At 36.8% G+C, this 72,089-nt stretch overlaps 3 protein-coding genes across 9 annotated transcripts in view; 1 reads left to right on the forward strand and 2 right to left on the reverse strand.

Moving 5' to 3' along the window:
- Window positions 1–3,307, reverse strand: part of LOC115209353 (organic cation transporter-like protein) — a 51,469-nt gene extending 48,162 nt beyond the window's left edge. For 2 of the 6 annotated variants that reach the window (XM_036501629.1, XM_029777721.2), the window contains exon 1: window positions 852–1,007. The gene's annotated coding sequence lies outside the window, so the exon portion shown is untranslated. Of the gene's footprint in view, window positions 1–851; window positions 1,008–1,902; window positions 2,191–3,284 lie in introns of those variants that run through there. The other 4 variants (XM_036501626.1, XM_036501625.1, XM_036501624.1 and 1 more) reach the window with 4 other exon arrangements.
- Window positions 3,308–5,661: 2,354 nt separating this feature from the next.
- On the forward strand, window positions 5,662–46,198 carry LOC115209233 (asparagine--tRNA ligase, cytoplasmic). Its single transcript, XM_029777507.2, has 18 exons — window positions 5,662–5,819; window positions 15,640–15,725; window positions 19,038–19,103; window positions 21,448–21,540; window positions 22,485–22,574; window positions 23,865–23,943; window positions 26,737–26,807; window positions 28,114–28,200; window positions 29,063–29,149; window positions 31,699–31,755; window positions 34,088–34,165; window positions 36,290–36,367; window positions 37,277–37,398; window positions 38,612–38,747; window positions 39,276–39,389; window positions 42,454–42,585; window positions 42,714–42,845; window positions 43,976–46,198. The coding sequence occupies exons 1-18, from the start codon at window positions 5,810–5,812 to the stop codon at window positions 44,105–44,107; spliced, it is 1,650 nt and encodes a 549-aa protein (XP_029633367.1). The 5' UTR covers window positions 5,662–5,809; the 3' UTR covers window positions 44,108–46,198.
- Window positions 46,199–55,677: 9,479 nt separating this feature from the next.
- LOC115209333 (lysine-specific histone demethylase 1B) overlaps window positions 55,678–72,089 on the reverse strand; it is a 46,765-nt gene continuing 30,353 nt past the window's right edge. For both annotated transcript variants that reach the window (XM_029777695.2, XM_036501631.1), the window contains exons 13-20: window positions 71,114–71,172; window positions 64,538–64,738; window positions 63,352–63,426; window positions 62,067–62,183; window positions 61,361–61,489; window positions 60,795–60,926; window positions 57,200–57,352; window positions 55,678–56,010 (exon numbers count right to left, since the gene is read on the reverse strand). In XM_029777695.2, coding sequence (XP_029633555.1) covers window positions 55,918–56,010; window positions 57,200–57,352; window positions 60,795–60,926; window positions 61,361–61,489; window positions 62,067–62,183; window positions 63,352–63,426; window positions 64,538–64,738; window positions 71,114–71,172 — 959 coding nt within the window. In that variant the 3' untranslated portion in view covers window positions 55,678–55,917. The remainder of the gene's footprint in view (window positions 56,011–57,199; window positions 57,353–60,794; window positions 60,927–61,360; window positions 61,490–62,066; window positions 62,184–63,351; window positions 63,427–64,537; window positions 64,739–71,113; window positions 71,173–72,089) is intronic.

Raw genomic sequence — 72,089 nt, forward strand, 5'->3', positions numbered from 1 at the left:
ATATTATATAGAGGGCATTATTACATATAAATGCCTCACGCTAAGAGGGACATAAGTCATTTCTACCAAAAATTTTACTAATCATACCCAATGGCGGTGCCCCAGCATGGCCACAGCTCATAAGCTGAAACTAGAATCAATCAATCAATCAATGCAGTTTTTCAAAGCAAGACATTTAAAAAATGAATTTAGTCTTATTTTTTTTATGTCTTGCTTTGAAAAACTGCATTGGGTATGATTAGTAAAATTTTTGGTAGAAATGACTTATGTCCCTCTTAGCGTGAGGCATTTATGTGTAATAATGCCCTCTATATATAAATTAATATGTTCAATAAGAAAGAATTATTTTCGAAATTTTTCTCTTATGAGGTTTTTCACGCTATCTGCCTGATAATTTCTTGTTAAGATTCCTTATTAAGAAGTTATCCTTAATTGTTAAATATATATATATATATTGGTAAAAACGGTAAGATAACAAAAGAAAGAAAGAGACCTCAATATTATGTAAATAGAGGAAATTTATCTATATATATAGGTAACACAGTAAGCAACTTAAACAGTCGACGCTAACAAACACGTGAATCCAGCGAGAAACTTTCTATAAAAGAGAGTGCGTGATTTACACATGCCGTAGTCCGAAAACAGGAAGCACACATCGGAGACTACAGCCCTTAATACACAAAAAAAGATACGTTCAAGGATGAAACACCTTTGACCAAAGAGGTATTTAATTAGCGTTACACTAAGGTTAAACAACTACAGTGTACATACACACAATTATTAGACAGGAGAAAAATCCTGATCTGGTACATAAACCCAAGATTCTAAACATTGATGAATGGTGAAATTACCTCAGACAGACGTGGACGAATTACACGTGACGGAACTGAAATGTTTTAAAAAGCTGATTGCAGTCGGAGCCGCTGATTAAGACTTCGTGCAAAATCTAGCCCTGGCCGGGTGCGTGCGCAGAAACTGCGGCAAACGAAGCAACAGACTACTATTGACACTTCTTATCTAAGTACTTTTCTTTTTTTTTTTTATTGACAAAGGGTCTTCGGGTTTCTTTGCCAAGTTTTATCAGTGAACAGGTCGCGGTTTCAAAGCGACGAAAATATTTTGACACAAATGAAAATTGCGTGTTGAAGTAAAACTAACGGCTTTTGCGTGTTCTTGCAAATATCTTCCACGCTGCAGTTGTTTTTGTTTCAGCACACGATCTCACATCAAGTCACTTGCTATGCAAGTACATCTCTGTAATTATTTTTTTCTTTTAATCAGAATCTGATAAAGATTACAGGATTTAAGATTGCAGTAACTATCTGTAATCATATATTTTGTTTACCTTTGAAGAATATAGGTATATTTAGTCTACATCTTTTAGCATTAGTTGTTTTACTTTCTGAAAATTTTAAATGCTGTTAGTTTCAGATTCTGAATCTGATGTTCAAAACGAAAAGAGAAAGAAAGAAATCAAGGCTGTAAAAAAATGCGTAAAAAGATTAGCATGGCCAAATATAATCAGGTGGGTTTGATAAATCAGGGCCTCAATTAAAGGCTGTTAACCATCCCCGTTAGTTTCCCTGTGCGTGACATGAAATATTATCACTAATACCGATTTTTCGACGTTGATTTCGTTTTCTTCTTGGATTTTACATCCACAGATGTAGGAAGGAACCCTGGCCGCCTCCACACATGCACAAAAATGCAAAAATACATACATAACTCGCACTTTATAAATATGCAAGGCTTTTCTCAAGTTTAAAGTGTGACAATCTACATTCTACAAAAGGCTGTATTAGTAATAATATTTCATGTGTTTATAGTCGACAACAGGGAAACGAACGAACGAACGAATCTTGACAAGTTTCAGACTTATTCAGATTGATTGCCCAAACATACTGTATGAAAGATTACATTATCCAGTGTCTTTCTTCAGAACAATAAGTTTTGATTTGATGTAGATTTGGGTATTATTCTTAAAGGACTCGAGTAACAACATAAAGGTACCCTCATTGACTCGATTGTTGTTTATCACATACCAGCTCTGATCAAGTAGACCCATATTCAAAGATATTTCAGCCGTGACCGTCAATAGAATAATTCGCAAGTGTTATAGATTAGTTAACCGTGAGAAAAGAAACATTTTTCGAGCACTACCCTTCGTCGGAGCGATTGAGAGAAGAGAGAGAGAGAGCAATGAAGGAATAGAGGAAACGGAATCACACAGCAGAGGGGAGATCATCAAGAATTTCTCTCGCAGAACTACGAAGAACAGGAATAGGCAACATGGGAATGGTTATTGATGAGTATGCCCTCAAATTTAGAAGCAGAAAGCCAATTTTGAGGAGCGAGTGAGATCACGAGAACACTAGAATCTACTAGAAGAATACACTTGTGTTTTTCTCCGTCACAACGTATGAATGAGAAAGGAAGGGGTGATGGCGAACTACTAGTGGGAGCATTTCAACTGTGTGTGTGTGTAAAAGGGAGATGTGTGAATGTTCGTATGTGTGAACTCGCACTATTTCAGGAACAAACGATGGTTGATGTCACATCTCAAAAGACAACCACTGGATGACATTGACAAGTGTATTAATTTGATTTACCATCCATATTTATATATAAAATACTACACTTAGCTGTCATATAAAATACTACAATTAGCCAGCTATATATAGTTAATCCAAACATGAAAACACAACAACGTGAGGACGTAGAACAAATATAGTATTATTGGAGGCTCAGGAAGGAAGGGAAGAAGGAGGGTTTAACGTTTCGAGCGGAGCTCTTCGTCAGAAACATAGGAAAAGGAAAGATCCAGAGAAGGGAAGACGGAGGAAAAAAAATCGCCAACGGTACACACGCGGTCACATATATATATATATATATATATATATATATATATATATATATATAATCAGCTATTTGGCTTTATGTCACAAAAAAAGGACACTCGGTAAGAGTGAAACAGCAGTAATATATCGTCGAACAGTATATTACTGGTTATGGCAAAATATTACTGCCAGTTTCACACCAACTATTGCTCCTAGGCAATATTGCCAACTCTTTAGACATGCTGGTTGGAAATGTGTAGCGTCTTCTACTCATCTATCTATCTCTGTGTGTATGTGTGTGTTCCCACACAGGGACGATGCCTTGGCATTTTCAAGAGGGGGAAACAGCCATGCCCTCGACAGGCACAGGAAGGACCTAACCTATACCCTCAAATTCCTCAGGCTCAAAATTACAACAGAGACAAACTTTAAAATAATAGGCCTCACCGAGGAAATGACTAGTGACCGAGACCTTTGGTAGTATGCTGTGCGTGAGAAGACCCGGCAGGACAAGTGAGACCATAACCCGTAGCCTCTACCTGGGATGTAGCCAGTCCACTTATGGATACCTTTCCTTCTTGGGACACAAAACTCTACTTGTGAAGACCTGTTGAGGCAAGTGAAAATCGAAATTGATCAACATCAATGGAAATTGTGGATCTTTTCTGTTTGATGGACGGAATTTTCTAGTTAACTAAACAATTTGAAACTTCGTATACTTGTAGAATGTGTCAAAAGAAAACATTATTGTAAACAAAATTGTAATTCGTAACTTGAACGTAGTTTAATTCTACGAATTTTAACCAATGAAATCGCAGCATTCGAGCTAAAATTATTTGCTGCGTCTAAAATCTCACACGCACTAGTCTTATTCATCATTTCTCTCTCTTCTGTCTTCTACATGTGCTAGAAATAACAGCTATATCTATTAAATCGATGAATTTCGTCGCCCAATAAAAATATTAACGATATTTTTTGAATATTTTCTTTATTTTTTTTTTACCGAAAAGGCTTCTCCCATGGTTTTGAAGGGCCAGAAACAACAAAAACAAAACAATAATATGCCTAAATCGGTCTAGAGTTTTTCGCGTGGAGTGTGAGTCGTATTATTTTTATTTTTTATTTTATCTAGTTTCAGCTCACGAGCTGTGGCCATGCTGGGGCACCGCCATTTGTAAAAATTTTCGAAATATTTTTTCATAAAAGATGCCCCAGCTTGTCGGAAACTGTGATATAAATTGGGGAAAAAATCCTCGACACCAGTGCGTAATTGGTACTTAATTTATCGACCCCGAAACGATGAAACATTGAGCCCCCCCCCCCCCCACTTCTGGTTTATTTACCTTTTGTGTAAATCTGTTACGGCAAGGGGCAACTCACGAACGTGTATGTATGCTTGTGTGCGTATGTGTGTGTATGTATATCTCCGTTTGTATGTGTGTGTACGCTTATATATTAATTACTATGTGCTTGTGCAAATGTGCGTGTGTGTGTGTGTGTCGTGCATCTGCTATGTTTATCAATATCGATAACGCAGCAATGCTGGGATTTCATTGGTTAAAATTCGAAGATGCTGGGATTTCATTGGTTAAAATTCGTAAAATTAAACTACGTTTAAGTTACAAATTACAATTTTGTTTTCAATAATGTTTTCTTTTGACACATTCTACCAGTTTACGAAGTTTCAAATTGTTTAGTTAACTAGAAAATTCCGTCCATCAAACAGAAAACTATTTTCAGATATCAAGCTAGTATAAATAAAACTATCGGCGGAATTCTGATTGAAACACCCCATATAACCCCTCATCCAATTGTATTTTTTGGAGTTTTCAAAAAATTCTTGCGGATTTGAGTTCTACACACACTGATTCAAACAATTATGGGGAAAATTATTTTTTGTGTGTAATTTAAAGGCGATTTAACTGAGCATATTTCACGACTACTTAATACCTTCCTCGTTTCGTTGTCACTCGGACATGTATTAATGTTTTTCAATATTTTTCTCCCCAGTAACACATTTAATGGAATGACGATGCACCCAAGGGTGGTCAATTGCTAGGATTTAAGCAAAAAATTCAGACTTGCCGGATTTTAAACTTGGATTAAAATAAAAAATTCGAAAAAGAATGGAAGTTTTAGGATTTGGTGTGGGAAGGGTTTTAAAAATTTAAAAAAAAAGTGTTTTCTCTTCTTAATTGTATGAATTCCCTCAAAACTTTTTCTGAAAATCTCCAAAGGTAAAAAAAAAAAGTTATATGGGATGCTTAAATCCGAATTCCCCCAAGCAATCTCCTCAAACATCAACTTATCCTTGGCGGCCCATGGATCTTTCAATCCATCTTAGTAAATGCTGATTTCAAATTTTTGGCTCCATTGAATCCAGGACTCAACTGCTACTTATTTCATTGAAGGCGGCGAGCTGGCAGAAACGTTAGCGCGCCGGGCGAAATGCTTAGCGGTATTTCGTCTGCGTTACGTTGTGAGTTCAAATTCCGCCGAGGTCGACTTTGCCTTTCATCCTTTCGGGGTCGATAAATTAAGTACCAGTTACGCACTGGGGTCGATGTAATCGACTTAATACCCATGTCTGTCCTTGTTTGTCCCCTCTATGTTTAGCCCCTTGTGGGTAATAAAGAAATAGGTACTTATTTCATTGACCTTGAAAGGATGACTTCGGCGGAATTTGAACTCGGAACGTAAAGACGGACAAAATTCTGCTAGCTTATCGCCGCTATGTATTTACATAGCGGCGGCTATGTATTTACATAGCGGCGATAAGCTAGCAGAATTTTGTCCGGACCACTATTTGTAGTGTTCACAATAAAACGGGCACCGTGCTTGTGTATATTTCCTGTCGAGCGAAATCTGGTGGCTTGTTGCATCATCCTTTTGGTATAAAAGTGTATTTCTTGCACTTTCTGTTTCATTAATCTTTTCCTTCGATTGACTGGTCACGGAATTCGGTGCTCAACATGTCCAGCGGTGAGAAATGCCATTATTTTTCATTTTTATTCTGTAATTGACGTTTAATGAAGGAACTTGTGCCAACGTGTCTGCAGAACCGGTAATTCTCAGCAGAACCGAGTCAGGCAGAGCTTTCCATTACTGAGACTCTTGTGAAAGAAAACGGTTTTGAAAGCTAAAAATATACAAAAGCATTAATTATTATTATTTATAATTCCTTCTAATTTTGGCACAAGACCTGCAATTTTAAAGAAAGGGGTTAGTCGATTACCCAAGCGGTCCTTATTTGACCATCCCCGAAAGGATGATAAACAAAGTCGACCTCGGCGTAATCCCAGCATAATAATAATAATAATAATAAATGCCCCGATGCAGTACCAGGCAGTGGCTCTAGTGGCTTCTGATCTTAACTGATTGGAAGTGTTATCATGTACATTGTTTTGTCTTGGTATAAAAGATGGGCTACGGCAAATATTCTGCTCAACACCACAGATTTGCTTGTCAGTTGTTTGACCTTAACCAGTTGAGCATGTCCCTTAGTGGCTGACGATATGTGCATCTCTGATCACGAGTAGAAGTAGTGGGGGAGCATCATAGCTGTGTGTTGAAAGGAATTCTTAGAGGTTTGGATAATTCACCTTAAGAAACACGGTTGTTTCGTTCAACATCCTTAAACAACCCTTATTCAGGGACCTTTTGAGCGAGATGGGCTACTTGACCTGAAGAAAATGCTAACTGGAGCCCCACCTGTAAGGTCTTGCGCTGTTTATCTTGATATGAGATCACTATGTCGCGCACATATGGTTGTGATGCATGTGCCTGGTGTACCCTTATCAGACGGGTAGTGATGATGGGTATACTGGGCCTCGTATATTTTACCCCAGTGTCACTTTGATGGCATGCACTGCTCTCTCACTCAATAATAATAATAATGAACGCCCTAATTATGACGAAGGAAGGAAATAACCGGGTCTTGAAAAAGCTAAACAAAGCTCATGTATCTTGTTTGGTATGTCAGTGCTCCTACTCAAATCTAGCTAGCCTGACTTTTACATTTATTTCCGTGAAACTCCGTAAAAGTACCTGCATTATCCCAAAGTAAGGTGATCCTTGATTATGGCTGTCTACTTTTACTCTTTCTAACTGCGAAAATCTGCGCAATGCTTTTATTCGAAGAAAAATAAAATGCAAAAATAAATATTTACTTTCTTAGTCCCAGATCGCCAAGCAAAACGACAAAATGATTATCGCTGTTTGACGAAGTCAAAGTAGATCGGGTCAAACTCCGATGTTTGATCCGAGCAAAAAAAAAAAAAATAGTGCAATAGGTGTAAAACGTATATCAAAAAAAAAAATGCGCGCCGGTAGGGGAGAGGACTCGGAAAATTCTCATCGGGAATGTTCCGAGTTCTGTCACCACTTTCCCGTTCGTCGGCGAAATTTTCTTTTCTTCGTATTCATTTACTACACGTTATTTTACACAATTTTTTTCAATTTTTGTGACGGTGGGCGGATGGGGTTCGGACTCGGATAATTCACACGATCCAGTAACCCCACTTCGACACCTGGTCACAAAAATGAAAAAAAAACCCACTGTTAATCGCTATATTCAAGGATCACCTTAATATTCTAATGTACTCTTCCATGAATTCCTATCTTGTCAAACCAGTAACTCAGTAGATGGGGAAAAAATCTTGTTTCTTTGTACAATGAAATAGAAAAACGTCAGCAAAATCTTATACTAGTTACTTCATAGCACAATCTACATATTTTTATTCCGCTATTTCTGCAACGTATAGTTACGTACCATTTACATTAACCATTTTCACTTCACATATGCTTTTATTTTCATGATCATATTATAGTATTAATCAGACACTCGGTTTTACGCAAGGAGTTTGGTGAGGCATACCTGCTTAGCATATTTGTATCAGGGAGTAGTCAGTGTAGAATTGGCATAACTTCAAGTTAAATGTCTTGAAGTAATAGAGGATTCAAGGATCAGAGAGTATGTAGTTGGATAGTTGAAGTATGTTGTCTTGATTAGGCAGTGATCAGTCTATCTGGCAGGACCAAAGATAGTGGTGGTTAGGTGAAGGCTAGGCCTGAAGGTAAAAAAAGGAGATTTGTTCACAGGAAAGTTGTTTTATTGTCTCCTAGTGTTAGACAGTTCAGAATAGTTCAAGGGAGTGGAAAAACAAGTGCTTAAATGTTTCTAGTTTATCTTCCTGGTTGTTATAGATTTACACACACACACACACACACACACACACACACACACACATATATATATATATATATAAGCATGTATATATATATATGAATTCTCTGAGCAACTTTATGTATAAGTTAGGCATGATTCATTGTGTTTCTTATGTGTAAATATTTTAGCTTTCATTTTGTGCAAGTTTTATATGTTTATAGCTTTTCATTTGTATTGAAGGTGAGAGACTGATGAAATAATATCCACCTGTATGTCATTACCCTTCCTGCTTTTTCTCATTGCACATGTCCCACTTCTGTTTAGGTGCACGATTCATTTATACCTGTTATCAGGTCGGCCTTAATTGACCTGGGTTAGATAAGATTTTTATCTCTTGTATGATGACATACATGACTGCCATTATGAAACACATTACAAAATCAGAGAACTAATTATAACTAGCAGAGGTACCTGGTGTTGCTCAGGGTGTGAATGCTTCCTTATTCTAAGAACACTTATTTTCTAGTCTAATGACCAGCACTGCCGAAGCTTTTTCGAAAAACGTACAGAATTCCATGCCAAAACATACAAAATATTTTTGAAATATGTCACAACTGCAAAAATAGAGAAAAATACTGGTTTTTCTTAGAAGAATTGAAATTGATGAAAATACATATAAAACAGAAACAATATTCAAATTTAAAATCTCTAAAACGTACAATACAGTCAATTTTTTGGTAAAAACATACAAAGCTGTACCAACGTACCAACTTTGGCAGCAGTAGACAGAACTTACAAATTATATATATATAATAGGGCAATAAGAAAATCAAGGTGATCATTAACTTTTAGACATATATAAAATATATATCATCATCATCGTTTAACGTCCGCTTTCCATGCTAGCATGTGTTGGACGATTTGACTGAGGACTGCCAAAACAGATGGTTGCACCAGGCTCTAATCTGATCTGGCAGAGTTTCTACAGCTGGATGCCCTTCCTAACACCAACCACTCTGAGAGTGTAGTGGGTGCTTTTATGTGCTACCAGCACGAGGGCCAGTTAGGCAACAGCCATGCTTAAATGGTGTTTTTTACGTGCCACCTGCACAGGAGCCAGACCAGGGTCACTGACAACAACCTCGCTCGAATGTTTTTTTACGTGCCACCAGCACAAGTGCCAGTAAGGCGTCGCTGGTAATGATCACACTCAAATGGTGGTTTTTATGAACCACCGGCACGGAAGCCAGTTTGCTGTTCCGGCAATGATCATGCTCGGATGGTGCTCTTAGTGCTCCACTAGCATGGATACCAGTCATTGATTTTGATTTCGATTTCACTTACCTCAACAGGTCTTCACAAACAGAGTTTAGTGTCCAATGAAGGAAAGGTATGCATAAGTGGGCTGGTTACGCTCCTGGCATAGGCCACAGGTTATGGTCTCATTTGGCTTGCCGGGTCTTCTCAAGCACAGCATATTTCCAAAGGTCTCGGTCACTAGTCATTGCCTCGGTGAGGCCTAATGTTTGAAGGTCATGCTTCAACACCTCATCCCAGGTCTTCCTGGATCTACCTCTTAGGGTCCTGGGTTTACCACTAGGGTGTGGCACTTTTTCACACAGCTATCCTCATCCATTCTTGCCACATGACCATACCAGCGCAGTCGTCTCTCTTGCACAACACATCTGATGCTTCTTAGGTCCAACTTTTCTCTCAAGGTACTTACATATATATAAATATATATATATATATATATATATATAACATATATATATAAAACACACACACACACACACACACACATATATATATATATATATATAAAACGTTCTTTGTCTATCTTTTTATCCTCTTGGTGATTTTGAGTAAAATTATGTGTCCTTCTAATTTAATTAAATTCTGTACACAACTGAAGATTGCTCTACATTTTAAATTGATGTAATAAAATGATTGCATTGTTCAATTAAATGGAGTCGCATGAAACGATCGTACTGCATTACCTCTGGATATCCTTGTTGCTTATTTTGAAATTGTATGGATAATACCATACTAAATTCTGGTGCCTCAACTTAAGTACCATATTCATCTGAATCTAAATTTTTTACTGAACTCATCTACCATACCTAGAGTATATTTCTGGTACTTAATTTTCAGCAGGATGGAAAAGGTAAATATAGAATTTTCTCAGAAGGACATCCCCTTACATAGTAAAGACACCTCTATGTGGCTACTAATCCATAGAACAAATGAATTTATTCGACAAGTAAGGTGGATTGCTTACCATCATGATACTAAAAAGAAAAATGAATCTCTCGAAACACATAAGAATAATTATTATAAAAAGATATTCAAAAGCAGAAAAAATCCACCACCACCAAATCCACTACTAGAAAATTTTGAAAAATATTTATTTGAGCTTATTACTAATGTCAAATTCAAGGAACACCCGCTTAGAAATAACTTACACCTGAGGAAACTAAAGGAATCTATAAAGTCATTGCATAACAAACCAGGCATTCTGGTCCCAGCAGATAAAACCAGAAACTTACATAGGTTTGACTTATAGTAAACTTGCAATGAAGGAACTCAACACGAAATAGATTCAAAAACGAATCTATTAGATTTCAGTTTGAAAATCAAGGAAGTTATGATGGAATATGACTTGTCAGACCGAACAGAGCCACTAACGTCAAGCGAACCTAGAATTAACCTGAAGGACCACAAGGAGAACTTCCAGGATAACCCTACTGTGAGACTTATATGCCCAACCAAGTTGGATATTGGCTGGCTTAGCAAGTCTATTCTTGATAATTAGATCTAGACATATAAACACTAAATTATACGTTTTTAATTTTAAATTTTTTAGTTCATAAAAATATCTTTGAAAAAATAAGTATACATTTTATTTAAGAAATAATGTGAAATTTATATGATTATTGATTTTAAAAATATATATTTCTAATCTTTTTATTTGTTAATTATAATTTAAGATATGTACATTTATTTAATTATTCTTATTATTATAATTATTATAGTGAACTAAAATCTAAAAGTATTATTTATGGTTGTTTTGTGAAATAGTTTGTAACGTAAAATATTATAGTGTAGGGTAAAGTTGTTTTTTTCTTTATATGAATTTAATAATAAAAATAAATACTTTGTTTATTCTATCAATGAGCAAAATTTTAGTTCTAGACAATTTAATTATATAATAAGTTTAAATTATTTGTGAGTATATTTTTGAAATATATACAAAATACTATTGCAGGATTATGGCTGCAGCATTGTTGATATAAGATATATTATAAGTCTACACATGTTTGTATAGGGTTTAGTACATAGTTAGAATTGGATCAAATTAGATGTCTATTTAATTAACAAATAAATATATAATTTAATTAATTAATGAATATAGATTAAATTATAGTAATCTAGCTTAACTTAAGTATATGATTTATTTTAAGTATTTTTATTTTAATTAATTGGACTCATATTTTTCCAGTAAACATATACTATTCTCAAAGCTAAAATATATCTTCACAGATAAAATACATATTTTTATCTATTTACTCTATTTTTTTACGTTAGGTTTTTAATGTGATAAATTTATCATAAACACTTGGTCCTAACTTAATGGAATTTCTTCTATAAGAAGAATCATGTTTTTATTTCTTTAAGAAATATTGTTTAATTCTTTCTTTAAGAAATATTCTTTAATTCTATTTGATTATTTATTAAAAATATGTATTTATTTAACTATTATTGTTATTATTGTTGACCTGAGGAGTGACTATACTTTTAAATTGAATTGTTTTTGGATCGATTAAATCTAAATGTAATTCGAATTGAAGATATAGCCATGAAATGTACGTAGTCTATTTATTAATTATATACTGTTTATTATTATGTACTTTATTGTGATCTAGGTAAATGTTTTATCATTTTATTTTTTCTATATGGTATGATTTACGTCTATCATTGTTTGAATTACATAATAGTGGTTGTTCTCTAATTTATATATATATATATAATATAAATATAAATAGGCGTAGGAGTGTCTGTGTGGTAAGTAGCTTGCTTACGAACCACATAGTTCTGGGTTCAGTCCAACTGCGTGGTACCTTGGGCAAGTGTCTTCTACTGTTGCCTCAGGCCAACAAAAGCCTTGTGAATGGATTTGGTAGACAGAAACTGAAAGAAGCCCATCATATATATGTATATATAAGTATGTGTGTATATATGTTTGTGTGTCTGTATTTGTCCCCCCAACATCGCTTGACAACCAATACTGGTGTGTTTACATCCCTGATTCTATCGGTCTCAAAAGAGACCAATAGAATAAGTATTAGGCTTACAAAGAATAAGTCCTGGGGTTGATTTGTTCGACTAAAGGCATTGCTCCAGCATGGTCACAGTGAAATGACTGAAACAAGTAAAAGAGTAAACGAGTATATATATATATATATATGCTAGCATGGAAAGCGGACGTTAAATGATGATGATGATATATATATATATATGATATAAATATGTGTGTGTGTGTGTATATATATATATATATATATATATATATATATATATGATATAAATATGTGTGTGTGTGTGTGTATATATATATATATATATATATATATATATACGATATAGTGTATATTTAAACACATAGAGAATCCACTTATAGGAATTCTACACGCTAGAAAGAATAGCTAAGTTCTATGACCACAAAAAATTTGGGATAAAATTCGACAGGGGTAAGTTTGGAAATGAAAAACGTTTACCATCTAGTTTCCTGGACCAATTGGTTTCTAATCATCTTTTAGCGAGTCATGGAGGACTCACAAGGTTTGATTTTCTTCAGCAGGTCCAACCTAGTGCTAAACATATCCACACGAGACAAACAAGGCTACCTGTCTCGTGTTTATATGAACTAACTTTTCAACTTTACTGTGCAGACGCAGTCCTTCGTTGGCTACAATAAAAACCGCCAACTTATTAACCGAAAATTATCCAAAAACTTACATTATTTAATCATATCAAAGGGAAATGGAACTTAATTTTAATTAAATTCCATTCCCCTTTGATATGATTTTGGCACCTGTGTCGGTGGCACATAAAAACACCATCCGAAGACCCGGCAAGACTAGTCAGGCCATAACCCGTGGCCCCTACCTGGGACGTAGTCAGTCCACCTGTGCATACCTTCCTTCCTTCTTATGACACTTGTGAAGACCTGTTGAGGCAAGTGAAAATCAAATCAAATCAAAAGAAATCAAAATAGATGAACATCAATGGAATTTGTATCTTTGTGGTACCAGTGCCGGTGGCACACAAGAAAACCATCCGAACGTGGCCGTAGCCAGTACCGCATCGACTGGCCTCCGTGCTGTGGGCACGTAACAAACACCATCCGATCGTGGCCATTCGCCAGCCTCGTCTGGCACCTGTTTCGGTGGCACATAAAAACACCATCCGAAGACCCGGCAAGACTAGTCAGGCCATAACCCGTGGCCCCTACCTGGGACATAGTCAGTCCACCTGTGCATACCTTCCTTCTTGTGACACTTGTGAAGACCTGTTGAGGCAAGTGAAAATCAAAAGAAATCAAAATAGATGAACATCAATGGAATTTGTATCTTTGTGGTACCAGTGCCGGTGGCACACAAGAAAACCATCCGAACGTGGCCGTAGCCAGTACCGCATCGACTGGCCTCCGTGCTGTGGGCACGTAACAAACACCATCCGATCGTGGCCGTTCGCCAGCCTCATCTGGCACCTGTGTCGGTGGCACATAAAAACACCATCCGAGCATGGCCGTCTGCCAGCCTCGTCTGGCACCTGTGTCGGTGGCACATAAAAAACACCATCCGAGCGTGGCTGTTCGCCAGCCTCGTCTGGCACCTGTGTCGGTGGCACATAAAATCACCCACTACACTCTCGGAGTGGTTGGCGTTAGGAAGGGCATCCAGCTGTAGAAACACTGCTATATCTGACTGGCCTGGTGCAGCCTTCGGGCTCCCCAGACCCCAGTTGAACCGTCCAACCCATGCTAGCATGGAAAACGGACGCTAAATGATGATGATGATGATGATGATATATATATATATATATATTATAGAGCTATGCTAGAAAGACACTGAAAAATACTATTCATATATGTGTGTGTGTGTGTATGATATATATATGTGTGTGTGTATATGATGTATATATATATATATATTTGTTTTGGTCATGTGAGAGAGGCCATCCTAGAGCACCGCCTTTAGTCAAAGAAATCGACCCCATGATTTATTCTTTGTAAGCCTAGTACTTATTCTATCAGGATGTCTTCGCAAACAGCTAAGTTGTGGGGACATAAACACAGTAATACTGGTTGTCAAACAACGGTGGGAGTAGAAACACAGTCACACACACATATACAACAGTTTTTATTCAGTTTCCATGTACAAAGTACACTCAGAAACCTTTGGTTGGCCTAAGGCTCTAATGTATAGGCTTACAAAGAATAAATCCTGGTATCGATCTCTTTGACTTAGGATGGCCTCTTCCACTTAACCAAAACAAGTCAAACAATAAAAAACTATGCTGGGTATCTCTGCTAGTCTAGAATGAAGTGTTTGGCAATGCAAAACATCATTTTGTTACATTTAATCTTGAGAGCCATGAGTACGTGGTGGACTTGACCATATCTGCTTGCAGGTTGATACCAGGTTCATGCCAGGGAGACAAATGAAACAATGTTCGGTATTCAGTGCTGCCATCACTTCTCAATGCCAGCAACTCATTCGGACAGGTGCAGGGCACATCCTGGCTGCAATGATGGGGTCAGTCATGACAGGTATCAAGGCTGAGACTGTGATGTTTATGCCATCCCAGCAGCTGACATTTATTGGTCAGCATGCACAGGGTCACCACACCCTTCTAGTTTGGTGACCCTTGGTAACTGTTACAATAATGACAACACTGGTACCAAGTTGTATCGGCCTTTACTTTGCTTTTTCTTTGGTCAACATTTGTAGCTTAGACAGAAAAGATATGCATACGGGGCAGCAGCTGGTCTTCCACAAAATCAACTTTGCAGAGGCCTGTACACACAGGGGCCGATACATTGGTTACCCTGACCAATATAGGCGCAGGAGTGGCTGTGTGGTAAGTAGCTTGCTAACCAACCACATGGTTCCGGGTTCAGTCCCACTGCGTGGCATCTTGGGCAAGTGTCTTCTGCTATAGCCCCGGGCCGACCAATGCCTTGTGAGTGGATTTGGTAGACGGAAACTGAAAGAAGCCTGTCGTATATATATATATACATATATATATATATATGTATGTGTGTGTGTTTGTGTGTCTGTGTTTGTCCCCCCTGGCATTGCTTGACAACCGATGCTGGTGTGTTTACGTCCCCGTCACTTAGCGGTTTAGCAGAAGAGACCGATAGAATAAGTACTAGGCTTACAAAGAATAAGTCCCGGGGTCGATTTGCTTGACTAAAGGCGGTGCTCCAGCATGGCCGCAGTCAAATGACTGAAACAAGTAAAGGGGTTAAGGAATAGGCATCAAGTATTTGAAGGTGGGGAATATTGAGGCATTAGCTTCTACAATTCGTGCAAATAATATATTTTCTCTCATTTTCTATTTCAGGACCAATCGTTTACACATCAAAGTTGCATGGGTCAGATGAAAAAGGTGATGGTAGTGAAGAGAATCCCTTTGCCACAATCCTCCAGGTTAAGTTTTAACCATTTTATGTATTTTTTTTTTTACCTAAGACCAACCCTTGTGTCTGAAGAAGAAAGCTAATAGCTATGGGTGGGGCATTGTAGTTTTATCACAGAATCAATGCTATAGGAAGTGGTACTGGTGTCTTTAATAGAATCAAAACATTTTGAACTTAAAGAATTTCGATAGTACTATAAATACAGAGAATTACTGGAACCAGTCAGTTGTTTTATATATATATATGTATATAATAATAAATATTAGGGAATAAATCCAAATTTACAGGGAAAATCAGATTTAGGATTGAATCCAATTTTATAGTAAAATATAATAAAATATTAATTAGAGACAAAACCACTATTATGCAAATCAAACAAAGAAAGACTTAATCCAATACATAAAAAATTTTATATAAATTAAATAAAATTAAGTGATGAATGTCCTTAGAAATAACAGGAAACAATTGTAGTGGATAACTTAATTTTATTTAATTTATATAAAAATTTTTATGTATTGGATTAAGTCTTTCTTTGTTTGATTTGCATAATAGTGGTTTTGTCTCTAATTAATATTTTATTATATATGTATATATATATGTGTGTGTGTGTGTGTGTGTGTGTGTGTGTGTGTGTGAATGTTTATCACATAAACTTCATCACTGTTACATGAAGACTTTGTCTCTGAATTTGCTTGTTCCACATTTCTGACAAATAAGCTCAGATCATTCTCTTTATCTCTTTAACTGGCCATATCCAGCCCAAATATTCTATCTGGTTTTTTTTTCTTTTCTTTTTTGTTTTAACCAGACAGATGCTGCCTATTGCACCTACACTTCAATGCCATTCTAAAAATATGCAATCACATTGTCAAGATTTCGAAACTACAAAATAATGCATTGTTCATTAAAAGCAATTTGACTGAAAAAGCATCAGATTTGACCGAATGAAATGAATGCTAAATGGTTAAGCTTCTTTAAATTACTCGGCTTGTAAAGTAAAACAGTTGCTAGAACATGACTGTGTTAGTGAGAGTAACAACTGTAATCAAATGCTTCGATTGATTTGCGAAAGTTGAAAAGAATATTAAAAACTAGCTTAAAAGCCGCTCTCTGTGCAAACTTTTTCGATGGCTCCTGCAGAGGAGGACTAAACTGAAGAGAGCAATAGTAATAAAACGTTTATTGGTATCCTAGCATCTAAGATTTATATTACAGAGTATCACGTTTGGAGAATTTTGTAACATTATGACATATGGAGATCACTGTAAAGCAGCCAGATGAACAACATTCTTGGTTGACAGACAGAATGTTGCATTTATTGTATGTGACAAAATTAACTGTCACAAAGTTTTGCTATCAAATTCAAAAGGTTTTCGTCAGTTTTCTGACACAGAATGTCATGTTTATTATTATAGCTAAGGAAGGTTCGTTTGAAACCTCCCATGGTTGTTTTACCTGCTAGAAATAGCAACCCAAATGCTCTTACACCAGATCCCAATGTTGAATGTTCAAGAACTGAATGAAGGTCAGATTTTCAATCCTAGGTCATCCTGATTTCAAAGAGATATTATATGTCTATGTAAAGTAAATGTAGACTCAGATGGACAGAGACCGACAGAATTTCACTTTTATTTATATAGATATATATATGCAAGGCAGTGAGTAGGCAGAATTATTAGTGTTGGGCAAAATGCCTTGCAGTATTCCTTTTTGTCACTTTATATTCTCTGCTCAAATCCTACACAACTCAACTTTACTTAATCCCATCTCCTTAACCCTTTAGCATTTTGATATCTGTCAAATGTAATGCTTATCTATTCACATTGATTTGAATTAATCATGCATTACCTCATAGTTCTGAGAGTTTGATGATGTAACTGCTTATTTTTAGAATGACATTGCAGGGTAGGTGTGAGAGGCTGGATCTGGCTAGTTTGAACATAATACTTGTAGAATATTTGGGCTGAATATGACTGGTTTAAAAGCTAAAGGGTTACATTTCAGACCCTGTGCCTTTGTTAGAAACAATTATTATGTAAGGTGATGAATTTCCAGAATTTTTAAAGCATCATAAGAAATGCTTTGTGGTATTTCTTCTGACTGTCTGCATTCTAAATTCAAATTCTACCAAGGTCAACTTTGTCACTCTTTGGGATAGAGAAAACAGAGTACTCATCAAATACTAGGATTGATGTATTTGACGAACTCCTTCCTTTCAAAATTGCTGGTCTTCTGCCTTGATACTACTGAGACATTTATGTTGTCATATATGTCTCGGTACTATCAAGTTGTAGTCAAATTTTATATTCTCATTACTTCTGTGAGTGATTATCTCAAAGTAGCAGTATTTTTTGTCAACTAAGTAGAGAGAGAATATTAGAAATTCCCAAGTCAACTAGTTTAGTAAGTTTAGGATTATGGACACAAGTAATAACACTTTCTATTCCTGATACCCTCTTAAACTTCTACAATTGTTATTGTTTACCTAAAGATTAGCCTTTAAGTTGTTTAATTCAGCTTTCATTAAAGGTATTCCAACCACCACTATCCAGTGCTTTTTTCAGGTATAGTGTGTTTAGAACTACATTATCCTGTGTGTCCTACCTCAGAATGATATGGTGCGATTTTTAACTGTTCAAGAAATTGCAAAGATGCTTTATTTTTAATTCAGCTGCCAGTGTTGTCATTGTTTAAACACTGATAAATTTGTATGAAGTAACTTTCAATCAGATATTCCATTACTATTCAATATTAAGGCATCGTGTATTTACATTATCCAATCTGTCCTTCCTTCTTTGATATAGGAGAGTATGATTTGAAAGAGATATGACTGCTATTCCTAGAAAATTGATTTAGGGACTCCTTCATTGTTTCCAGCATATATTGTGTTCAACAAAGATAGCTAAATTAATTATTTGTACTCCTAGACTAATTCTATTCCAGTGGACCTTTGGCATGCAGCAAGTAAATCTAACCACTGAGACCCACAGATCTATTGTAATTAACTAGGACATGATGGACTTCACTGTCCAGTCTTTCTAGACATATGTAGATTCTGGTGGTGGCCACAGTAGATTCAGTCAGAATATGACAATTGTTTAGTCTTAGAACATGGTTGGAGTTTAAAGTAGAAATTGTAGATCTCAGATCAACAGTGATAATTTTTGTCAGTCATAACAACATGAAGAATAGTGTTGCTGCAAGAGGATAGTATGCTTGATATTAATTGTAATAAATTTTACTAGCCAATTGTATTTGTCCCTTATATAGCAAGCAGTAAGTTTTCATATTTTCTGTATCTGTTTCTTTCCCTATTTTCCAGGCTCTGCGCTCTTGTTCTATTACACCACCTCCAGTCATCAAGGTAGATTCAGCGTCTGCTGACAAGGTAAGTAACTTTGTTAGACTCTCTACATGCACATGCATTCGCATCAACTTACACCCACACAAACACAGAATTTAACAACAAACATTAAGAAACTCACTGTTGTGCTGCAGTTTTCTTCCCCATCTTTCTTCTTCTTCTTCTGAGAGAGTTAGTTTCTATTGAGATCAAATTAAATGGTAATTTCCATTATTTTCAATCTTTTACCAATCCAACTTTTATGTTGACATACTTTGGATGATAACTGGCATAGTTTTACTTTACCTTGGATGTTTTCACTGGTAAGTAAGTATTGTCTATTTGGCAACCAAACACTAAACTTGTATGTCTTAGGCGACCAAGCCATCAAAATGTTAAAGCACAAACCTATGAACCATTAGTTTCACTGCAGCCATATCACACCTACCTTTTGTTGTCAATCTGGTGTTTCCCTCTCTCTCTCTTTCGGAGAGGCACTGAGCAGCTATACGCACACATACACACACGGCAGTAATTTCCACCTACCGAATTCAATCACAAAGCTCCGGTCGGCTCGGGGCTATAGTGGAAGACACTTACCCAAAGTACCACGCAGTGGGACTAAACCCGAAACCATGTAGCTATGAAGCAAGCTCCCTAACCACACAGCCATGCCCATGGACATCTCAAAAGTAAATAGATACCTTATTTCTTTTGTTTTTTGAAAGATTTTATTTCTAGAAACCAAATGTCATTTGATGCATTTAAACAATTAATTAGTAGACATGTCTTGTGCAGTTTTAATGATTTAACCCATTTCAGCATCGTACTAATTAGTGCCTACACAAATTAAACCGGTATATTGAGGGGTGTCTGTTTACTTTTGAGGTGTCTGTGTATGGCTGAAGAAACAAAGTTGTCTTGAATAATACTTGAATCATCAGATCAATGTAACAGTATTGGTCTGCCTGCCATTGTTGTTTTTTTTTAGTAAGTCCTCTATTTAGTTGCTTCCATTATTTTTTACAATTCTGTGGAGATGGAGAATTGTTTGATTTGTCAGACAGAATACCTAGTGGTATTTGTTCCGATTCTCTGCAGTGTGAATTTAAATCCTATTGGATAAATTTTGCTTTTCATTTTTTTAAAGTTGATTAAAAAAAACAAAAAATGATTCAGGGTAATGAATTTGCAAAACAGTAACAGTAACAAATACCTTGTGGTATTTGCTCTGAGTCTTTACATTCTGAGTTCAAATTCCACAATGGCCTTCTTGGATGGTAGACTTAATCCATTGCCTGATTCAATGCCACCATCTGACATTTAGGCAAGATCTCTTGTTTGAGGATACATTCTACCCTCCCACCAGTCTAGCAGGCACCTGGTAAAGAGTCTTGGGCACTTTCTTCCCTCCTGACTAAAAGATAAAATTTAAAAAAAAGCTTATTAACACTCTTTCCACATGTAAATTTAAATTAAAATTTTATACACCTGTGTTTGTTTTCATCAACCCACGAAGGGAGGCAGAAATAAATGAGCTGAGACTGGCTGCTCATTAAATGCATCAACAAGGTTTGTAGCAGAGATGGCTGCACTGGTATGAACAATGTGCTCTCATTAAAAAGTATCATATTGTCTGTACCCATTAGAAAATGTCTGAAAAAGATTTGAGGTGGGATCACAAATAATTATAGGAGAAAAAACATGATTACCAAAACTTTCAACAATCCAGTCCACTAAATTGCAAGTAGATACCTCAATGTTTTATAATTCACTGAATTGTCTCTGTGATAGACATTTAACCCATGTGTCAACTGGCATTGTGGCAATCAGTTGAAGCAAGAATCAACAGGGGAAGAAAACATCTAACCTATGTGGACAATTTGCTCCTGGACAGTGGAATGGCAAATGTTGATGAATTAAAAAGATGCATGGGAGACTGCGATGGATCGTGTGCTTGCGTGAAATCATTGAAGTATCCAGAAGGACGACTACACTAAACTAACTTATGTCTCAGTAGTTTATTCATGTAATTGCAAGTTGGTATCAGAGGGTAGAAATAGCTAATTGTTACAGGAATTAGCAGTGTGGAGTTCAATTTAGATTTTTCTATGGGTTTCAGTCCCTGGTGAAAGTGTTGATAGTATGGCTATGTTTTTATTTTCTTACCATCTTAAAAATGAGATCAAAGAAACTAAAATTGAAAGACTAACATTCTACGTAAAATTCTTCCTCAAATCTTGTATTTTTTTGTTTTTGCATTGGAAATGAAGTATTTAATTAGTTTATTCTTTTTCTAGTTTTTAAATGTCTTTCCTTCTTGTATTTAAACTTATTTTAAAATACATAAATATGTTCAATTTTTTTTTCATTGTGAAACTCTTTGCAGAAGTGGGAGGACGCTGCTAAGAGCCAAGTAAAAAAGCAAATGAAACAATATGAAAGAGAACAGATGAAGTCGAAAGAAGCTGAAAGAAAAGAAGTAAGTTTTTTTTCCTGAAAAAGCTTTAACAAATTTTCTTTTTTCTTTTCTTTCTCCTTACTACTCCTTCCCTCATCTTTATGTTATTGTTTATACCTATTTTCCATGTTATTACAAATGTGATAGACCCTGTGAATGAGTATGTTTACATTGTTGTTGAAAGACCTAGCTCAGTGGTTCTCAACCAGGGTCCATGTGACCCCTGGGGGTTCACACTTTTGGGGATCCACATAGGCAAAGAAAAAATTTTGCAAGAAACAGCTAGGTTTCTTTCTCTAACATTTTACATAATCCAGCCTCCACAAGTGAATGTGTGAAAAACAAAATGGGAATTTTGAAAGAAGTATCTATAAAATTAGTTTATAAGCATCAAATGACTATGGGGGTGGGGTCTACCAGAGTAAAATAATAACCGAAGGGGTTCATAGGTAAAAAAAAATATGGTTGAGAATCACTGATCTAGATAATTAGTGATATGCTTTATATCAGACCTGATTAACTCATGCCAGCTTGTTAAAATGGGCCCTAAAGCACTCATGATTATGAAAGTAATAATAGCATTGGAACGACTAGTTTTACTTATTGATGTCCTTCCACTCAATTAAGAAGTAGGGATGGATTGTATTTAGGGGCACAGCACAATGATTTGTTAGGTTTGAATTCATGGTTGTTTTTTCATCCAGCAATTTAATCTTGTGCTCATTGTACTGTGGCACCATTGGAGGCATCATTACTCGATCTGTGCTTGCTTCGGTCTCCTCTTATTTTGTAGTCCAATGGTCAGCTATAAATCTACTTGCTCCAATACATCAAATGCAAATCTACAATTTTTAACAAAAGAAAATTTTGTCCAACAGTGATAACAAAAGAAGTTATAACATACAAACACACATACATAAATAGAGATATATAATTTTATACAATTTTCATCTCTGTAATTTCAGGCTGAAGATCAAGAAAGACGAGAGAAGAACCTTGAAGAAGCTAAATCAATCATTATCACCCAGGATCCCAGTCTTCCTGAAGGAAAAAAGGTTTTGTTTAATGAGCTTATTTATCTCTTCTCTGACCCCTAATTTCTTAAATATAAGTCCTCAACTGTTAGATTTATCACAATATCATTGTGTAAGTTCTCAATGATGTATTGGAAATGTATCCTTCCCTTGCAACTAACTCCCATATTAGACTCTTCTTTTCACTGGCTGCTTTGTCTTACATCAGTTCTCCCACTCAGTTCACACATCTGCATCTCTCCAGAATAATACTACAATACTAATAAAAAAAATACCATCCCTTTTATTTCATCCATACATATCTACAATACCCCATATCACCACTACATAACAATCCTAACAACTCTATTCCTGCCTAATAGGCCAGGCAAATATAAAATGCTTACACACAAAAATAGCCGCTGTATCAATAGCCTCGTCAGCTCCAAAGAAAGCACAGCATCAATGGTAAGTGCAGGGGAACTATAATTGTTTCACTCTGATAGAATCTAATTTGTTTACTTCTCGTTTAAGCACAACCAGGAGGTAGATGTGTATGGATGAAGTATAGGAACAAACTGGGCTCTGGAGGAAAAGCCCAGCTTTCATATGATATGCAGCGTGGTCCTCAAGTAGGCAGGACCTAGATATATTAGGAGCAATGGATCAACTGCCTGTGAGGCAATGACAGTAGCCACTATGTGGTCACTTAACCTGCTAAAAATAGTAACCATATCTTTCTCAACTCACATCCCAGTGGCTTAGAAAAGGATTCATTAGATAATGTGGTCTTTGCTTCCTTGCACATAGGCAAAAGACTGGATGGTCACATCTGGGATGCTTTGAGTTATATGATGTGCTTGATCCGGGCTGATTTGAGGCTAAACAACCAACTACCTCATGCCATTGGTCTGCCTGGCTGGAACTGAATACATTAACTAGCTCCACCTACCTTTCTTATACATCTTAACTCTAATCCTCCATCAACTACCACCATCCCCCGCTACCTCCACATTGTGTCACTTCACTTCAGTGAAGGGACTTCTATGTGATTGTTCAGCTTACTAAAGATAGGGCCCAAACCTCCCTGATATCACACTCTATCAGCTGCTAAAAATAGAAACACGCAATGTAATCTCGATGTAACAAAAGGTGAGGCATTGCACTAACATTCTTTTTGACCATAGAGCTGTCCTGGGACTAAACAATAATTCCACTCAACTTCTTTACCACTAATACAGCACCAAATAGTAGGAAGACTTGATTTTATTGGGAGAAAAAAATGACTCATTTTAAATAATTCCTTCATTGGCTATTTTTCAATAATTGTAGATAAAAATTTCTGCTAGCAAGGCACACCATAAAGAACGTGTGAAGATTTATGGATGGGTTCACAGAATACGGCGCCAAGGTAAATACTTTCTCTCACTCTCTTTGCATAGATACAATATATCATCACCATCATCATCTTTCTTTTACATCTATTTTTCTATGCTTGCATGGGTTGGACAAGTCTTCTCCAGCCCAACACTTTTACCACTTACCATGTTTTTTGGCCTTCATACATCCTCTGCGTTCATTGCCATGATTTGCTACCATGCAGTATTGCACTTCAGCCTCGAGTATCATTCAGTATACCCTCTGCTCGGAATGAGAATCCCTTTGTTGCAAGCAAGGGCAAATAGGTACTTGAACATTTTCCTATTTCATCTTACTCTCAATGCTAACCCTAACTACCCACTATTTCCATGAAGCTTTTCAAGCATTTGGAAGGATCTATTTCATGGGTTCTCTTATTGCTTGCTCCTCAGCATCTGTTACATCTGTCTTTGATCTCACTCCACCTCATCTCTAGTTTACATTCAATACGCTGCATGAGATTCTTCCCTACTCCTTTTCTGCATATTAATCATGACTACTTCTTATGTAGCCATAGAGTCCTGTCTTTCATGGTAAAATCTTTGATTTTGTTAGCTTTACCTTAAGATCTCTTGATTCTAGGCTTAGCGTCCATGTTTGGAATTTCTTCTGCAAATCTATTACAAGTTCAGCTATTATTAGGTCATCAGCATACAATTCTCATAGACGACCAATCCTAAATTCTTCAACTTATGCCACAAAAGTTATGAACATTAATGGGCATGAACCTGCATGTCAAATTTATCACTGAACTCATTACTAACTCCCACCTTGCTGATGGCATCTCTATGCATAGCTTTCATAAGCCATTCATCATCTGGTTTTTTCTGTGACCACCAGATTTGAGAGTATGGGATTCTTTCAAAGACTTTGTCTAAATCGACGAATGTCAGATATAATGGTTTACTCTTAGCTCTAGTTATTTCACTAGGAAGAGAATGTTGGTGGTAACTGTTCTGCTACAAACCTGAACTGTATCTCACCTAAGCGGGGAGCTGGCAGAAATGTTAGCACGCCGGATGAAATGCTTAGCGGTATTTCGTCTGCTGTTACGTTCTGAGTTCAAATTCCGCCGAGGTCGACTTTGCCTTTCATCCTCTCAGGGTCGATAAATTAAGTACCAATTACGCACTGGGGTCGATATAATCGACTTAATCCATTTGTCTGTCCTTGTTTGTCCTCTCTGTGTTTAGCCCCTTGTGGGTAGTAAAGAAATAGGTATCTCACCTAAGCTAATTTTCATTCTAATCATTTGTGCTATAATTCTTTGTTTTTTGTTTTTTTCATAATTTAGTCCATCTGTAGATGCTTCTTTCCAGAGGGTCTCCTTTGTTTTTGAAGTAGTTGATGAAGCCAGTAAATTGGTTGTATTTCCAAATGCTACTTGAATGATTATGTGAGTGATAAGTGCACATCCTATTTCACTGGATATTCTTAGCATCTCAGTGATTATCCTTAATATGGTCCAGCTGCTTTTCCTGCTTTCACATCCTTAATTTTATTCTCAACCATACAGCTGTTAATTTCATAACTAATCTCTCTATTCTATCAACATGTGGTAGTTCTTCCTACTCCCATACATTCTCCTCATTCGGCAACCACTCATAGTGACATTTCTGTGCCTTTTTCTTGTCAATGTTTGTAAGAGCATATGCACCACAGCCACTCTAAACACACTTCTTCCTCAACACTGTCTTGATTTGCATGACACAGTGTTTTGCAATCCAGAACACCTCACACCTCTGATTCTCAAATTGCAAGACATAAGCAAATATCTTGCTTTTGGCTTTTCTCTGTCCTACCTATAGCTGATATCCAGCTTCTCTTCTAGCTCTCAGATATTGTTATTTGCTCCCTCCGTTCTCTTGTGCAATTTTTTCAGGCCTCTCTTTTAGTTTTATTCTATCTACTATACCATTCTACCATTGTGTCACCTCCCTCCTGAATGGAAACTTACTCTATCCAGAACCTGCCTGTAGCTTGCTGTATGTTATCATGTCAAAGTTCATAGTTATAGTCCGTTATAGTCGCCATCTCTGCTTCTTCTTTAACATGCATGTCAACTAGTGTGTCTGTGGATCTACATCTGGCTGAGTGATACTTCTAACTGTTTTTTTTTCAATTATTGCTACAGATTTTCTATAGAAGTTAGAACCAGTACTGATTTGTACAATGTTTCATATACAGATACATCTATGTAAACAATGTAATCAAAATGACGTAACAAACCAGTACTGGCTCTAGTTTCTATAGAAAATCTATAGAGATAACCTAGGAAAAAAAAGTGATTTAATAGCACTACTAACACAGGTGGGGCACAGTGTTGACTTATAAGCCTTTACTATACTTGGTATTATACTATGGTGGCATACTGAAATACAGTGTTCTTACCTGCATTTAATACTTCTAATTCTACCTAACAAGGACAAAGACAGATTAACTCTTTAAAGTTCAGGCTATTCTGTCAAAAGGTAAAGCTTATTTATTCAAATATTTTGGATTAATCATGCATTATCTTGTAGCTTTGAAATTTTGATAAGGTAACGGTTAATTTTTAGAACAGTATTGTTGGAATGGTGTTAGAGGCCAGATTTGGCCAGTTTGAACACAAAGCATGTAGAATATTTGGGGTGGATATGGCCTGTTTAAATACGAAAGGATTAAAGAGAGAAATAACTCTCTCTGAAATTCAATATTACTGCCATTATTATCATCATCATAGCTATATTACCATTAGTAAAATTATTACAAAAAAATAACTAGGAATAACTGTTTTCCATTACAGGTCGCACGTTGATATTTTTGATTCTTCGAGATGGAACTGGTTTTTTGCAGTGCGTCTTGACAGATAAAATGGTAATTGATTTTTATTACATTCTGTGTTTCTACACACACACACACACACATACATTGGTGCTAGGCTGACCTATTTGGTAAATATCTAGAAGCCTAAAATGAAAACAATAAGAAAAATTAAGGAACTAGAAATAATTTGGACATTCAAGTATCTTGGTCTCAGCAAAGGAGTGAAGATACTACAGCTCATTATGATCTTAAAGAAAAAAAGACTCAATAATGTGACAATTCTGTTTGTAATATATAACCATTAAAAGGTGGCAAGCTGGCAGAATCATTAGCACGCTGGGTGAAATGTTTAGCAGTATTTCAACTGTCTTCACGTTCTGAATTCAAATTCCGCCAAGGTCGACTTTGCCTTTCATCCTTTCGGGGTCGATAAATTAAGTACCAGTTGCATACTGGGTCAATCTAATCGACTGGCCCCCTCCCCTAAAATTTTCGGGCCTTGTGCCTAGAGTAGAAAATATTATATAACTTATAAAGCATGAGATTGGAAATGGGGAAAGTATTCACGTGAAAATCTATTCTCGCTCTCCCACTGCTGAGCAATGACATTCTTTGTATTTTGTTGATATCTTAAGAATTTTATAAACTTTTGAGAGAAAGTAAAGTGAATCATTTTTAGAATCTCAAGGCTCATATAAAGCTATATATATATTATATATATAAAAAAAAAATAAGTTCAAAAAAGAACAATTCAAACTTTTTGAGAGGTTCAAAAAAAGAGAGACAATGATTTCTAAGAAAGGTCCATCATATTCATAAAAAACAACAAGTAGTAAGAATATGAAAATAATAGTTGAGAAATATCATTGTAGGTATAAATATACCATAAACAATTACAGAAAAATGGAAGATTACTTCTTCCTTTAACAATAAAAAACTAAATCTTTTCTGCAAGAATTTTACCTCCTCTACTACCTATACTAACCCCAATTATTCAAATAACTCTGTTTCTTCTACCAACGATTCCCATACTCACACAAACTCTTCCTCTATCAACACACATACACATAACAATAGTACATCTAATATTAGTAACAATTGTAACTGTAGAAACCCTAACACCTGTGCGGTTAAAGATAATTGTAAAATGAAAAATGTATATAAAGCTACTATTACAACACATGATCTCTCTAGGTTTCATTATATAGGTTGCATGCAGACCCCTCTTAAATTATGTTTGAATAATCATAAATCATCTTTTAATGATCCTTGTAACTTTTGTTTTGTAAAGTGTATGAAAATGTTAAGTTACTACAAAATTAAATGTTAATACTATAATTTCATTTTCGTTATCAAGTGCCAGACCTATGATGCTTTACTTCTTACTCGTGAATCAGCTGTTTGTGTATATGGAGTCATCAGTGAACTTCCTGAAGGCAAAAGTGTAAGTTTTTAGCATTATTTTCTCGCTCTGAAAGCTTACTTTAGACAATATCCTTTACTTGGCTGCTCCTCCTTCACCAGAACTAGTTCCTATACCTTACTTTATGATTGGATGACAAATATGCATTAAATAGAATAATTGTTTATCTTTTATTTATTTCAGTCATTAGACTATGGCCATACTGGAGTACCACCTTCAGTTTAGCTGAACAAATTGACTCCAGTAACTTAGTTTTTTAACTAAGCCTGGTACCTTATACAATCAATCTTTTTTTGCTGAACCATTAAGTTACAGGGATGTAAACAAGCCATCACCAATTGTTAAGCAGTGGTCATAGATGAACAGAATCACTCACACACATTATTTAAAACTGGTTGATTTGTCTCCATGAGGCTTAGGTTTGCAGGCTTCTGACAGAAACCTGGCACTTTCAGACTCAGATTATCAAATGAAGGTATACAGGAAGTTCAAGATGGCTATTGGAAACTGGGCTGTTATTGGTTGAGGCTGATCACATGGTGTTGTTAGAAGTGAAGTTCGCATTTCAGTGACACCAGATGCATCAGAATGAAATTCTTGGACCACATAGCTGGACAGGAATCTGGTGACATCTTGATGTCTGGTGGGCTTATGAAGAGATTTGGAAGCCGACAAGCAAGGCCAGTAAGAATGTGTATGTAAGTGTATGCCAGATGTAATTAGTTGTAAAATAGTTAAGTCTAGTTTACAGTTGTTGAAAGTACAATAAAAATGTTAAACCTTGATATTTAAATAAATCAAGAAATAAACTTTCTTGAATGTATTAAGTGCACTGGACTTGTCCTCTATAAAACTAAATGCTTACATTTGTATTATTTTCCAGGCACCAGACAATCATGAATTGACAGCAGATTACTGGGAGATTGTAGGTCATTCTGTAGCTGGTGGTGTTGACAATTTACTTAATGAGGTAACTTTACTTCTTAATTATCGTTTGTTATAGGTTTCCAACAAGCCAGTCACTGGTTCACCATATTTCTAGTGGTGAGAGTACAAGGGAATGTGTGAAATTTGGTTGGAAAAAATACCACAAGGTATTTTTGTTCAAATGCACTACTATATTAGTTTTTTCCTTTTTTATTTGTGCTAGTGTGTACATATTTAGCAAAGTAATGTATATTGGTATCAGCTGTATGCATACATTTTGATATACAACCAGCTTCCATGCAGGTTCCATCTACCAAATTTCACTCACCAAGCATTGTTATACTGAGTCTATAGGGTAATGTCTTTTGATTAGTTTTGATCTGAATTCAAGGAGTCTTCATTCAAGAGTATTGGTGTCCGAAACTATGGTACAGATTATTTTCGCCTGATTATAAGGTATAATAATTTCTATGTGTTTGGTGTGGCATGAGCTGAAGAATAGGTATTGTTTTGAATCTGTGGGTTTATAGAAGATGTTCGTTTCGATTTGATTATTGACTATTTTAATTAGGATGTCAAGGAAAAGAAGTTGTTTATTGCTGTGTTCCATGGTGAATTGTATGTTGCTATTGATATTGTTGAGCATTATTTTGAAATCAAGGAGTTTGTCCATGCTGTCTTTCCAAAGTATAAAGCAATTGTCCAAATACCTCTTCCAGTTCTCCTTGAAATGAGGTGCCATATTTTTGTAGTGATGATTGGTATATTTCAAGTTCTAGGTTACCCATTACAAGGTACGCAATCACTGGCGCAGCTCAGGTTCCCATTGCGATTCCACATTTTTGTCAATAGAGAACTGTATCGTACATGAAATAGTTGTTCAGTAGGATGAATTTGAGTGCTGCGATTATGAATCTGTGGTTGATGCATCCTGGGGATCTCTTCTGGGTATTTTTCTAGCCAGAAGGTGATTGCTTCTATACCATAATCGTGTGGGATATTGATGTACACGTTCACCACATTGAATGATACTAGCAGGGTTCCTTCATTTATTGTCTTCGGGAGGTGGTTGAGCATGTCTAAGTCATCCCTGATGAAGCTTTTCACATATTTCAGAAATGGTTTGAGTAAGACATCAAGGAAATTGCTCAAATGGTGGGTTTCACAAGCAGGGCCAGCAATGATGGGTCTTAGTTTGAGATCAGTAGGGGAGGAACATTAATAAATAGACTTGGAGAATCTTTGCAAGCTTTACAAATACGTGAATTTTTGTGTATTTTAGGTAATCTGTATAAAAAAGACTTGGTCTATATTTAAAATTGGATAAATAGTCAATTTCTTTTTTAGTGAGGCCCTTTCTATGTATTTGAAGTGTCTCGTAGTAAATCTCATAGTAAATATTGTTTTCCAAAATGGAGAGTATTAGATTTTTATAGTACTCACTACCACCGCACTTCCTTTGTCAGCTTCTTTAATGGTGAGGTTTATATCTTTTTTAACTCAATTAGGTTTTTCCATTCAACTTGAATTCTCTGAGGTATGGACTCGTACAAAGTTTGAATTGTTTCCAAGGGAATTTTTGTCCATTCTTCAGCTAAAACAGTCTCCAGTTCTTGTAGTGATGATGGTGGAGGATATCGACCCCTTACTTGTTTTTCTAAAATGCACCATAAATGTTCAGTAAAATTGAGATCTGGGGACTGTGGTGGCCAGATAAGATGTTCAACTTCACTAGAATGTTCCTCATGCCATTCAGTAACAACTTTAGCTGTGTGAATTGGTACACTATCATCCTGAAAGATTGGCCTTTCCCTCCGAAAACAGTTCCGCAACCATAGGATGAATTTGATCAGATAAAATGCTTAAATAGTCTTCACTAGTAATTCTGCCATGAAGGGAAACATTGGGCCGGCGGATTTCTAAGATATATTCCCCCAGATCATCACAGATCCTTCTCCATGTTTAACAGTTGGAAGAAGGCAGCCTGGGTCAAATGCTTCTTTTGGCTGTCTCCACACGTATACTTGGCCGGTGGTCGAAAATAATGTAAAGGATGACTCGTCCGAGAAAATAACATTCTTCCACTGCTCTAGGGACCAATTCTGTAGGTTTTTACACCACTGGCAACGCTTGGCAACGTTTGTTTTTGAAAGTAGTGGTTTTCTGATAGCAGACCTCCTGTGAAACCCAGCTTTGTACACCTCCTTTAATATAAGCTATATAGCTATCATGTGATGAAATAATTAGATTTAGAAGTTCAAAATCATAAAGTAAGATCAACTTGTAAATTGCTTTTGAGATTTCATTTCAGTAATTGCCTGTTAAAGACTGCAAAGTGCTCCATGGAACGGGGATTCCTTTAATAATTATAAAAACAAACAGTACTTCAGTAAATTTAATCTAATTAAGCTAATTATGTGCATTAGTAGTTTAAAAGATTCATCAAATTAAAAATAAGGTAGAGGAAGGTGTGTTGTGTTAAAATCATGATTCTGTGCCAATATTGTAAATACTTATAAAAATTTGATGACAGTCTAATGGCTGCTATTATTGTTGCTATGCTAACATTGTGAGTATATATTATTTTCACAGGATGCTCATGTTGATGTCCAGTTAGACAACAGACATATGTTAATTCGTGGAGAAAATGTAAGTATTTTTCTATCATTTTCTTAATTCTCTTAATTCTTCCGAATCAAATATAATTTCATTTAGAAAACCATGAGGTACCATTTGACTACCAATGTGTTGCTTTTGAAAACAAATATGCTTCAGTTGAAAGAACTGAATGTCCTGGAATGAAAAGGCAGCATCTATTTTTTAAACTTGAAATTGCTTGTACTCATCATCATCATCATCATTATCACTTTGACCCTTTCTTACTTGCATGGGTCAAACAGAATTTGTTGAGGCAGCTTTTCTATGGCTGGATGTCCTTCCTGCCACCAACCTTCACCTATTTCAAAACAAAGAAATATTTCCTCATAGCCAGACATATTTTTCACAGAAGAACAGAAATGAACCTCATCACTTGTATGATGGAGACACTTGTGTTTGCAATCATTACCTGATATCAAGACAAGGGTACACACATCGGAAGAACTAATTACCCATTGAATATCCAGGACGTGGCACAGCATTCCTTTTTCCCACTGCATTGTGTACTGAGTGTTCGGGGGCTTCATTCACACTCCATCTCCAACCTGCACAGATGTAATCCCTTCCACCTCTTGCTACTGCAGCACTATGCTCAGGTGTCTCCATTTGTACCAGAATATGGCCCTGTGTGGGACCAACTCTTCAGCTTGCCCTACCCTGGGCGACATATTATACCAGAAAACTGCCTCCATAGGGAAGATTCGTCCCCTCTCAGCCATGGCTTTAATTGTATGGTGGTGCCGTTCCACAATCCCATTTCCACCTGGCCTGTAACCAGCTCTGAAGAAACGTCTTGTGTTCCATCTTCCAAGCATCTCTCTCAGATGCTCTGAGCAAAAAACTGCACTGTTATCCATCAATAGCTCATCTACAGGTTCCCTTTCCAAAAACACTGCATTCAGCACCTCTGTGGCCTTGGCAGCAGTCTCTGTCCTGATTTCTCTTCATATAACTATTTGCTCTGATCCATAGTCGACCCCTGTAAAGTACACCTTTCTCTGACAGTGCACCACATCAATGGCTAATCTCTTCCATTCTTCCTCTACTTGAATCTCTCCTGGTTCATGTGAGTTTCGAGCAAGATCAATTGATTGGCACCTGTTGCAGTTCCCCACTATCGTCCAAATGCTCTCCCTGCTGACATCAGGGTTGACCATCCTAGCAACATCCTGTCAACCCCTATATGGTGCATGTTGTGCAGCCTCCTTAGTTCTGTGCCCTCCAACTGACAAACTGCTGCTACCCCACCCAGTACATCCTCTACTGTTTCCAACCAATGCTTTTCCACCCTGGTTAGAACGTCCTCCTTTTATTCCCTGCAGCTTCACCTCAAGTACCACCTTTATCCATCCACCAAATTGCCTTCCCTGGTGAACGGTCTCAACACATTTTACCGATTCTGATTTTTGTCGCCATCACAAAAAAACAAATGAAGAACAAGAGCAACAGAAAAATGTAAGATCTCCGCTTTTCGGATATCTCCTCACGGCTGGTAACAACATGCCGAAATAGTTTGTGGTTTGAAGGCACGTAAATAAAATTGTTCTTACCTCAACTTGCAATCGGGTACCACTGGCAGATTGATCAATTCTTCACCCATGTTGTCACAACCTCTCTCTATCCATGACTGGCATCTGTCACTCTCCTCTCTCATCACTTCTGCTCTTCCTTCCACCACAAGGACTAAAATAACTAATCCAATTTTTATGAATGTTTTAATTCAAGTTGTGACTAATGTGATGTGAATATAAGAACCGTCTAAAAATTCACATTTTGAAGTATCTGCTTCAGTTCCATATTGTATCTGGTTCTTTGTGATTTGTTGCAGTTGACTTAACCCTTTAGCATTTAAATTGACTGCATCCAGCCCAAATATTTTATCCGCTTTATGGTCAGACTAGCCACATCTGGCATGTCACACCAACCCTGTAATGTCATTCTAAGAATAAATACTCACATCATTAAAGTCTCAAAGCTATGAGATAATGTGTGATGAATTCAAGACAATGTGAATAAATAGGGATTAGATTTGACAGTATTATGACCCCTAAAGGGTTAATTATTACAACCATTTGTAAATCGTTCTTTATTCCTGTAATGTTTTGTTATCAATTCCCTACTTCAGAATCTTCAAATGCTTCCTATATATTCAGCCTCCCCAGCGGAGCAAAATTTTCACAATTTTCGTTAGGGCATACCTACAAATCTTAGTTAAAGTGATAATGATTGTATGAAATCTTTACAGATTTTCTTTACTTCTTGGTCTAAATTTTTAAACACTTATCTTAATTAATTACCCTTTTTTTCCCCCCCTTTCATTCAGGTCTCAAAAGTGTTAAAGATAAGATCAGTTTTAACTCATTGTTTTAGAGAACATTACTTTGCTGAAGGATATTTTGAGGTAAGTTGCAAAAATTTCCAAATTATGTCATATTTCATGTTGCATATTCAATGGCTGAAAATTTATTTAACAAAATGACTTTCTTTTATCATTTTAGCTGGTTTCAGTTGTTGGACTCTAGTCATCCTGTTTTGTTTTTTTTTGGTTAAATGTACAATTTATTTAATAGTATAGTAGCTGGTGCAGAGAGTGCCAGTGCACGGGGCAGCTGGTCATGCCAAGAGTGGTATAGAAGAGCTGAGGGCATCTGTGGCAGGGTAGAGTTGGTGAGGGGGACAAGGAAGTGTGAGTTGCTCTTTGTGTCTTCAACACCTGATCTCTGCCTCTTGATGTCTGTTATTTTTCATCAGGTCTCTTCCCTCAACAATGACTCACTCACTCGCCAAAGATTTAATACTTGGAACTTCAGTTAATGCTGCCGCCGCTGATAGTGGCTGGTAATTAATAGCTTTTCAGAGAAATAGCTAGGATACCAGTCTGCTAGTAATATGCCATAACTAGGGCCAATATGGCCAAAAGATCCATCCTCTGTCTATAGCAGCGTTTTTCAATCAGGGTTACTTGGAACCCTAGGGTTCTGCAAAAGGTTCCTAGGGGTTTCCCAAGAAAGAGTGAGATAAACTAATGCTAATATTACTCTACATGCACAACATGTTATTGGTTATTGTGATATGGATATCATCGTATCTTATGTTATCAAAAACCATAACAACCATTGGATATATATATGATATTTACCACATGAACTATGATGAAAAAATAGAAAGATATGGTATATAATTTGCTTTTGTGCAGGGGTTCCTTAAGACATGTATTTTAAGGGTTATGCAAGGGTAAAAAGGTCAAGAAACACTGATCTATAGTATCTTTTCATTTGAAGATAGGACCAGTTCAAACTTACTACCTGTATACATTCTTTGGAAAAAAAGTTGACACACCCAATTACTAAGGACTTAAATACTAGACTGTACACCTTTAACCTTTATATTGTTAAAGCAAAAGGATTAAATCCAATAATACCAGAAGCAACAAAAATACTGTTACACCTTGTGCCTACCCATCAAAAGAGAAACACCTGCAAACTTGTTTACTAAGTTCTGCACACCTGAATAAATTCTAAACAATAACAAAACCACAAATTTAATCCCTGAAAAATGTTTTTCAAAAAGCTTTTCCATAACAGCTGACTACAAAAACTTAATCACCACCTCATTCAACCACACATTCATGCATGCACACACACACACACAAAGATCATTTTAACTCAACAGAAACTATATAAAGGCAAGATGCACTGCCATCTGGTGATAAGTTAGTGGGCAAAAACTTTGAAGTTACTGTCAATAACATTCTTGTATAAGAATAATAAATATATACACACACACATACACACACACAAACACACACACACACACACCCACACACAAATGTGTGAGTGTTTTTGCATGTGTATGGCTGTCTGTGAGAATGTTTTCATTCTCTAATTGCATAAGGTAATTTTATTGAGAATCACCATTCTGTATTCTTGAGCACTTCACTTAGTCTTCAATAAAGGATAAGCCCTTAATAATATCTACAAGGGTTCAGTTTGATTGTTTAGGTGACTTATAAGCTAAGGCTATCGCTTGTGTACCCTGAACACTACACTGTGTAATGCAATTTTTGTTCTTGGGTAGCAACTGTTACTTCCTATTTGCTTACCCCTAGGAAGTATGAAAAATGGTTAATATTCCCTTCGAACTTTATTTCTGTTACATTTATTGAAATCACAAAGAATCCCTCTCAACACACGGCTATGATGCTCCTCCACTACTCTTGTTCATGATCAGAGATGCACATATTGTCAAGCCACTAAGGGACATACTCAAGTTGTTAGAGTCAAGCAACTGACAAGCAAATCTGTGGTATTGAGCAGAATATTTGCTTTAACGATATTTCTGCTTCAGCAACTCAGTACTGAATCTGTCTGAGATGTAATGGAAAATATGTTTCAAAACATTGATGTCCAGGTCACATTTCAAGTGTTGTTTCTTGTTTATTGAACTTGTTTCTTCAATCTTGAAGATTACCAACATCCGTTATTTAAATTGAAACCTACTTATTGTATATCACCTTGTCTTCTAGATAACTCCCCCAGCTTTTGTCCAAACACAAGTCGAAGGTGGTGCTACATTATTTAACCTCAACTATTTTGGTGAACAGGTAAGACTAACTTGTTTCATTGATACCTCTTGAAAGCTTTATTGTATCTTCATGAGTTGCATGTTTTAATCAGATATTCCTTACTGATGAACTTTAATAGCTTGCCTTGCTATGTATAATACTGAGCCCTGGATCGCAAAACAACTGTGCAGCTCTGCAATATTTAACTCATTAGAATTTAAACTGGTCGTATTCAGGTGCAAATATTCTTCTTGTTTTATGTCCAAACTGGCCAGATCCAGCCTCTTGCACCTATCTTACAAATGTTATTCTAAAAACAAACATTCGCATCATTAAAATCTCAAAGCTACAAGATAATGCAGGATTTATTCAAAACAATATGTGCGGGTGGCACGTAAAAGCACCGCCCGTTCGTGGCCATTTGCCAGCTCTGTCTGGCACCTGTGCGGGTGGCACGTAAAAAGCACCCACTACACTCACGGAGTGGTTGGCGTTAGGAAGGGCATCCAGCTGTAGAAACACTGCCAGATCAGACTGAGCCTGACGAAGCCTTCCAGCTTCACAGACCCCAGTTGAACCGTCCAACCCATGCTAGCATGGAAAGCGTATGCTAAATGATGATGATGATGATGATGATGAATAAGTAAGCATTACATTTGACAGAGTAATCTGAATGTTAAAGGTTTAATAGGGAGTTAGGTTTGGATGAGTTTTACACTATTACCTATTACATCGACTTTTGTGATCAGTGTTTTAAGTTATACTGATATAAGTTAATATAAAATATGTATAAACGCATTGAAAAACTACCTTTTGTTTTTATGTTAAGTTTTTCTTTTTTTATTAATGGTGGATCAGATGTTTCTTCTGTAACGGAATTAAAGTGAATGTGCACATTAAATATGCAATCCCTACTTGTTCTATTTATCTGTTTCTTTCTCTCTCTAGGCATATTTAACTCAGTCATCACAACTTTATTTGGAAACATGCCTGCCATCTCTTGGTGACACATTTTGCATTGCTCCGTCATTCCGTGCTGAATTATCTCGTACAAGACGCCATCTTTCTGAGTATGTGGAAGGATTATTTTTTTTATATTTCTATAATTAATCAGTTTTGAGTACTTGAGGTCCATATAGCAGCTGGTTTGTATTCAATAGGTTCAAATCCTATCAGAAACTTGGTATTGTTGTTTAGCTTCACATCAGCTCTGATGAAAAAAGGCCTATGATTAAAGCATGACTATCCCTTTTTCCCAAACACAGTGTTTCTATGACATATCTATCCAATCTGATCTTTCCTTTATTAAGGCAGCAGGATGTAATTTGATAGATTTGGCTGTTATTTCCTGCTTGCCAACTGACTCCATAAAAGCTGCCGTTTTAGTTTGAAACTTGGTGTGATATATAAAGCGCTTGGGATTGTTTCCTACTACATTCTAATCATGTCTGTAGTTCTGGTGATGAATAGCAATTAAAACGAAAGAAACTAAGAATTAGTGATGGGTGACATTGGTGAAAGACAATTAATAAAATAATTTTACATGTCATAAGCTGTGATTTCTTGTGTAGGGGTCTTCTTGAAGACTGTATATGTATATCAATTAAATGGTTTAATGTATGATTTCTTTTCGTGGAACTTTATAGTTAGCCTTTCTTGTGAGCAAACACACATGCTCAGTTGACCACACTCAGCTTCTTCCTCTCAGATTATTAAATAATTCAATACACTAAAATATATTTTTATTGTGAAAACGTAATACAGGTTGGTATTTGGCAAAATAGACCTAAAATTATTAGTAACATAGGACAGATACCAAATTAATTGCAGTTTCAGATTTATTTGTCAGAGTTTTCTTAATTCCATTGCAGTAATGGAAGAAAAGTCATACCTGTGCAGATAAGTCATACCTGTGCAGATAATGCTTCTTAAATTTACACAGATTACTGCATATCTTTCCATCACATTATCATGTTTCACTAACCACACACTACCTTATCGATGTTTCATTAACCACACACTATCACACATCTACATTTTACTGGCCATCCAACATTACACACCATAAATCATCATCCCGTTGTGTTTCACTGACCGTACATTATAACAGTAATATTTCACTAATCACACACTATCGTGCAACTGTTTCACAATCTATACACTATTATCAACACTACATATAACAAATGCCAGCTGAAAACTTCTTACTCTATTTTTATTTCACCATGTTTATTTTATCTATCTACCTCAATAATAATTATAGTTTCCTTGTTTTCCTCCCAGGTACACACATGTAGAAGCTGAGTGTCCTTTCATTACATTTGATGAGCTTCTTGATCGTGTGGAGTATCTAGTCTGTGATGTTGTTGAGAGAGTGTTAAAATCACCACTTGGACATCTTGTCCATGAACTGAATCCTGTAAGTATCTTTGGATAGACTTCTGATAATATTTTTTATAAAGATGCAGCCTCAAGCACATGGTAACAGAAATCACTATGGTATAAATAGTCATGATTAGTGAGATCATTGTAGCAAACTGTTTTGTTATGGGTGAAATGTTGCTGTCAAGGTATATTTTATCTGTTTGCCAACCAATATTTTCATAAGTAATGAAAAATCAATTCCTTTAGTACAAAAATATGTACAACTGAAACTACCTAAAAAAAACCATCCCCAATTCACTTTTTTATCTTCATAGATTTGTTTATATTCTTTAGCATTTGTAACAGATTTTATATAAAAACAATTTCTGTAATAAAAACCATCAAATATGAAGTGGGATTGTTATATATTTTTAAACCAGGTTGACCATAACTAACAGCATAAATGAAACATGTTTAAGGACATGTTATAATCTCTTTCGGGCTTATATTGGGAAATTTCACTCCTTTCTAGCTGACTTTCTCAAAGTCATATCTTTGTATTTATTATTACATTTTTTTCCAGACTTTCCAACCTCCTAAACGTCCTTTCAGAAGAATGGATTATAAAGATGCTATTGAATATCTAAAGGAGCACGACATTCGAAAAGAGGATGGTACTTTCTATGAATTTGGAGAGGTTAGTGTCATTGAATATAAATGAATCAACCCCTGTGTTAGTTATTGAATAATTTAGATTGCATCAATTGTATTATCTTCAGGTTTCATATATAAAACCTATGAAAAGTAGGTTACTATACTAACTATACTCAAGTGTTCCCTTGAATGGTAGATTTAACTTATTGCCCAATTTAATACTGCCATCTAACCCTTTGATGCCTTTGGCAGAATCCCTCCCGGTAATGATCCTACTAAATGACTTAGCCTGTGATGACTAATTATACTCTTGGTTTCCACCTTTAGTCATCTCTTTTACCACTGTCAGCTCAGGTAATATATAATTCCTTCTATAATAGTTTAGTGATGGCAGTCTAAGAGAACAAGGACAGCAAAACATAAATGATACAGGTTAGCTCACCTGATTTACCAGGTGAGCTAACCTCTAGGCCAGTGGTTCCCAACTTGGGGGTTCACAAAAGTAGTACTAGGGGTCTGTGAAGTAAATTCAAAATTCCATATATATATATATGTTTCTTTATTGCCCACAAGGGGGCTAAACACAGAGGGGACAGACAAACGGATTAAGTTGATTATATCGACCACAGTGCGTAACTGGTACTTATTTAATCAACCCCGAAAGGATGAAAAGCAAAGTCGACCTCGGCGGAATTTGAACTGAGAACGTAACGGCAGACGAAATACGGTTACGCATTTCGCCCGGCGTGCTAACGATTCTGCCAGCTCGCCTTATATATATATATATATATATATATATATATATATATATATATATATATATATATATATATATATATATATATATATATATATATATATATATATATATATATATAAGGATGAGCATATTAAAAGGGGTCTGTGGGAAAACTCATTTAAATAAAAGGGTTGGAAACTACTGCTGTAGGCATGGAACACATCTCGTTTACTGTTGGTGGAAGGAAATGGATTGAATAACACAAAGCAATCTTAAAAGCTGGTATAGCTTGAATGAGTCATTGTTGTTTGTAAGATAGAAGTGCTCTTTACCTTATTTCACCAGGGTATAGCCAGTTGCTTTTAAGATAATAAATATTTATCTGGTTACAGTGAGAGCTTTGTTTACATTAGTAGTAAATACTCACCTGATCTGAGATAGCTTTTACATAGGTAGAAATATAGTACAAAACTGAACTTGATTGTCATGAAAATCCTTTCTTCAGTAATTTATATGTAAATATCTAGGTTTCCATATATTATTCTATACATGGCATCTTTTTATCTTTGTTGATTGTGATAGAAAGAAACAAAGATACAGAACTGGTAAAAATTGAAAAAAGGGTGCTCTGGATCCATCTTCTGATGGATGTTGAATCCTAGTGTTCTATTCTGTTGTTACATTTTGAGAGTATATTAATAAAATTATATAAGTTTTGTAAGAATTAAAGAAGTGTGGCTGTGTGACAAGAAGCTTGCTTCTCAACCTCATGGTTCTGGGTTCAATTCCACTGCGTGGCACCTTGGACAAGTGTCTTCTAATAGCCGCAGGCTGACTGAAGCCATGTGACTGGATTTGGTAGACGGAAACTGAAAGAAGCCCATCACATATGTGTGTGTGTGTGTGTGTGTGTTGTCCCCCACCGTTACTGCTTGGCCACTGGTGCTGGTCTGTTTACTTCCCAGTAACTTAGCAGTTCAGCAAAGAAGATTGATAGAATAAGTACCTAGCTTTAAAATAGTAAGTACTGGGGTCGATACATTCAGCTGAAAATTCTTCAAGGCAGTGCCCCAGCATGGCCACAATCTAATGCCTGAAACAAGACAAAAGATAAGACAAAAGATATAATAACAACAGACATTATAAGAAACGGTTTGAGACCGAAAAGAGTTACGGGTTTACTTGGATTGCATTTGAGTTTTGTATTTAATCATTTCAGTTGGCCAAATTACCTTTTTTTTTTTATTTACAATTAAAAAATAATATTTAAATGAAACAAAAAAGGAAAGGGAAGGAAGAAAAAGAAAAAAGGAAAATTAAGCAACAAAAGGGAAAGACACAGACTCTGGTATGAGAGGTAATTTGGCTGTGCCCAGCAGACAAAATGGCAAAGGCACTGCCACAAAGATTGGCTGCTGGTCAGTCGTACCCTAGTATTTGTTTATCGTCCTCTCCTCTGCATTGCAGGCTGTAATGCCCAGGTTTGTGACTGATGGGACATTGGAGACAGAGAATGTGTTGCAACACATTGCATTCCAGATTAAGGGATTTACCTCCCTCAAATGGGAAGAGGGTTATTCTGTTTGGGTGCCTACAGTTGATGTGGTCAAGGCCAGTTGGCTTCAGTTGTGATAGGAAGCTGTTTTGAAGCTCCTCTTGATGATGTCCTTGAGAGCGGAATGTGAGGAGAACCAGCCTGCAGTAAGTTAGCATGATGGTGGGTGCAGACCAAACTTGTCAAACACCAGTCCTACAACAGCATTTGTCTGGTTCGTACACGTGGAGGTTGAGGCCCAGGGTTACTCCAATGTGAGTACACTCATTATCAAGTAGGGTACTGGTTGATGAGAACGGTATCAAATTGAACCATGTGTCGCTGTTTGGTTACAAGGTGGAGTAGTGGCATGTGAGATGGTGTTGGTCCTAGGAAAACCTGCATGTAATATCATCCCAGTTACATCGGACATCTGTATACTAGAGGACTGTTAGACCTTTGTTGGTCCAATTGGCCAGAGCTGACTCCATTTTTTAGGTCACATCAAGTTCTTTCATCATGTAGTGGATCTCGTTGTTGAGGGTGTGACTACAAAGCACTTATCCTTCCATCTAAATTCAATCCTTAAAACTATTTTATTTAATTATTTTCCCCTGATAATTAAAACATCTTATAACTCTGCTTTTGAAGCTCAGTGGAATAAAATAGAAACTCTATTTGAAAATCAATAATGGAGCAGTGATTGACAATAGGAATACTGCTTCAAAAGCAAAATCTTCCTCTCATCCATGCCAGTATAGAAAAATGGATATTCAACAAAAGTGAATGTGCAAGTTAAGCATGTAAAATTCAATTTTTTTTTTTCTGTTTTAGGACATTCCAGAAGCACCTGAAAGGAAAATGACGGATCAAATAAATGAACCAATCCTTCTGTGTCGATTCCCACCTGAAATTAAATCTTTTTATATGCAGAAATGTGCAGATGATCGTGGTGCCACTGAATCAGTAAGTTTTCAAATAATTCTTTAGCCCAGAACTTTTACCTGTTACTCTGCCTACCTCACAATAGAAGCTTTACAATATGGCCCTAATGTGAAGTTATTTAATGATTTTTTTTTTTCACATTGTTGTAGGTTGATTTGCTGATGCCAAATGTAGGTGAAATTATTGGTGGCTCTATGAGGATGAACGATGAAAAGGAACTTCTTGAGGCCTATAAAAAAGAAGGAATTGACCCGACTCCTTACTATTGGTACACTGACCAGGTAATTGTTTGTTGTTCATAAGATTTTATGGTAATTAATGAATCTATTGTTTGGGAATAAACTACAAGATATAAGCCAGATATGTTTTAGTCTGCTCTTCCAATGTATTTATTGCATTGTTATTATTCAATAGATGTTTGTGTGGAGAGCAGTTCCACAACAAATGTGTGAAAGAATCATTGAAAACCAAACTCCCACTTCCCAATGTTATACACAAAAGTCTTCTAAGTTAGTTTGGTGTGTGGAACTGAGGAAGCAGTCTGCTATTAGATGTGTTATTATTATCATTATTATTATTATTATTGTTAAAGTGGTGAGCTGGCATGTGGACAAAAATGCTTAGCATTTTGTCCATCTTTAAAATCCAACCTCAAATTCTACCAAAGTCTGAATCAAATGAGAAAGTTAGTCTTAAGTGCAGACGAGACTGATATACATAACTGTAGTCATTCAGTGGGAAGAGGGATAGACATGTGGCAGAAAAGTTCAAGAAATGGAGTTTGTAACTAGAATCTCAAACATGTATATAGTGATGGAGATAAACTGGTATCAGTCCATTAAAAATAGCTCATTTAATGCTGTCTAAAAGTACAAATATGCAAATTAGACAAGCCACCATGGTGTTAACATAATTTATGGCTGTTTTATACTATAGCTAAATGCTCTGTGCTATTGACTGGAGGAAGGAAGTTGAATTTGTCTTCTCTGAAGAGCAGTCAACAAACTATGAAATAGTTCATCAAAAGACTTGCCTCTTATTTTTAGCACATCAGTAGCATAGAAAGAATGTATTTACATTCTTTGTTCAACCACAGAGAGGCTTTGTAAATTTTAAATTCCTTCCAGTTCTGATTTACACTACATTGTGCATAAAATAGAAAGATCGATAGTTTAAGCCAAGTCAGTTCTAGCTTTCACATCTTAAATACAGCAGATTATTCTACTTGCTAAATGCTAAGGCTTTCATTTTACAGTTACAATTACGTATTTCAAAGACTATCAAGTTATATATATACACTTGTTCCCACAAGATGAAGAATTATATTTTTAAGAATTAGATTTTTTTAAAAATTCATTTGGTTTGTAGTTGTATTAATAACATGTCTTTGATTTTCATTTTTTTTTTCCAGCGTAAATTTGGTAGCTGTGAACATGGTGGCTATGGGCTTGGTCTGGAGCGGTTCCTCTGCTGGCTTCTCAATCGATACCATATCCGAGATGTGTGCCTGTATCCACGTTTCATTGAACGATGCAAACCTTAATTCTGACCTGTTGACTATAATCTTTTCTACATAATTAAAATGTAATTCTTAACTTGAAATGCAGCGCTTCATAGAGAACTTTCCAAACCTTACCTTTTATGAACTTCATTTATTTAACCGTAATCATTTCTTTTCTGTTTTTATTAACCAATCTGATAAATACTTCTCAGAAATTATTGCCTTGCTATCATTATTATTATTATTATTATTATTATTATTATTATATTATTATCATTATTATTATTATTGTTGTTGTTGTTAAGGTGGTGAGCTGGCATGCGGACAAAAAGGCTTAGCATTTCGTCCATCTTTAAAATCCAACTTCAAATTCTACCAAAGTCAACTTTGCCTTTCATGCTTTCAGGGTCGATAAAATGAGAGCCATCTGAGCACTGGAATCAATTCAAATGACTAGCAGCCTTTCTCCCAAAACTTCAGGCTTTGTGTCTATAGTAGAAAGAATTATTATTATTATTATCATTATTATTATTATTATTATTAAGGCAGTGAGCTGGCAGAACCATTAACAGCAAACTGATAAATCAAGTACCAGTCACGTACTGGGGTCAATGTGATTGACTATCTCTCCACCACCACCACAAATTGCTGGCCTTGTGCTTATCATAGAAAGGTTACTACGACTACAGTATTTTTTTTTTTGGCTCTTTAAATTGTCATTTCAAATTCTGCCATGGTCAACTTTGCCTTATGTCTTTTGGGAGTTGATAAAATAAAGTACCAGTCAAGTACTGGGGGTGATTTAATTGGCTAAACCCCTTCACCAAATTTCTGGCCTTTGTCTATGTTAGAAACTATTATCATGATTGAGCTTAATCCCACCCGGGTTGATAAAATGGGTACGAGGTTAATATAATTGACTTTTCTCTCCCCAGAAATGTGTAATCTTGTGCTTAAGATAAAAATCAAACACTTGACATTCTTTTCAACAAACAAGAACTTAATTTACAATAATTAGAAACAGTTAATTAGCAATAATGTTCACATTTTAGCACTGATGGAGATTTGATAGCCAATTAATGCATTGACAGATGAGTGTATATGTATGATTTTAAACAAGCGCATGTTGAGTTAAATATTAGTCTGACATGACATGCAGCTATGGCAGTTTACTGCTTGGGTAGGATGGAATCAGTGAATTCCATTCCACTTAAAGAGCAAAATATGGCATGGTGAGAGGTTAAGCATCAGAAATGTCCCAGTCTAACTCTTCGATGTTTTAGGACAGCATTGCATTTGAATAAACCTTGTTTCTTGGATGCAAGTCTGCCAAGCCTACTAAATTAAATTACACAAAAGACTGCATATAAAATATACTTCAAAAATATATAATCTGATTTAATAAATTTTGTGGTCATTCTTAATAAAAATTTTGGTCTTAGAATGGTAGGTAAAAAGAAAATGTTGGAAAAAAACATTGTTATTTCTTAACTGATAAAGGCAGTAAGCTGGCAGAATTGTTTGCGTGCTGGACTTTGCAGTTTTACATTCTGAGTTCAATAACGGGATAAACGGGATTGATGTTATCAACTAGCCCTCCCCCCCCAAAATTTCAGGTCTTGTAGAAAGAATTATTTCTTAGCTCATAATTATAATGATAATAACATATTTGACCAGAAATGTATTAAGAAAACAATTAATTTAAATATAAATGATAAAGGAACCAATTAATCATTTTGCAAAAAAAAATAAAGGTAGTAACCTTGACTATTTTTGGCTGTCCTCTTTCAAACCCAGTTGTTTCTGACGTGTAAATTGAAATACTAATTATTTCTAGCATCAAAATATGGTTCTGTATGACTCCACACCAGAATGTATGACACTCACTAGAATCACCTTAGTAACGAAATGTAATGCATACATCCTTGTCCAATGTTTGCTTATTATTCTAGGTTTTCTTCTTCGGTTAGCTATGCCCATTATCAGTGTTAATGCTAACAAGGTTTGGTGGTCCATTGTTTTTTTCTTTTTCATCTCACTTTCTCTCTTCTCCATTGGGTAAGTGATGGAAATATTGTAACAAAGAAATGTAAAAACGATTTTGAATGAATAAAGAATAATTTCTGATCTAAAGTTACTATTGTTTTCTGACTAAAAATAAAAACACAACAAACGTAGACCTAACTGCACACTTTCTCATACACACAATATTTGGGATCTTTTCCTTTTGATGGACGGAATTTTCTAGTTAACTAAACAATTTGTAACAAGGTCTCAGGTGGACAAACACAAAGGTAGGCAGTGAGTGATGGGAAAGTAAAAAAGAAAAAGAAAATTTCAAAAATCTTTTCAAGGATCCAGTTAAGGATCAGTCAAGTACAAAAAAAGAAAACCATCCAATTTATTTATTGATTTAAACTAGTTAAAAAGAAGATTGAAAAAAATGATATTTATATAAACTTAACATGAGTTACTGTACTTGTGTATTTATAAATATAGTTAGCATTAAGCAAAAAGGGGGTGTATAGAGAATGTTACTTAAGATCCTAATCAAAAACATTTCACTTTATAGTTTCCTCGGTTCTGTACCAATATATATGTCCAATAAGGTGGTGAGCTGGCAAAACTGTTAGCACGCCGGGTGAAATTCTTAGCAACATTTAGTCCATCTTCATGTTTTGAGTTCAAATTCTGCAGAGGTTGACTTTACCTTTCATCCTTTCAGGGTTGATAAAATGAGTACCAGTTGAGTACTGGGGTCAATGTAATCAACTTACCCACTCCCCTGAGCTTGATGGCCTTGTGTCAAGATTTGAAACCAATAGATATGTCCAACAGTAACATCTTCAGGTAAAAGAGTATTTATGAAATAAAAAGGTCTACTTACTACAAATTGATATATAATGCACTCTCTGGTACCTATTAAAGAAAAAACACTTACCTTGCTGCATCGGAAAAAATACTTCTGCTAAAAGCATAGCTGGTCATCACAACATTGCAGAAAGAACTGATATTTTAAGTACACAAAACCCTGATATAACATTAAATGACAACAAACCAAGCATTTCATATGACCACTGGATTGAAACTGATGTTGGAAGTGTAATTAAATCTATAAATGATTCCTTTTCTACCATTAATCACCGATCTCCATTACAATTCTTGAACAATTCTTTTTCTGTAATTGAATAAAAATGTCACTTTTTCAGTTTGATAACTACAATGATATTCTTCCATCCAACCACAAGAAAATACTCAGTATTGTAATTATGTGAAATTGATAACAACATTGAAACAACTGGCCATGAAAACAATCTTACAAAAAAACATGTATTCTTTAATTACACAGCAGGGATAAAATTGGTGAAATGGGAATACACAACTTTTTGACATTAGTATGGGTGCCAAGAATGCCACTGATGTTAGCAACTTAGTTGGCCTTTATAATTATTGATTGAAGTTCCCACAAATATCTTTAAGTTTTTATAAAGATGATGGTCTCATCATACTTAGAAACTATGATATACAAAAACACAGTCCAAAGAGATTTTATAGCTTTTTTAAGAATTAAGTTTCAAAACCACTACAGAAAATCAACTCAAAAAATACAATGCATTAAAAACATTCTCTAACCACCCAAAGAAAATTATTAGTCTCATCCATCAGAATCTCAACTATCTTTAAAGAAAGTGTACATAGTTAAATGGCAGTGCCCCAGCATGGCCACAGCTCATGAGCTGAAACTAGAATCAATCAATCAATCATAGTTATGATGAAACTCAAAAATGCTATTTACAACTGGTTTATTTACAGGAAAGGGTTAAGTGTGCTGCTCTCAGCTACCATCTCTAGCTGTGTGTGTTGTGTAGTTCAGGCTCCGTTAGTGCGGGGACATTGCCTCTGCAGATAGACAGGCAGAAAGCCTCGGCCAGTGATGGTCTTCACAAAGAGGCACCAAAAAGAGAGATTTGAATCGGGTTTTCCCTTTACATGGTTCTCCATCACAATCCTCGTTGTGATCTCGCGCATGGCAAATGGATGCGGGTGAGGTCTTGCTCCAGTCTCGGAGATGGCAATGGCTGCAGCGAGATCTCATCCAATATGACGCTGACTGCTTGTGCTGCTACAACTTCATTAGAGTCTCATTTCACCTGGCTATTCCACTAACTTACCTTTGCAATCATCCAGTTAACGTAACCAACCAACCGACTGACTAGCAACTACATTTGTCCAACTGTTATTTCACTGAAAAATTATTGCTATGAAGAGATTGAAAAGAAAGAGGCAACACATGAATGTTTGGACCTTCAATCGCTCCATAAGCTACAGAGAAAACAAAATAGCACACATCATGGAAGCAGGAGTGTAAGAGTTAGCAGTTCCTTCTCTAAGCTTGGATTCGAAATCGAATCCAAGAATGATCGGTCGTCAAATACCAATGCACGTTTAGGCGCGAAATTAAGATTCCTTTGTTCTGACAAAAAGTGATTGATCGTTTCCCTTTGACCTCCGACTTGAGCCATGTCAGGCGAAGTTCAAGTGGACGAACGATGACCTACTTAAACAGTAACTTTGTTGCGATATATCTACTTTTCTGGCTGTTTGAGATTTTATAAATAGAAAGGGAAAAACGACTAGAGACACAGACAATCGGAGCTGACGCTCAAGCAGACACCCCGCGTTTTGGAGACGACTAGAGAATATGCCTACAGGTTACTGTCCTGAATGATTTACTCACACACGCAAACATATTCTTCTTTAATATGTATTCTGTACAAGCAATGCGTAGCATTGCTTACAAAATTTATGTAGTGTAAATAAATCTCTATTTAATCACAAAACAACTTAAGTATTTATTAATACACACACACATCCACTACAGGAGCAATACACAAATCTATTTTAATACAAAAGATGTGTGTACATGTACACACACACACAAGTAACTAAGTGCATATGTTTACAATTTACAGTTTACAGATTGTGACAGGTTTTAGCTGAGCTACAAGCAACGATGTTGCTGGAATGCAACTGGTAACTTTTCCTCTCAACAAAATGCTGCTTGCTCAGTGGATATTCCTCTAGCTGTGGATATTTGAATGTTTCTTCAATATCTTTATTTAACCTAATATGTGTTCATTAACATGGTTGGAGATGGTTAGTGTCATTCTTATGTAAACTAAATGAAGAATATCCTTTTTTAAAGTCTCCAAGAGGAATAGCCCAGTGAAATCACACAAATGATCCCATGTTCACATTGGCGGTACCCTCTGGATTTGGCTTTTTTTCTTACCTAGGCTGCATCCTTATCAAAGAGTAGGGTTTTCCTGGTATAGTATATGAAGGCATATGACCCAGCGGTTAGAGTGTTGGGCTCACAATCATGAGGTATTGAGTCTGATTCCTTGAGCAAGACACTTTCACATTGCTCCAGTTCACATTTTGGAAACCTGCAAATTAGATAAAATTCTTCAAAATCTGCTTCATGTGTGATTTTATATACCCATCCCTTCATGGTTTGAAAGAATTTGCTCATTCACATTAAAGCTAAACTGTTCTCAGCATTTTGCAGTGGATATTTGCTTAGATTGTGGAGGCACAATGGCCCGGTGGTTAGGGCACCGGACTCGCGGTTTTGATTCCCAGACCGGGCGTTGTGAGTGTTTATTGAGCGAAATCACCTAAAGTTCCACGAGGCTCCGGCAGGGGATGGTGGTGATCCCTGCTGTACTCTTTCACCACAACTTTCTCTCACTCTTACTTCCTGTTTCTGTTGTACCTGTATTTCAAAGGGCCGGCCTTGTCACTCTTTGTGTCACGCTGAATATCCCCGAGAACTATGTTAAGGGTACACGTGTCTGTGGAGTGCTCAGCCACTTACACGTTAATTTCACGAGCAGGCTGTTCCGTTGATTCGGATCAACCGGAACCCTCGTCATCGTAACCGACGGAGTGCTTCCATTTGCTTAGATGAAATCTGAGATTAAGGATAGACTCTTGTATTTGTGAAATGCATACAAAAGCCTATGAATTGGTCTCATATAGTTTACTGTAAAACACCATGTGTAATTTTGCTTTTCTTTTCCTTGTTTCAGTCATTGGACTGTGGCCATGCTGAGGCACCACCTTGAAGGGTTTGACCGAATAAACTGACCCCAGTACTTACTTGTTTTTGAAATCTGGAACTGCCAGTTGTCAAGCTGTGTGAAGACAAACACGATGATGATGATGATGATCATCATCATCGTTTAACGTCCGTTTTCCGCGCTAGCACGGGTTGGATGGTTCGACCGGGGTCTGGGAAGCCAGGGGCTGCACCAGGCTCCAGTCTGATCTGGCAGAGTTTCTACAGCTGGATGCCCTTCCTAATGCCAACCACTCTGCAAGTGTAGTGGGTGCTTCTACATGCCACCTGCACAGGTGCCAGGGAGGTCCGGCATCGGCCACGATCGGTTGGAGCTTTTAACGTGCCACCGGCACGGAAGCCAGCCAAGGCGGCGCTGGCAACGGCCACGTTCAGATGGTGCTTTTTATGTGCCACCGGCACAGAAGCCAGTCGGGGCGGCGCTGGCATCGGCCACGTTCGGATAGTGCTTTTTATGTGCCATCGGCACAGGTATCACAACTACTATTTCCATTGATATTTATTTCGATGTTCATGTACTTGACTCAACAGGTCTCCTCAAGCACAGCGGGACGTTCTGGAATCCAGGGTACTTTGAATGGGCAGGGGCTATGCAGAACTGGTACAGGAAGCAGCCTGGATCTTTGCAGTGACAGCATATCTCCAGAGATCTCAGTCCTTCGCCATTGCCTCAGTGAGGCCCAACGCTCTGAGGTCATGCTTGACTACCTCATCCCATGTCTTCCTGGGTCTACCTCTCCCCCTGATACCTTCAACTGTTTGGGAGTGGCACTTCTTCACACATCTCTCCTCATCCATCCGCAGCACATGACCATACCATCGCAAGCGTTGCTCTTGCACACCACATAAAATAAAAGGCAAAAGTTTCAAATAGCTCAGTGGTTTCCTTAATTCCATCGTTACATAACTAATATATTTAGATTATGAACCATTTGTGAAATTTATGCTTTACAGCGGGGCTGACTTATTAACTGAACTCTTAATTACAGTGGATATATATTTTTATGTTTTGTATATCAATTCTGTCGTTCTCTCTCTCTCTCTCTATATATATATTATACACACACATACAACAGGGTGCTGAAAAGTTCCTGGCTTCAGGGTGCCACAAAAGGACTTAGGAAAGCTGAGGAGCTGCTGCAATAAGTGTGTGGAGTTGGGAGGGTGAAATTATGCTTTCAGCTTCTTATTCTAAATATGCTGTTCTTTTAAAGATTGTTTTAGCTGATTATGTAAGTTTTTCCACCTGGATTTACAGCAATGACTTATTAACTGAACTCTTAATTACAGTGGATATATATTTTTATGTTTGTATATCAATTCTGTCGTTCTCTCTCTCTCTCTCTATATATATATATATACACACACATACAACAGGGTGCTGAAAAGTTCCTGGCTTCAGGGTGCCACAAAAGGACTTAGGAAAGCTGAGGAGCTGCTGCAATAAGTGTGTGGAGTTGGGAGGGGAATATGTTGAATATAATCAGATGTATAACAACATCTGATAGTCTGATTGGTCATGTGATCACATGGCATATATGATGAGCTTCTAATCAGTTTTTGTCAACCAAATTCACTCATACTGTATTAACCTGCCTAGGGCTACAGTAGAAGGACTAAACCTGAAACCACACAAACATGCCTGCACCTTACACTCTTTTTCTATTCCAAAATCAAGATTAAAATTAGAGTGGAGTTTAATGGGTTCAAATTCTGGCAGACGGCCAGTAATTTTAGGTGTGTAGGGGTGGGGGGTGTAAGCCTACATTGACTCCAGAGCTCAACTGGTACTTTATTTCATTGACCTTAGCTGCATTTGAACCAGAATATAAAGAGCTGCAAGAAATGCTGTTAAACATTTTGTCTGATGTGCTAACAATTTTGCCAGCTCGATACCTTAGAGGGGAGTTTAAGATATGATTTCTTATTTTTTAGACTTTGGATTTGATCAATATCTTATTTATAAAAAGCTAAAAACTAATATATTAGATTATCCCCTTTTGTAACAGTTGTGCAACAAGCATATTATATATGGGATTTTAAAAGTTTTAAGAAAATGTTGACCCCCAAAATTGGGATGTGTATTACACATAATCATCATAGTAGTTATGTGAATAAGTGGCTAATAATTTAATTAAAATTACTCATGTAATGAAAATAACATTCATTAGCTTTACTGATTAATTTTTGTAAAAAAGAAAAAAAATGGTATCTCGGCAATTGAAATTTATTATGGAGTGTGTTGTAATCCTCTGTTGGAGTTATAACGCCCACTCCAGTATAGCAGTATAGTTAGTTAGGCAAGACATGACTATTTAATGACGGACACTACAACACAGTATTTATAATGACTAACACATACCACTCATGTGGGAGGGGTGTTCCATTATTACTATTATCCCCATAACATCTCCCTTTTAAGTTTTTCTTTTTTCTGAGGGAGTGTAATTTTATCTCTTTTATTAGCAACACATTTTTTGCCACCCTACTTCCCTTTTTTGAGGGTTTTTTTTCATACAGTTACACAATAATTTTTTTCATTTGGCATCGTATCCATTACTTGTTGAAATATAGAATGAGCCACTTTTACACCAAATGGAAGCCACTTGAATTTAAATAAGCCACAGTGTGTATTAATGGCTAATAAGTGTGAGCATTCTTATTCTACTTGGATTTATAAACATACCCCCGAGAGGTCTTCATTTTGAGAATTTCTCTCCATTCCATTTTACGAACACATCCTCAGGACTCGGCATTAAGCAATCATTTAACCCCGTTGAAAAATCTGCACAAACTCTTCACTCATTTTTTTTCTCTTTTATGTAGACCCAATCTGAGTGGTCCATTTTCTTGATTATTCCTAGGCTTTCAAGTTTCTTATTTACCTGTTCTAGCACTGCGAAAGTACATTCCATTTTGGCTTAAATATAGGTGTTGCATTTTGTTTTACTATAATTTTTGCCTTCTTTTTCGTGCAGCAGCCCAGTTCATCCGAGAAAACATCTAGAAACAGATATTTTATTTATTGCTTTAATCCCTCAGTCACACTTGAACCTTTGACTAAACCAACTATATTCCCACACAAAACACTTTTGGGCCTATTTGACAATTTCAACAGTTCTATCCAATCGGTGCCGAATAGATTTACTCAATTTTTTGGACATACTTTTGCTTTTTCATTTGGTCACGAAATGTCACATTACACACAAATTCACTTACAAAATACAATCTTTTACCCGTAACACCATAAGCTACTTTTGTAGATTTACTTAATTTCGGTTTACCAATATACTGCCAAGTTTCTTCATTCACATTACTAATATCATTTCCAGTATCTTACTAAATTTTTACTCTTATATTTTAAATTTTCACATTTACAAATTTCCTCTTTGTCACCATTTTCCTTCGATGACAGCTTGTTTATTCTTTTGTCTTTGCTCCAACATTTTGTTGTCTTGGTTTCCATAATGGAAGGATTCTGCTTCCTTAAATGGTCAATTTTTTTCTCAAGTGTAGATCTCCACATGCAAAACATGGATTTGTTTCCTGATTTTTGTACTGCATTTTAGTACACACTTAATTTCTATTCTGCCTGTTTCGTGTTTTCCGACACACTTGTTTCATTTGGGAGCAATCTTTTCGTTCAATTTCCTCCATGTTGTCTTAAATTTACTATTCTTTCGCACTCTTCTGACACTTGTTGTAAGATGACTATCTAATCACCAACTACTCGACTGACACAACACACAGTATTTATAATGACTAGCACATACCACTCATCACGTAGGAGGGGGTGTTCCATTATTACTATTATCTCCATAACAGATTGATACGTAAGAGTATGCAGTGGGGAGCAAGTCTGATCTTTGGAAAGTACAATAATTCTAAGCATACTTCAATCTTATTAGATTTCTTTAGTGAATCAGTCTTACTCTTATGTATCAGATCAAAGTCAAAATGTATCAGTTTAACTTTTCATCATGAGAAGACATGTGAAGCTAAGTAAAACCATGGCCATTCATACCTACAGGCATGTCCTTTATGGACATTCCCTCTCCCAGCTGAGAGGTCTTTGTCTTGCAGGTGCCACTGCCATGTAAAATGCACTCCTGCTGGTGTCATGCAAAATGCATGCATGATGGTGCTATGTAATTGCACCTGTGTTGGTGGCATAAAAAGCACCCAGCACATTTTGTACAGTGGTGGGTGCTAGGTAGAGCATCCAGTCATAGAAACCTTGCAAAAAACCAGTCAACTGGAGCCTGGGCAGTTCCTGTCAAACCGTCCAACTCATGCCAGCATGCTAAAATGGATGATAAATGATGGAGGTGATGATGATGAATCAAGAAAAAAAAAAATCCAAATTTATTACCATTGTTTTAACATTTGTTTTTCCATGTCCGCATGATTGAATGGCTTTGCAGATAGCAAACGTCTGCATGTCTCAAATCCTGTGTCACACCATTTTAAGATACAACCTCACTCCTCCTTTCAACATGTGCAAAGTTAATCAAAACATTTTACATTGTAGCACAAAATGCTAAAAATAGCAACCAAACCTACCTCAATTCACATCTTACTACCTTAAGGGAAGGCTGGATACTGTGGTCCTAGTTTGCTTATGGACTCCTTTGATTCCTATTTTACTTGGGTGGAGCCACACAGCTATTCAAGGTTTAAAAAATCCAATTATATTTTTATAATTAAACATTATTAAGAACTGTATAAAAAATTGTTAAAATATTCTGTGTAAGGTAAAAAGTATAACCAGTTTATTGTACATAAATTTTAATAACAAAATCTTATATGGACTCCAGTGCAGAACCACTGCTACAAGTGATAAAAAGATGGGATGGTCACATTTGGAACCACTTTGATCATAAATTTGCTTGTTTAACATTCACCTGGGAGTCAAGAACATCAACAAACTTCTACCACTGGTACCCTCAATTCACCCAGCAGTCACTATCTACTGACTCACAGAGCCGTACCAGCACAGTGGATTCTCCAGTGTTATTGGCTGGTAACGGACATAAAACATCCAGGCACAGTTGATTCCCCATTGGCCGATGGAAGCCTCTTATGACCCTAACACTTTCTCACCTCATTTGAGGTCTGCTGTCATGCAAGTTAACACGAAAAATCCAATGACTGATTGTACACAATTCCCGTCTCCCTAGCCTTTACGGGTAGCCTTTACGGGTAGCCTTTACGGGCAGCCTTTACGGGTAGCCTTTACGGGCAGCCTTTACGGGTAGCCTTTACGGGTAGCCTTTACAACCCGGTGTTTCATGTCTCATTTCCATACAGCTTCATATTCTTTCAAAAAGGAAAAAAATTTCAATTAAAATTAAAATTTAGGAAATTCCATGGAGGAATACCATGGCTCAACAATTCTTTATTTTGAAATGCCAAAATGGCAACGATATATATATATATATATATATATATACGAAATAAAATAAAATGATAATAATAATAATTTATATAGAATAATGATGAGTGTACAGTTGCTTGTAATAAATGAGTAACAAGTGTATTAGATCAGAAATTATAACAGTAGAGCCAAGTGTTTAACAAATATTGGCTTATTGTGGAGAGACTGACGAGGCAACAAACGAGGAGAATTTCATTAAACATCATGCACAGAATGAAATCAAAGAGAAAGTGAGTGGAGGTGATCGAAGGGAAGTCGGTTGTTGGCAGGTCATTGATCAAAACACTTCAGAATTGTTTCAGTCTCTCTTAATCCACTCCAATAAGCACCAGCCAGTGACTGTGGAAACTGCCGGCAGGTGGCCTGAAATAGATTTTCAAATAATTAGCAACCACTTATAAAAGGAAATAACTCGATAATTTGATACCTACAAAGCTAAGACTGCCCCATCAGTTCTATGCTATAAAATTGTTTGTTTCCAGGTGTCCATATTTAAATTGAAACTTTGGTCCATAATTATTCATGAAAGACTATTTATAAAGGAAGTAACAATGATTTAAATCTTTAGACAGCAACCAATCTAAGACTGTTCATCCAGTTCTATGAGATAAAATTGTTCATTTTTAAATATCCATATGGAAACCTTGGATCATAATTCTACATGAAAAGCATTTCTGAGAAAACCAGTATGCCAAATTTAACCATATTTTCATTATTTTAAAAATTAATTCAAACACATAGGTAATGTGTTTCAATAGAAATAGCATCATAAAGATACTGGATTATGATAGACACTAACTGGTATAGCTGCCTGCCCCCCTGGTATGAACAAAGGGTCAGAAATAGGTGCCTTGCAGTAAAGGAGAGAGAGGTGGGGGAGATGTTGAAGATGTAAAGAATGGGTCCATTCAAGTTACAGAGAAATGCATATAAGTGGAGCCACGGATTGGATAGGGTGAGTGGATGGGTTGAGTTTGTGAGATTACGAAAGCGAAGTGGGAGATGGGAAAGCAGGGAGAAACTAATTGTGACTGCACAACACAAAACCGTCCATTCTATAAAGTGTTCATATTTATATTAAAGTAAGAGTAACATCCAGAAGTCAAAGAAAGTGATTAAGGCCTGCATCGTCAAGAAAAACAAAAATTAAATTTACAGGAGAGTTTGTTGTATTTAATTACTTCAAAGCACCAATATTCCACACTCCATCTAAGGGCCTGTAACTTAAAAATGCTATTCCCTTATCCCTGGTCCCCACTCCTTCACCCAATAACTGAACTTATTACTGCAATAATCTTGCCTTTTTTATTTAAATTAAAACCTTCTGTCATAATTTTAGAAAGAAGCTTCTGTTAAATTCTGTCCCAAGCAACAAAAAAATATAGAAAATGTTACTTTACTTTATCTTCCAAATTCTTGATTATTTTAAAAACTAATCGAAACACACACACAGGCAGTATATTTCATTGAAAATAGGATCATGATAGGGTTAAACTAGGCAAATATCTTTTAAAAAAACAAGGTTATCACAACATGAAAATGTAGTACTTACTTCTCCAGCAAAAAAAATCTTGTCATGGAGCTGTTGTGCAATGTGTGTGTAAACAGAAGCGTCTACACCAACCGGGACATAACTGTAAGACATACGATTGGAACTTTCTTTCTGCCAGTGACTTGTGTAATACTGCTCAGGTTCTGGGATTTTCTGCAGTCAAAACAAGAATATTTGAAAAGACTTTCTTCTGATAAAATATTGAACTTTGCCCAGGCTATTCTTATTCTAGCAGCTACACTTTCAGAGCATCCACCCCCACTACTGACTTGGTCACATAGGTAACAGAAGCTATCAATTACTTGTAGTTTTTTCCCCTGGAATGTGACGGAGGCTGTTTTCTGCACATTTTCAGTGTTTATTGCTCCTGAGCATTTGACACACACAAAAACTATCTTCCTAGTTAGCCTTCTTTTGATATTGCTGCACCTCTTATGTGTCCATGGCTTACACTGGGAACATCTTATGGAGTTTCTACCTATGCCTTTGCTACAGATTGAGCAGGGCCATCTACCTGAAGGGACTTATCGTTTGTCTACCTTCCTACTTATTAAGACTTTGGTTTTAGCTAAGTTGACTCTAAGGCCCTTCGATTCTAATACTTGCTTCCTTACCTGAAACTTCTCCAGTTCTGATAGTGACACAGCAATTAGAGCAAGGTCATCAGCATAGAGGAGCTCCCAGGGATATCCTGTCTTGAATTCCTCTGTTATTGCCTGGAGGACTATGATAAATAGGAGGGGTCTGAGGACTGATCCTTGGTGGACCCCTACCTGGAATTCTTAACTGTACTCATTGCCAACCCTCATCTTACTGACAGCATCCCTGTACATGGCTTGTACAGCTCTCGCTAACCATTCATCTATCCCTAGTTTCCGCATTGACCACCAGACAAGGGATTGGGGTACTCTGTCAAAAGCTTTCTCCATGTCAACGAAGGTTAGGAACAGAGGCTTATCTCTGGCTAGGTATTTCTCCTGCAGCTGTCTTACCAGAAATTGACTATACGGGTGACTAGATTACAGCTGACACTGCCAGATATTTCAAGCATCTCTGCAGTGATTCCTGATGTGCCGGGGGCTTACCCTGTCTTCATACTCTTAATTGCTTTATCTATCAAGGTACTGTCAATTCAGATAGCTGGTCCCTCTATTGGGTCGACATTTGGCAGACTCTCTTTCTCCCATTCATTCTCTTAATTTAGCAACCTTTCATAGTGGCATCTCCAAACCTCTCTCTTTGCAGCCTCATTTAGCGCAAGTGAACCGTCATCCTTGCGAACACATTTCTCTCCTACCACGTCACGATTCTCTCTCACACACTGTCTTGCAACACGAAATACCTCAAGTCTTTCATCCTCACAGCACAGAACATTGGCAAATTTTTTCTTATCTGCTTCCCCTCTGGCTAAATATACCTGTCTCCTAGCTTCCCTTCTGGCAGTCTGATACACTTCCCTGCTCCCACCGTTCTTCCAGTCCTTCCAAGCTTGTTTCTTTTGTCTAATAGCCCTGTCAACAATATTGTTCCACCACCACGTTATTTTGGGTCTTGAGGGGACTTTGCACCAGCCACAGATCTGGACAGTGGCTCTCAGCAGGTTGTCCCGTAGAAACCTCCAGTTGTCTTCCACATTATCTGATGCTATATCTCCCTCTATTTCATCTAAGGCTTCGAGTAATACGTCTCTAAATCTCTGTCCATTTGCAGGATCCTTAAGCTTCTAGACCCTTCTTCTCCATATTGGTCGTCTTCTGGGCATCCATTTAGCCCTGATCTTGAAGTTGCTAACTACTAATCTATGTTGTGGGGTGCATTCTTCACCTGGAAAAGTTTTGGCACTTATAAGTAGCCATCTTTTCTGTTTCCTGGTGAAGGTGTAGTCAATTTGACTAGTGTGTCTACTAAATCAGCAGGTGAATAGGTGGCTGGCAGGTTTCCTGAAGTTAGTATTAAAAAACATAAGATCATTTGCATCGCAGAACTTCAGCAGCCTGGTTCCTTCCTCAATGTGGGAACGAAAACCATAACCTCCTTAAATCACATCTTGCCATCTTAAAAGCATCTCTACATACTTTGTCTTTCTGAATGCCTTTGATAATAGGTTGGCTGCTCTATGAACAGAGGACAGGGCTAAACAAAGATTACCTCCTTTACATTAAGTAACAAGAGGTCCACCACTGCAAGCAGTTAGATAGACCAATCCAGTCAGTGACATACAGGAAGGACTCTTCAGTTTTGATGGAGGAAACCGCTCCGATAGCGGTGGCATTAAATGCACTCAGTGCATGCTGTAAAGTAGTTGGTGATAGCAAGGACACCGAGGTGTAAAAACAAAAAACAAACAAAAAAAAACTATAGCAAAAGTATGACATGAATAACAAGAACAATTATGTTTCTCCATGTATCCTATGAAAAAGGACCATGATGAATGAAAGACACTTTCAACTCATGCTGGGGTGGAAAAGTAAACATAAATTTTGAGATATGTGTATAAATCATTGTCATTTTCATGTTCACATAGGTTGATTAGAATTTGCTGAGACAGATTTTTCTATGGCAGAATGCCTCTCTGACACTAATCTTCATCTTTTGATAAGTGACATATTTCCCCATGACCAGAAATATTTTTTACAGAAGACTTCTCACTGAATTCTTGTTAATTGATTAATGGATAAATCATATCATTATATAAAAAAAAAAACATCTTCAGATGAGTACACAAACCACAATATTAGGAACATTTAACAATTTTCCAAAGTCCATGGCAAGTGCGTATTTAGTGATTTCACAACCTTCATTGTGCATTTCTGGATTCACCCCAGAGCTAGTAATAAACTCAGTAGAGTTCAATTAATTGTATACATAACCTGAATATCTTTCTGCCTGTATTTGGTACCAATGTTTGTATTTGCCTATAGTTGCTGTGTATGCATTTTCATTTTAACCTGACCTGGTATATATATATATATATATATATATATATATACCAGGAGTCTTTTACGATAACATGGTGGACCAGGTCAGTTTGAGCTTCCCTACTACTAAAATGTAAACTTTTTTGAACTTATAATATTCTGTTTTTTGTATGTATATACAGATACAATACCAATATTCCACTGAACTTTTTAATAATTCTTTCTGGAAACTGTCTTTAACATTTTCTTGAGAATGTATATATACATTGTAATCTTTTGTGCCCAATATTTTAATGAACTTGTTAAACTTTTTTATGTTCTTAACATGTTCTTGTTTCCAAAGACCGTATATATGTATTGTAGCATTTTGTGACAACCAATAATTAACACAACCAAACTTTTACATGTTACTTTTGACAATATTTTTCTAAAAAGTGAAACCGGTAAAGTAAATAAACATCTTTTAAAATTGCATTTTCAAACCTTCTTTCATATATTAAAGCATTTTTTTTCTAGTTTTCATCTACCAAATCCACTTATAAGACTTTGGTTAGTCTGGAGTTATAGAAGACATTTGCCCAAGATGTCACATGGAAGGGTTGACTCTGGAACCATGCTGGGAGGAGTAAACATACACATACATGTATATTAAACTTAATTTAAATATAAATACTAACCTGTTCTGGGAACAGCTTACTCAAGACATCCATACACGCTTGTACAATTTCTTCACTTGATTTACCCATCACTTTTTTCAGACCATTCCCAGCAATATAGGTCACTAAAACGTGAGTCTCTTTGCCAGATTTCTGACAAGGGACAGAATAGGAAGTAAAAAAGTACAATTAATACAAGAAATTGCATGTGTGTGTGTGTGTGTGTCAGTGTGTATGTATGTATCATCATCATCATCATCATCGTTTAACGTCCGCTTTCCATGCTAGCATGAGTTGGACGGTTCAACTGGGGTCTGGCAAGCCCGAAGGCTGCACCAGGCCAGTCAGATCTGGCAGTGTTTCTACAGCTGGATGCCCTTCCTAACGTCAACCACTCCGTGAGTGTATGTTTAAAGTAAAATGCAAAGTAAAATATTTATCCAGACTCAATATTGAAAATAATGAAATGCTTAACAATGCAAAAACAAGATTTAAATAAAAATGTCTCCAAGGTCTAAAATTATGGAAAATGATGGATATATAAAAAAAGATTAAAAATTGACGTTGAACAATTTCTTGATTCTCACCTGGACTTTTGAGAGATCATAGAACACACTGAACAGCCCCCGGCAGCTTTCATCAGAGGCAATATAACCAAAGACATCAACATCTTTCACCTTCTCACGCCAAAAGTTCTTCTTGAACTGCAAAACAATCTGAACAACAACAACAGCAACAGTTTAGAAACTTGGAAACATTTCAGCTAAAAATCTACAAACAACAAAAATAAACAATTGGATTCACCAATTTAGAACATTGTTAACAAAACTCTACTGTAAATCACACACACACTGCTTTGAGTCAAAGATCCAAAGAACTGCTGGTCACAGTCAACTGATATTTCCTCACACAGACAGACAGACATACAGACACACAGGCAGTAATCAGCTAAAGCATGAAAAAGACAAAACTAGTAGGTTATATTACCTCATTGCCCCATCCCCACCTCACAGCCCTCTGAGGGCTAACATCCCCTTCAACATACCCAGCACCACCTTGGGAGTGGTACCTCCCATGTTGAGAATCTCTGCTCTATGTGCTCACTCAGCCTTACAGAAATAGCAGCTATATCTCTGACTGGGGTTAAATAATAACAACTTCAATGTTAATTCTCGTTTTCTTATAGATGTAAAGAAATACCACAAGGAATTTTGTTCATCCTTCAAAGGATTCTGCACCCACCCACCTACTTTGCAAGAAACATTAAAAAGAATTCTAATTCTCAAGACTTACCATTTCAATAACACCAGCACCAAGCGACTTAATTGCTTTAGTTTTCTCTACTGGCAGATGAGGCACAAAATCAATAACATCTTTTTGTAACACAGATAAGGGAACTGTAACCAACACCTGGTAATGTAGAAAAAAAAAAACAATTTACTTTACATACTAATGTTTCTGTGGTTGCGTTTTGTGTATCTAATTATGTTGCTTTATATAATAGAGAGAAAATGGGAAGCTATTAACAATGTAAAGTTGAAGGGAAAATAAATATTACAAGCCTGGCAAAAGTTAACCACTATATTTACTGATAGACCCTCCTATCACTACTTTGGCAGGTACAGTGAAATCTATTGATTTGCTAATAAGTTTATAATAAGACTGAAACAAGTCAAGAGTTGTCAGTCATTGATTACATGTTTTCTTATATTCTCTCATTATAAATATTTCTAACTAGCTTTGTAATTTTCCTTGTATTAAATATGTCAATCTGATTCTAACTTCTTCTCATACAAAAGCATCTCTGAGTAATTTACTCTACATTACATGCTATAATGTTTTTATAATTAATGTAGAGAATGAATAGCTTTGTGCTCCAGGTAACAAAACTCTAATCTGAACAGGTAGGAGTTCGAGTATTGTTTGTTAGTAACAACCATTAATTACTAATTAAAGATGATACTTGAAGATGGCAAAGGTTGATGATGACCTTCAATGGACAATAACTAACTGTCATTATTGAAGCTGTTCCACAAAAAACAACAACTAAATGTTGACCATTTTATAGCTTTAAAAGTCAAAGATGTCTGGTGAATGGGTAAAAATTAAAAAAATTAAAAATTTTCAACTTTAAAAAAAAAACTTCTATTCTCAATTACAACCTAGTAAGGATGAAAAGCAAACTCGATAAGGAGTAGGATTTGAACTCAAAATGTAAAGCAACGTAACCAAATACTAATAAATACTAAAAGGCATTTTGGTATTTGTTCTATCAATTTTTCTAATCTACCACTTTAGCATTAACCAAACATATTTTGACATTTTAACCTATCATAATTTGATCCCTCTCTCCAGAACATTAGGGTCCCAGCTGACTGCTTTGCCCAGTCAATTTAGATGAGTCTAATTATTGAAAGAGAGAGAGAGAGAGAGAGAAGGCAACATTAACTATTTGAAGTTGAGAATCAAAAGTGCTACAAATAACTGTAATTAAACATAAATAACGATTAAATAATTAGAAATGTTGACTCTAATTAACTTAAAAAGCTAATAAGTCATAAAGTGTGATTGAACAGACCTTATTGGCTCGGAAAACAGCTCCAGATGATGCATGCACTATCACATCAGCTTCACTATAGTCAATCTTTACAACCTGAAAGCCAAAGAGGTTTTAGTCAAAGTTAAGCAAATTTAATATTTGTATGAAGCCCCATTCCTACAAAACGTACATTCATATTAAGTTTTACTGAGTGACCATTCCTATAAATGGTCACTAATGCTAATCAACTCTAAATCCTTATTTATGCTTATCTGCTAAATCCTTATTTACGTTGACCACAAAGACATAACTTCAAACTTAGTTACTGTTTGCTTTTGTCTACTTAGCTGTAAAATAAGTATGATTTCCGCTTCATGAGGGAGGAGTTAGCTGTAGAATGGGACAGATGCCCTCTTGGACCAGCAAGTCATCTATAAACATTTAAATTTACACAAGCCAACCCACTTGTTAGCATAACTTGTTCATCATTTTAATGTCTAATTTTCCATGCATGCATGGGTCGGATATGTATGTTGGAACAGGGTTTTCTTTGGCTGAATGACCTTGTTTCCAAGTGGGATAACAATCTTTCAGTCTAACAAATAACAAGCAGCCTGGACATATTTAATGCCAAGGACTGGAAACAAATGACACTGTATGAATGAACCCTTTGCTTACAAAGAAATACAAGCCCATTCACTCACACACACACACAATGGGGTTCTTTTAGTTCCTGTTTACCAAATTCTCTCACAGGGCTTTGGTTGACTTGGGGTTGTAGTAGAAAACATTTGACTAAGGTGCCAGACAGTGGGACTGAACTCAAAACCATATAGTTGTGAAGAAAACTTCTCAACCAAATAGCCATGCTGGTACCTATAAATTTAATAGGTGTTTCTAGCATAGGCATAAGGCCTGAAATTAGGAGAAAGGAATTTAGCTGGTATTATCAACCCCAGAACTTGACCAGGATGGAAGGTAAAGTTGCTCTCAGCAAATCTATTTTGACTTTCATCCTTTCTGGTTATAATCAGAGAAAATATTTTGTTTTATTGGTTTACTTAATTTTTTATCTCTCCACAAGGCTTTGCTTAATACTGGGGTAGAGTAGAAGCCACTCGCTCAAGGTACCACACAGAGGCACTGAACTCCAAACCACTTCTTACTCACACCATCACACCTGATCCCAGAAAAAGAATTATTTCTAAAGAAAATATCCACAGACCTCAACATTATATTGAATATCTAAATCTTTAGAGAGAAGACATAATAGTTCTGATAGTCCTTGACATAACATTATGCTGGAGCTGCCGAGCTGAGGAAAAGCTTCATGTTGATCCCAATGCATTGATGATAAATCTTCAACACTGCAACCACTGACCAACTCCATGTGACCCAGATAATACTCAAGGATCTTTTCTTCGTCCTAAAGTAAAAAAAAAAAAAAAATAATAGTCAAATAATAGCCAATGATAATTCCATAAACACAGTAACACAAAACATTTCATATTGATTTTGGAGCATTTAAATCATTAATTCCTTATTTCCTTTAAAAAAAGTTTGTCTAGTGAAAAACTTCACACAACAAAAGTCATCCTTAGCTTATTGTTTCTTTTATTTCTGATTCGAAGTCTTGACTAGAATACAAGAAAATAAAGAAACGGTTTTGAGAATTTAGATCAAATTGAGACAATGATCTTAAATGCTTTTTTTTTAATTGAATAAATCACCCTCAGGACTAATAGTCTAAAGCCTAGTACTTATTGCACTGGTCTCTTTGCCAAACTGCGAAGCTATGGGGATGTAAACACACCAACACTGGTCATCAAGCAGTGATGGGGGGACAAAGACACACACAAATATATATCATCATCATCATCGTTTAACGTCCGTTTTCCGCGCTAGCACGGGTTGGACGGTTCGACCGGGGTCTGGGAAGCCAGGGGCCGCTCCAGGCTCCAGTCTGATCTGGCAGAGTTTCTACGGCTGGATGCCCTTCCTAACGTCAACCACTCCGCGAGTGGAGTGGGTGCTTTTTACGTGCCACCTGCACAGGGGCCGGGGGGTCCGGCATCGGTCACGATCGGTTCGAGCTTTTAACGTGCCAGCGGCACGGGAGCCAGCCAAGGCGGCGCTGGCAACGTTCGGATGGTCTTACCGGCACAGAGTCCAGTCGGGGCAGCGCTGGCATCGGCCACGTTCGGATAGTACTTTTTATGTGCCACCGGCACAGGCATCATAACTCCTATTTCCATTGATATTTATTTCGACGTTCATGTTCATGTACTTGACTCAACAGATCTCCTCAGGCACAGCAGGACTATCTGGGATCCGGGGTACTTTGAATGGGCAGGGGCTATGTGGAACTGATACAGGAAGCAGCCCGGGTCTTTGCAGTCACAGCATATCTCCAGAGATCTCGGTCCTTCGCCATTGCCTCAGTGAGGCCCAATGCTCTGAGGTCATGCTTGACTACCTCATCCCATGTCTTCCTGGATCTACCTCTCCCCCTGATACCTTCAACTGTTTGGGAGTGGCACTTCTTCACACATCTCTCTTCATCCATCCGCAGCACATGACCATACCATCGCAAGCGTCGCTCTTGCACACCACATCTGATGCTTCTTATATCCAGCATTTCTCTCAGGATGCTTACACTCTGTCGTGCGTGCACACTGACACTACACATCCAGCGGATCATGCTAGCTTCATTTCTTTCAAGTCTACGCATGTCCTCTGCAGTCACAGCCCATGTTTCATTACCGTGAAGCATGGCAGTTCGCACACATGCATCATACAATCTACCTTTCGCTCTGAGGGAGAGACCCTTTGTCGCCAGTAGGGGTAGGAGCTTTCTGAACTTTGCCCAGGCTATTCGTATTCTAGTGGTGATACTCTCTGTGCATCCACCTCCGCTACTAACTTGGTCACCCAGGTAGCGGAAACTATCAACTACTTCTAGTTTCTCTCCCTGGAGTGTGATGGAATCTGTTTTCTGAGTGTCTGTTGTGTCTATTGCCCCTGTGCATCTGCCGCACATGAAAGCTATCTTATCTGTTAATTTCCCTTTAATGTTGCTGCACCTCTTATGCGTCCATAGCTTACATTGGGTGCATCTTATGGAGTTTCTACCTGTACCTTTCCTACAGATTGAGCAGGGCCACCTACCCGAGAGGGTGTGTGCTGAGTACGCCTTGCTGCTTACTATTACTTTGGTTTTTTGCTACATTTACTCTAAGGCCCTTTGATTCTAACCCTTGCTTCCACACCCGAAATTTCTTTTCTAGTTCCGGTAGTGATTCTGCTATGAGAGCTAGGTCATCAGCATAGAGGAGCTTCCAGGGGCATCCCGTTTTGAATTCCTCTGTTATTGCCTGGAGGACTATGATGAATAAAAGGGGACTGAGGGCTGAGCCCTGGTGCACACCTACTTCTACCTGGAATTCTTCACTATATTCGTTGCCAATCCTAACCTTGCTGACAGCCTCTCTGTATAGAGCCTGTACAGCCCTTATTAGCCATTCGTCAATCTCCAGTTTCCGCATCGACCACCAAATAAGGGAACGGGGAACCCTGTCAAAGGCTTTCTCCAAGTCCACAAAAGCTATGTAGAGGGGTTTATCTTTAGCTAGGTACTTCTCCTGCAGTTGTCGGACCAGGAATATAGCATCAGTGGTGCTTCTACCTGGTACAAAACCGCATCTAAGCAAATTCTCTCCCTAATGAGATGGGTTATGACCCTCTCTGAGACCTTCATCACCTGGTCCAACAGTTTGATACCCCTGTAGTTATTTCTATCTAGAGCATCACCCTTACCCTTGTAGCAGTTGACTATGGTGCTGCTGCGCCAGTCATTGGGTATGACTCCATTGTGAACTACCTGGTTTACAATGCGGGTGACTATGCCATAGCCCACATAACCAGCTGTTTTAAGCATCTCAGCAGTGATTCCTGATGGGCCGGGGGCTTTGCCTGGTTTCATATCCTTAATTGCCTTATCTACAAGGGAGCTGTCTATTCGAGTAGCTGGTCCCTCTACTGGGTCAACATTTGGCAGGCTCTCTTCCTCCCATTCATTCTCCTCGTTCAGCAGTCTTTCATAATGGCTTCTCCAAGCCTCTTTCTTTTCACCAACATTAAAAGCAAGTGCCCCATCATCCATGCAGACACATTTCTCTCCTGTAACATCACTATTTTCTCTGACACACTGTCTGGCAATCCGAAATACCTCAGCTCTTTGGTCCTCATACACATATATATATATACATGCCAGGCTTCTTGCAGTTTCTGTCTACCAGATCCACTCACAAGGCTTTGGTCAGCCCAAGGCCATAGTAGAAGATACGTGCCCAAGGTGCCATGCAGTGAGACTGAACTCGAAACCATGTGGTTGGGAAGCTAGCTTCTTACCACACAGCCACACCTAACCTAATAAAGTGACACAGATTAACTTGAATAAGAGTATCAATTACTTTGAGTAGAAAATATAAAAAAAACGACAGGCAAAACTTGTTCAGTGGGAAAGCACCACTGGAAAGTGAGACTTAAGTTATTTCATCCAGGTTTAAATCAGAAAAAATATCCTAAAATATTTTTATTTTTAAAAGGATTTGGTTCAAACTCTTTTACTTGTTTCAGTCATTTGACTGTGACCATGCTGGAGCACCGGCTTTAGTCAAGCAAATCGACCCCAGGACTTATTCTTTGGAAGCCTAGTACTTATTCTATCGGTCTCTTTTGCCGAACTGCTAAGTTACGGGGACGTAAACACACCAGCATCGGTTGTCAAGCAATGTTGGGGGGACAACAAAAAATAAACACGCACACATATATATATATATATATATATATATATATATACGACGAGCTTCTTTTCAGTTTCCGTCTACCAAATCCACTCACAAGACTTTGATCAGGCTGAGGCTATAGTAGAAGACACCTGCCCAAGGTGGGACTGAGCACGGAATCATGTGGTTGACAAGCAAGCTACTTACCACACAGCCACTCCTGCGCCTATATATAATTCTTTAAACAAATTTCAAAATTTTGTGTAATAAGACAACTGTGTGCCTGTATGTGTGCATAAACATGCACTCACACAAAATAGATTGAACAGCAGAGTTTCAAAATATTTCATCATAATGAGTATTCACAATAATTTCTATGGCCTGAGTTTCAGTTGTGTTTTACAATATGGGAAGAACATGAATGATTGGGACGAAAGGTTGAATGTTCACAGCTCCTTTAAAATATAGGAACTGAGAAGGATTGGTCATGTATGGTTAACATTTAAGGTTGGTACATGTAGGGCATTGTGGGGGTGCAATGGCCCAGTGGTTAGGGCAGTGGACTCGCGGTTTCGATTCCCAGACCGGGCGTTGTGTGTGTTTATTGAGCGAAAACATCTAAAGCTCCACGAGGCTCCGGCAGGGGGTGGTGGCGACCCCTGTTGTACTCTTCCGCCACAACTTTCTCTCACTCTCTCTTCCTGTTTCTTGAGTAATGCTGCAATGGACTGGCGTCCCGTCCAGCTGGGGGGAACACATATGCCACAGAAACCGGGAAACTGGGCCCATGAGCCTGGCTAGGCTTGAAAACGGCGACATGTAGGGCATTGGATAAGGAATAAAGTCTTTTGCTGATATAAATACTTTTTCACTGTTCTCATTCTGTCAATGGTTAGGTGTTCAGGCAAGTATACTGGCATTGATGTGGCAACATCTGAAATATTGTCTAGGTAAATGCAGCTGATGAAGACCGATCAAATTTACCTTGTCAAACGTATTTGAAGAATCAGAAACCGGTCCTGCATTATCCGATTCTGAGTTGTCCATTTATCAAATGTTCTTAGAGGCAAGACAAATTTTTCATGTTTGTTGCACACACACGTCTTTGCCAGTATATACGCAGTGAAGCTTTACAATAGCATTGTATTTGTATCGATTGCTATTTTCCAGTGAATATTGGTGCCTTGTTGTACCACTCTGATTTTATATACATACATACATACATACATACATACATATATATATATATATATATATTGGTAAAAACGGTAAGATAATAAAAGAAAGAAAGAGACCTCAATATTATGTAAATAGAGGAAATTTTTTTTTTCATAGAGTTTTTCAGATGGCCAGATAACCGAAGAGATGGTGTTGTAGATTTCCACCTCAGCATCCGAAACTCAGAGGTTTATCTTGGCTATTGAATAATTGTCACATATTATTTTACAGATATATATATATATATATATATATATATATATATATATATATATATATATAATATATATATATATAAATATGAGATTTAAATTTCAGAAGTTGTGAGCAAATTAGCATATCTCAAACATTTAAGAAATATTACACTGTATTACAAAATTCAGCTTTGGGAAACTGAGGATTGTATGTGTATGTGAAGAGTATAAATATGGTGAATGGTTAACTGACGTTATGTAAGGCACATCCCACCCTTGTTCAGTCTCCATGTTAAATAAAAATGGTTCAAATCCATAGAAAACCATTCGATATTCAACTATGGAATTTATTTGCTGTGTTATAAGAAGTACAAATTAAAGAATATGGTGACCAAGAAACCTGACCCAATGCTGTAACTTTAGGTAAGTGATTACAATTTAAGTTAGTAGGTATTAGATGATGATTATAAAAATAAGTATTTTAATTAGGTGCAGGAGTGGCTGTGTGGTAAGTAGCTTGCTAACAAACCACATGGTTCCGGGTTCAGTCCCACTGCGTGGCATCTTGGGCAAGTGTCTTCTGCTATAGCCCCGGGCCGACCAATACCTTGTGAGTGGATTTGGTAGACGGAAACTGAAAGAAGCCTGTCGTATATATGTATATATATGTGTGTGTGTGTGTGTCTGTGTTTGTCCCTCTAGCATTGCTTGACAACCGATGCTGGTGTGTTTACGTCCCCGTCACTTAGCGGTTCGGCAAAAGAGACCGATAGAATAAGTACTGGGCTTACAAAGAATAAGTCCCGGGGTCGATTTGCTCGACTAAAGGCGGTGCTCCAGCATGGCCGCATTCAAATGACTGAAACAAGTAAAAGAGTAAAAGAGTAATTCTAGATGAAAACAACTTGAGGATGACTTGGTACCAGCAAAGTAGAGACTAACAAGAAATTTATGTTTTATAAATTTTCTCATTTCTATTTTGATAAATACATTCATAAATCTTCATAATAATGCTTTGTTATATTAAAGAATCTGATGACCTCTTCAGTTCCATTTCATAGTTAAAAAGATTGCTTAAAGCAAAACACATGAAATTATTTCATTAATGTTAAAGATTTCAATTATCTCTTCAATTTCATTCCATCTTTTATCTTTTGATTTAGTTATTGGACTGCAACCATCCTGAGGCATTGCCTTGAAGGGTTCAGTGGAATAATTCCACCCCAGTATTTACATTTTAAGTGTGGTACTTGTTACAGGGACGTTAACACCCCCACCCCCACCACCAGTTGTCAAGCATGGGGTGGGGACAAACAAAAACAGAAAGACACATATATATATGTGTATATGATGGGCTTCCACATACCAAATTCACTCCCAAGGCATTGATCAGCCAAAGTAGAAGGCATTTATGCAAGGAGCTATGCAATGGAACTGAACTTGTAAGTACATGGTTGCAAAGCAAGGTTCTTAAAACCAAAGCCATGCCTGCACCAGGGTCAAATGGGTTCAACATTTGAAGGCAGAAACACGGAGACAAGCAGAAATATCAAAAGATATTTCTGATTTCAAAATTAGTTTTAAAGAATCTGAATATCTCACCAGAGAAAATTCTATTTGGGACTGCTCCAAAAATTGGTCATGGGCTTCTCGAAACTTGCCTGTAACAACACAAAACTACAGTAAAAGAAATATATATATGTGCGTTTATGTATAAATGTGCAACTTGTATAATTTTCATTTTAATAAAGAACCTAAAATAAAAGTATACGAAAGATGTAATATTTAGAAGGAACCCAAGAAATATCTGAGTATTGAATGATAGCATGTGATCTGTATTAGCTTTTAATTAATGGGGGGGGGGGAGAAAACAAAAAGACAATATGTCTGACACCTTTCTGAAACTAAAGAATAAGAATGTGGTTAATTTTCAGGTTGGATTGTGGCAGGGTTGGAAACTAAACAGAGAAGCAGTTCTTGGAAAAAATATCTGCCGAAATGTTTGGTACAGGACTGAAAAATAATGTATATTAGGAAGGGCAGAAACAGGTGAGGTGAAGGAATTGCAGTTGTTTTAGGTTGTGTACAGAATCAGTAGGTTCAGAGAAACAGAAATGGTGCAGAAAGAGAGAGAGGATAGAGGTTGACAGGAACATTTTCCTTAGATCCTTTCAAGAATCTGAGAAAGAGAGAGAGAGATACTGTATAGGAAATGTATCGGTACTGGTCATATTTTAACTAACTGCTGTTCAGGTTGGGAATATTTCCTGACCCTAAAGGGGAATAGGTTTTGTGATGCTGTCTTATGTAATATAAAAAGAAAAAAATGTGGAGTCACCGTAAAAGGTTAATGTCATCACTGTTGAAGAAAGAAAACAATAAAGTTACTTTAAAAATACGTAAAACCAAAACAAATTCTGAACACAAAAATTTATTACTAAACTTAAATGGGTTTCTTTAATGGTTTGATCTGGAGAAAGGAACTGTAAGAGCTGTACCAACAGTCTTAATGGGATCTCTCTGATTGGTGAGATTGATAGAATTCATGTTCCTCTTGAATAATTACTGGAAAAAAAAT

This window comes from Octopus sinensis, linkage group LG3 (assembly GCF_006345805.1).
Source record: "Octopus sinensis linkage group LG3, ASM634580v1, whole genome shotgun sequence".
NCBI lineage: Eukaryota > Metazoa > Mollusca > Cephalopoda > Octopoda > Octopodidae > Octopus > Octopus sinensis.

Coding starts and splice junctions, on each gene's coding strand:
- LOC115209233 (XM_029777507.2), top strand. Junction 22,575..23,864: donor GTCTTCCTGAAGGAAAAAAG/GTTTTGTTTAAT, acceptor CAATAATTGTAG/ATAAAAATTTCTGCTAGCAA. Junction 38,748..39,275: donor TTGTCCATGAACTGAATCCT/GTAAGTATCTTT, acceptor ATTTTTTTCCAG/ACTTTCCAACCTCCTAAACG.